The sequence below is a fragment of the Eurytemora carolleeae genome, unplaced genomic scaffold (genome assembly GCF_000591075.1).
Source record: "Eurytemora carolleeae unplaced genomic scaffold, Eaff_2.0 scaffold162, whole genome shotgun sequence".
NCBI classification, from domain to species: Eukaryota; Metazoa; Arthropoda; class Copepoda; order Calanoida; family Temoridae; genus Eurytemora; species Eurytemora carolleeae.
In genome coordinates this window covers 73,646-145,734 of record NW_019396133.1, presented here as the reverse complement: position 1 = coordinate 145,734, position 72,089 = coordinate 73,646, and the positions used below count along the sequence as shown (strand labels likewise).

Genomic DNA, 72,089 nt, shown 5'->3' with positions numbered 1-72,089 from the left:
ATTTACAATTCACAACAGTACCCTTCAAACCTATAACTGATCAAGGATGACAGACGTATACTTATTTATTCACGACAATGTGGATACCATTGTAATTTCTTTAAACTTTAGTATTTACTTTCTAGGCGTTGCAGTTTCATTCTCAGTCAAATCGGTCAAAGATTTAAAGGAAACCATTGTAAAATCGGGCATTCATTTACTAATTACTCTTTTCCTGTTCTATCTATCTATCTATCTATCTATCTATCTATCTATCTATCTATCTATATATCTATCTATATATCTATCTATCTATCTATCTATCTATCTATCTATCTATCTATCTATCTATCTATCTATCTATCTATCTATCTATCTATTAAAAACAACGCTAGTTTTTATCATTTCCTGTATTTACAAAAGATTCTAGAAAAGAATTCCTGTCTTGGTTGCTAAACCCCTAAGATATCTAACATTATCTAATATCTAATTAATATCTGGTATCCAAAGAATTGATCTGTTAACAAGACAATTGATCGTTAAACAGACGATTAATCTGTTAGCTGGTTAGTTTTCAGCTAACCAGTCAATTGAATGTTAACCAGATAAATGATCAGTTAAACGCCAAATAAATGATCTGTTAACCAGCCATTTGATCTGTTAACCAGACAATTGATTGTTAAGCATAAAATTGATCTGTTGACTAGACAATTGATCTGTTAACCACACAATTGATTAGTTACCGAGACAATTAATATGTTAAATATAAATACAAATGATTAGTTAACCAGACAGTTGATTAGTAAGCCAAGTGAATGTTCTAATAATAATGTTAAGATAATTGATCTGTTAACCAGACATATGACCTGTTAACCAGATCATTGATCTGTTAACCAGACATATGACCCGTTTACCAGAGCATTGATCTGTTAACCAGACATATGACCTGATAATTGATCTGTTAACCAGACATATGACCTGTTAACCAGATAATTGATCTGTTAACCAGACAATGGATCACTAAACCAGAAATTTTTTCAGATAACTAGATAATTAATCTCTTTTCTAGACGAGTATAATGACAAGAATTTTAGAATGAACGGCTATGAAAATGTTTAATCATCATATTACATAAAGTATGTTGTCTGACGCTTATTGAAGTAATGACTAAAGTAATATTGTAAAAACACTTTCATCCATGTATATTATATACATATATATATATATATACACCCAGCTTTGCCTGGAGTTTTCCCACACTGAACTTTTTTTTAAAACCAGGTTAATAACATTCCCGTGGGTGTATTGAGTTCGCTAATCGTAATTTGAGGCTAATAGGGTTCCTCAGTTATGATCTGACATACAAACAAACAGACAGAAAGACGCACAGAGATTATTACTTTATTTATAAAGATATATGTAAATATATTCTAGTCCTCTGAATCTCCGACCACATGAGTTAAGCGACTATAAATATAGAGATTAGAAAATACAACAAATAATGTTTTAAGTAGGGCTGGACAACGTTCAGTTAACTAGCTATCCTGATTGGGCTATTTTTGTCGAAAAAATTAGACCTCTATCTTTAATGGTATAGGGTGCAAGGGAGGATTTTAAAAAGTTCCAACAAAAACATATTTAATTTACTTTTGACAAATATTAACATGTGAAACATGTTTTTTATCCATGCTTTTAGGGCTTTCTAAACTTTAGTCCTGTAGCTTAAGTTAGTTTTGATTTCTTTGAAACACCGACCCGCTGCATCAAAAAAGTAAATTTTCACAATTATGAATTAAGTAGTTGAAAAAGTGAAAAAGTTTTAGCTTTCTAATGTCGAGTCATCCATTTTTAAGTTATTTAGAAAAAAACACAGGAGAGGTGGACCTCCCCCCCCCCATCGTGTTAGGCTTAACAAACGGTAGTTGTTGAACGTGATGAACGTACACAACGAATGTTTCATAACAAAGTTATAGAACAAAATGAACCGTTTATAAAATAATTTTGAAATATTAAATAGAACAAACGAATGCTTTACCAAATCAGCAGCAAACTATTTAAATTCGGCCTCTGGTAAGCTAAATGTAAAATCTTGTTCAGAAAGTTAATACTTGATTTTCCTAGCTCTCTGGATCTGATCTTTTTTTTTACAAATAAGAGATTCAAAAATATTATTATAAATTCAGACATTTTTATATTCTTGTCATGAAGAATCTTGGGGAAAAAATAGCGTTGGGGAAGGGGGGGGGGTAAATTTGTGTTTTCCTTTCTTTTAACAAACCATTTTTTTCAACAAAAGATTAAATTCAAGCTTCAATCTTTAATTCACTTTACCAAAAAGTCTAAATTCAGAGATCAACCAGCAAATGGTTTATAATGATTTCTATGCAGGAAGCTTTAAATCCTCCAAAACCCGGGAAAACGACTAAAGCACACAATTATAAAAACCTCTAATATTTTAAACGTCATTTTCTATGAAACAAAATGGGTGAATTTTAATCAAAATTTCAGAGCTATTGCATCGCGGATTTAATTTGAAAAATTCTTTATTAATTCTATTTAGATTTAAGATTCTATATTAATAAGAAAATCGCCATTTATTATGACTTTAAAAGTATTGTACTGCATGGTAGATTAATCAGGGGCACAAAACAGGAATTTGTTCAGGGGAGGGGTGGTCTTAGCCCCATAGCCCTTCCGGTGTTAACACCCCTGAGGCTAATCAGGAAAATAATTAAAAAAGATTAGAATGAAAGAAAGGAGTTTTTACCCCAACATTCTTTTCATCATGTTTAAATTGGATTACCAAGAGATCGTTTAATGTTGTGCATACAATTAAAAGATTTCTTTTCAATCAAGCTTTTAATCAAAGTTTGAGAATAGAAATAAAGGGAGAACAAGAATCTATATATATTTTGCTTGTCTTGGTGTCTGTCTGTTTGTTTGTCTGTTTGTGTCCAGTAAACGTAAAAACGGCTAAACTGATCGAGCCCAAATTTTGTGTGGGATCTCACGTGATCCAGAGAAGGTTTATTGATGACCGAATTTTCAAAAATTTGCCTCTAACAAAATTTGATTTTTGAAAATTTTTATAAATACTTGAAATTTTTCTATAAAATCCGCGAAATTTTTTGTTTTTGTTTTACAATGTATACAAAGAGAACATGTTCATAATTGAAATGAAATATAACCGCGAAGCGCCCTAAAGTCTAGTACGTTAAAATATAGAAAATAAAACCTGAAGGAAAATAATGATATATAGATGAAACATACTTTTGTATTAAATATCGTTAATCTTGAACAATTTACCTCGATATTTAATGTGGACACTATTAAGTTTGGGAATAAATGCTTGATTCCATGAATTAAATTGATCGACATAAGATAAGATAAGATAAGATAAGATAAGATAAGATAAGATAAGATAAGATAAGATAAGATAAGATAAGATAAGATAAGATAAGATAAGATAAGATAAGTTAAGATAAGATAAGATAAGATAAGATAAGATACGATAAGATAAGATAAGATAAGATAAGATAAGATAAGATAAGATCATTTCCAGAGGTTTTCAACACAAAACTTCAAACTTCTAACAAATTTGACAATGCTCCAATTCAATAAGGATTAGAGGGTGTAGACGAATTTCAAGTCAAGACACTTTTTTAAAATTATTTTTTCAAGGACTTTTCAATTTTATAAATTTGGGCTTAATCAGTAAAAAAGTTTTTAACATTTCTGATATTCTTTAAACACCAACCCGCCGTTTGACTGTCCTCCAACCTACCCTCTACATTACAAAAATTATAGCTAAATTTGTTCACAACTATGAAGTTGAAAAAGTGAAGAAGTAGCGTTCTAATGTCAGCCGTTTTAAAGTGATTTTTAAAAAAAATAAGAGGGGGTGTTTTCCAATCGTGATAGGGTTAAAGAAGGCGAAAAGCACCCTAAAAGCCTTTAAGTACCTTATAATTATGATGATAGTTTATTTATATATACATATATAGGGGATGCATGATATTTATATATATATATGTAGATATATATTTTATATAACATTTATATAATACATGACGAGGATCTATATATATATCTATGCATATATATATATATATATATTCTAGGAGTTAAGGCCTCCAAACATCGGTCCGAACTCCGACAGTTCTCTCATATACGTTTAACCTTGAGTATGTGTTGTACAGTGTCCGTACACTGTACAGTGTTCGTGCAGAACATCTTCCGTACACTGTACAGTTTGATTTTACAGTTTACCCTAAAAGGATAAGACGTACAGAGCCGACTGTACAGAATGTATTCAGTCTTACTTCTCATATTAATGGTTCCGACCCTACAGCGTTTCACTTATTTTTATTAGAATCATTAAAAATGGTCCAAATTTAAAAGAAGTTTTTCAAAGCAAGGAAATAATTCAACTTAAAAACGTCATATTTCACTCAATGTTTGCCGAGTCCATTAGCTCCTGATCCAATCAGGGTTCAGTCATGTGTTTTTTGTCTATTCTGAACCAATAGAAATTGCATGGCGGTAACATCTATCTTTCTATCTATCTCATTATCCAATCAGAGTTATGAATCCTTATATCGGCGCTATAACAGTAAATGGAAATATTTACTTCTACTGAAACTATAGTGTGGGTGAGCATTAGAGAGTCATAAAAGTATCCTTCTTTGTACTTTACATTTAGAAAAAGGGAAATATTAAGAAAAGGAGAAAATGTAAAACCAAGGAACATAATTTGGAAGATGGTTTAAAGCTATGAAAGTGTCAAATTTTGATAACTTCTTCATTGTTTCTGAAGCAAGAAACCACAAATGAAAATTATCTTTTTTAAAAAAAAGCTAAAAAAACATGAATATCTAGTTCAGACATGGCCAGAAAAAATGTTTTAGAGTACCGTTGTGAATCGGACATTATCAGGTCCTCTCAAAACCTTAATTTACGCCACTTTTCGTCCCCCCCCCTGATCTTAGCATGCTTTTAAATTAATCTATATGCTAAAGCTCTTCGCATACATAAATATATTATATGTTTACTAAATTGTCTGGCCACCTAATGATACTCTGGGGGTAACATAGGCTAAACAAATTAGAAATTTATTTTTCTACAAAATTCAATTTTTTTTATAAGCTTGTTTTTTTTATTTGAAATTTTTGTTCAAAGTGTTTTTTAAATTCCACGAGAAACGCCGGGCACTTCATAATATAGTTATAATTATAAATAGAAAATTGAAAGTTTATGAAAACTGTTCTTTATTGATAAAGTTGTATAACTACAACTATTAATATACGTATATATTCAATATTCATAACTGTGACGTCATTTGAGGCCATTTGTTTTTTTTAAAGGGACTATCGACGTAATGTCTTGTGACCATCAATTTAAAAAAAATGCGTGTCTGATTCACAACGGGACCACGTCAAACTAAAGTAAATTGTACAAAATGTCTAAGTCTTTTATTGAATTTTGAGAGAAATTTTTATCCCGCATTTTCACTCACAATTTCACTCACAATTGGAAATAAAAAGTTTCTTATTTGTTCCGAGGGAAATAAGTAACATTTAATACCGGCAAAGCAGGTTTACCTTTTTATTTCGCGGATTTTAATTTTAAAAAATCTCACATTTGTATGAAACGTGAATTGAATAAATTTATATATTTAACTGCCTTGTGTTATCATTTGGGAAATTATGTTTTTTGATGTGATTTTTACTTTTTGATTGGTTTCGGTCTAAATTCAAGATTTTGAATCACACACTACGTTCGTGATTGCAAATCTTGAATTTAAACCTTAAACTAATGAAAAAAAGGATAGAGTATCATTTTGTCGAATTCTAGAAATTTTGGCGCTTGATTTTAAGAGTTAGGGCCGCAATCTAAATTGCCTTATAAGCACCAAGGACTAGGGAATAATCGAAATTTTTACGAATTTTTTGGAAATTTTACCTACTGAACAAGACATAAAAAATTATTAATCTAGTTTTATTGACAACTCCAAAACTTGAACACTTTAACACTTTAACACTTTAACACTTCAACACTTCAACACTTCAACACTTCAACACTTCAACACTTCAACACTTGAAAACTTCAAAGTTTCAAAACTTCAAAACTCCTAAACTCCTTATAACTCAAAGAATAAATAAAAAAAAAACATATAAAAATCTAATTTTTATAATTTCAGTCAAAAAATGTCTGTTATTACAAAAATCAAAGGATGCAATTATGTACTTGAATTTTTCATATCGCTCTTGAATGTCCTCGGTTTGTTGTGGTTGGGTGTTTTGGTATGCATGTATTGCTACACCAATTTTGAAGAGAAAAAAATGGTCTCATTAATCTATGTTTCTTTACCATATAGGATAGTACATGAATATTTAAAATATATCAGCACTGCATAAACTGGTGTTATGACTTGGCCCGGATGAGACGATATGATACTCTATTGGAAAAAGTAAAAATCCCGCCAAAAACCATTCTGTCCCGCATGATAACTCAAGACCATTGGATAAATAGATATTATGTTTTCGATCATAACTCCTGTAAATAAAGAGATTTTAAGAAGAATAAAAGTGTTTTAAATTTCTAATATGTAACCGAAAAAAAATGATTTTCTCTACTTGTACATGAAATCAAAACTAAAGGAGTTACGAGGTCACAAAGTCGTAGCAATAACGTCGGAAAACGTCTCCTTCTGTCTTTTTCCCACTAGACCAGATCTTTACATTTTTAATGTGATTAGGGACAAAAGGCTTCCTGGGGGAATCAAGTCTCATGAAATTACGTTTACAGTCCCTTTAAACAGAATGACGAGAATGAAGTAAATTGTTGTTAATAGAACCCTCTGCACGTGTTTTTATTGTATATTGTATATTAAATGTGTTGCATTCACAATATACCATCAAATGCTGAAATTAAACTTTAAAACTAGCTGCTTTCATCTAATAAAATACTTTTTACAAATTTTTTAAACACAAAACACACAAATAAATTGGAAAAATACGATGCTAAAAATAATATAATACGATACTAAAAACAATATAATACGATACTAAACATAATATAATACGATACTAAACAAAATATAATACGATACTAAACATAATATAATACTATACTAAACATAATATAATACGATACTAAACACAATATAACACGATACTATACATAAGACGTGCTAAATATAAACATAAAGTGAAAGCTTACATTAGCTTTTTAAAGCACGAGAAAAAAAAACAATAATCAATACGTACCAAAACCTTTCATTTAATGTCAAAATATAATAGAATTAAAGAGACTGTAAGCGTAATTTCAAATGACCCTTTATGCAATTTACAACGGTACCCTTGAAACCTTCATCTGATCAATAACGTTGAAAATATTGTCGTTTTTCTAGGTTTTAAATTCTGATTATTCTTAGATGTTTTCCTCTAGGGAAATGTGCAAGTCATTTTTCTTGAGAATAATCAGTTTTCAAAATTATAAAAAGTTATACCTAATTCATACTTTATCAAACAAAGCTTTTAAGGGTACGTTGTGAATCCGGCATTTCCATCTTTACATGGAGGGTCACTTGGAACTACGCACACAGTCCCTTTAATATTAAGCTTCTCAACAAATAAGAGATGAATTGCATACTAATTGCATATTGATTGAACATCAAAAATATTTTTTTAATCAATATCACAATTTTAAATGCCTGAAAAAAAATATTAATTAGTTCATGAAAAGACCAACGAAACAATTCATTAAAGAGACTTTTGACAAGATTTGACCTTCAGTTTGATGCATTACATGGCTTCAATCATAACTGCATTCTTTAGTCCTTGATTAGATTAAAAATGAGTAAATTTCATTCTTGAAAATTGTTTCTGCATGCTGAATATAAATCCACAAATCACTATCACATAGAACCGAAATTAAATACTATAATTTTTTATAACTCTGCCATTTTTGAATTCAAAGTTCACATTTCTTTTACCTCAAAAAGATAAACAACTTTATATTTTTTCACCAACAAAAATCAAATTGACTTTTAAATTTTACCAATGACAGTAAATGTTTAGTTTTCTACAATAAGGGATCGAGTTCAGCTAATTCAGTTCTTTCAAAAGTTCCAAGCTTTGGTAATATTATGAGGACTTTAAAATATTTATCATCATAGTTTCTAGATTATGTTTTAGAGCCAAAGAGAACTAGAAAAAAGTGTAAAACGGCTATTTTGTTGTACTGTTTCCATACTGCAGGTGTACTTCACATATTTATGCTATATAACCTTTTGGGCCCTGGAATATCATTTTATAGAAAATCTAAAATTAATGTGAAAAGAAAACCAAATTATGAAATAGGCTGGTTTCATAATTGACCAATGATCATTTCACATAGACTCTATGCCTTTCACTTTACAAACGATGATTTTCCGTTATAACTATAAATCAAATGATGTTTTTTATTCACCTAATTCCTTATAAAGTTTATTTAACAGCTTTAAAAAATTCGAAATTGAAATGAATAGTCTAGGGAACATACTGTATTAATGTACTCTACTGCATATAATTTTTGAACATTTACATGATTTGTACACTTTGAACTCCCTTTCAGGCTGAAAGGGACTGAAAAAATTCATACCGAGAAATTCTTTAAATTACCCTCTAATGTATATTCTATTCTCTATGATTAGAGCTTAGATAAAGGAAAAGTGGAGTTAGACGGTCCGGAAACTTTATAATCATTAAATATATATCTATATATATATTTACATATATCTATTGTAACAAATGTATTAGAGATAATAGATCCTCATATAGATCATGCGCTTTTACATTTGTTACTGTAAAAGGGATTAAATGTACAAATTTTACAATTAGCTAAAGTTAAAACCCTGAAACTGTGGAATAGAAAGACGACTTTTAGACTAAATATACGATTCTAAAAAGAACTGCAATAGGACAGTGTTCACACATCATTTCACTTAATCAGTGTTTTTAAGCAAAGAGAAGGTGTACTATTTGAGTTGTAATAACATAAATAACATTTAAATGTTGATTCAATGTCGTCTTCCTATTCCACAGTTTTCTGGTTCTTACCGTACATATTATATATTAATTAAATAATGATATTGTTTTGCAAATTGGCTTTAACGTAATACCCCCCCCCCTTCAAAATACTGTTGTTGCGCCTCCCTGTGGTTGAATATGAATACTCTGCTAGGTTTGCAAGGATAAGGCAAAGTATGTTTATGAGTTGCACATCTTTATAGTATTACGGAGAATATAAACTGCATTCTCCCGTAGCAGATAAACTTGGGAAATGGATGTATAATTGCATCATGCTTTGTATGTACATTCTGTATATTACAATCCTCAAAAAATACGAGAAAACTTTTTTCAATTCTTAATTTTTTTTTAGTTTATTTGCATTTCTGAAGAACTATATGTACTTTAATTTGTTCACTTCATTTATGAGTATTATGTATTTAGAATCTTTAGTATCTTACTGAAAACATGTCTTTTATTTGAAAAAATGCAATTTTGTCTAGATAGCAATTTTACTTTGTCAGTTTTGACCCGAAAAGATTCATTGCTTAGAGATTAATACTAATCTGTTACGTTAATATAATGATTCACGTAAACTATTGTATAAGATTTAATTCTTATACGTTTCCAATCATAACTCTTCTTATTGTAGAGCTATTTAGATTTTTAATATGTCACCAGATTTTTTTTCGTGCTTGGGAGTAAAATTAAAGTAGATGATGAGCTACGATGTCGTAAAGTCGTACCTTCACCATATGTCTATTGTCTGAAGTAAATGATTAGCGAACGAAATAGAAAAATGTGTCCAGTTCTATTCTAGCTTCTCACTTTTAAGGGGGGGGGGGCAACATATAATAATACTGAAGTTTCAACTATATAGGAACATTATAATTGTATTAAAGTTATGCACATGTTTGCTCATATATCAATTGTTGTGATAGACTGCATACAAATCTTAATAAACATATATTAACAAAAGCTCTTTTCTGTTGAGATATGCAGGAAAAAAATAACAATGATATATATTTGCATTATTGTATATAAAGAGTAGTTTCTATTTTTTTTATTTGAATACAAAGAAACTTGTTTTACTCTTCTACCAAATTCCTTAAAATTTCTTTTTTTAACTGTACAGCTAAGCTTGCAAGTTTTTTCCAAAAACAATTAAATCCAAATTATTTAATTTGGATTTTATTTATTATTTATTTCAGATTTATTTTAGTTTTTAGCTCACTATAAATTCAACTGTCTTAGTTTGACCAAATGTTTTGTTTACAAGCCAGACAATTGTAAAATGTATTTATACTTTCTTTCAAATGTATTAACAAAAAATACAGTGAGTCTAATAAAACTATGGAAAATGAAGAGCCATGGAAATGTTCTTAGGTTGGTTTTGAGATTCTAAGTTTAGTGGGTCGATTTTTTTCGGAAAAACAGCTAAAAACATAATTTACGACAATGTGCAGGTAAACGGCGGGAGCAAATATGAGTATTCTGTCAACTGGGCAACGCTGGGTTCCCAAGATAGTTACATCTTCAGTTTTATGGGTATCATTGTATTTATAGACCTAAAGAAATCAAAAAATAAAATCAATTTCAAATAACAAGAATTTCAGCAACATTTCTACAACATGCAAAGAAATATAGGAAACGACAATAATTCCAATGTTTTTTGATTACCACTGTTCATCAATTTCGTTCCTAAACTTGAAAAGAAAAACTTCCCAAATCAATCCAATATCTTTTCTCTTACCCTGAAGTTTTTTTTTAGAAAAACAATTTTCATTGAGGAAACTATGACATAATGTCTGAACTAAGTGCTTCAACAGGGTATCTCAATAAACATGGAAATAGAAAAACGACATAAAGATTTGTATTATGGTGGAGGTCAAGATTTGAATCTAAATGTGGTTTTACGGAGGGGGGGGGGGGAAGGCAAGGCGCACCCTAATAGCCTCCATCCCGCAATTTACTCACAAACATAGAGTTGTGGCAACCCGCTTACCCATAAAGAAAGCTTTCCTTAGCTTCACCCCTATATTCTCCGGCAAAATGTCTTTACTTTTAAAGGCTTATTAACGAGAAAGATTTAAAACGTTATGGCGTCTTTTTTAACCAAAACATGTTAATCATTTTTTTGGAAATAAAAAAAACATTCTCGGTCCCTGGGCCAATCCTTGTTAAATTGTTGTCAAAACTGTGATTTATTTTTATTTTCTCCTAAAAGGTAATACTTTGTATATGCCTGCTCATGTTGATCTTCTCTAAATAATGCTTTCGAAGGTAAAGAGAAGTTTAATTTTTACCAAAAATAGGGCAACGAGTGAGCGTATTGCCGCAACTCTAAGTTGCGGGATGGAAGCTATACGGGTGCGGCTTGCCTTCCTCTCCTCTTATACGTTTAGCTAGATGGTTTTCTATAATGGGAGCTTAAAAATCTTGTATCTAAAAAATAATGAAGATATAAAATTTAGATAAATTAGATTTTAAACAAACTAAAAACTTTTTCGGGATGAAATACTTTTCACTATTTTAATTATGTTCACTGAAAATGCCGCGTATATAAAAGACGATATAGAAGCCCTTATCTTGTTTCCAAATTTTATGGAACACCTTGTAATATAATTGGATAAAAAAGAGTGTAAAACTAGGTGAAACCGTGAGAGGGGAAAAATACAATAAAACATTTTATATCTAATTTATTTTTCCCCTGAAATCCCCAGATGAAATAATCTCGGAGATTTCCCCCATCTTAAGTCTGTCAAATGTGAAGGAAATCTTCATTTATTTTCATTTAAAATAAAAAATTATTATATCTATGACAAATTCCAGGGTAAAATACCTTAAAAGATTTGAAATTTCTAGGCATGGTTAGCTCTTTGAGTTGAATTATATTGTGAGAAACTAAAATTGAGTTAAAATTTACAGAATGCAAAATTTTACGAGATACCAAGATGAAAACAATTCTAAATTGAGATAAAAAAGATGGATTCTATATTTTATATATAGTGGCCACAAAAAAAGGATTTAAAATTAAAACAATTAAGGTTACTTAGGATATTTTTTTGTGTGTGAATTTACTTTTACTACTTTGTGACCTCGTATCTTAGTCTGTTTTCAGTTTAAATCCAAGCATGAGAAAACCAAACCTAGATTTTTGCACACATAAAATTTTGCACACATACAATTTTGCACACTTACAATTTTGCACACATACAATTTTGAAATCTTTCTACACGTTAGGAAAAGCAAGTTAGTATTATGAAGCGTATATTACAACTCCTCTTAATTTTCTAAAATGTACCGATTCCAATTCGGTGGGGTTTTTCGTTCACAATACCCCGAGGCAGAAGCCCCAAGGAGTTACGCGCATGCTCTTTCTCTGTACGTCTATTAATTCAACACGGCATTCGCATTGTTATTAATCTATGGTTTAAAGTCAAACATCAATATTAAAAAAAATTGCTTTTCTGAACTTTTGATTATGAGAGAAAAAATGGTTTGCGGATTTTCTTTTGGGCCTTTGGAGTACCAAAAATAAATTACAAATTTTCAAGAAGTATTGAAAAAACATCATAGAGGAGAGTTGCATAAAAAAGATACAATTTGGCACCAAGCGCCGCAAATCACACTTTTTTTTGACTCACTCTGTTTATATATATATTTCCGTCTTTTGACCAACCGATTAATGATACCACCAAAAAAGGGAGGTTAAGTTTTTAAAGTCCCTTGGGAGAGTTGGTAAAATGACTACCCGCTCTGCGAAGTTTTCGGGAAAAAAATTCACGCATTTACTTCTCAGAAAACGATAAAATGGTGCACAAATTTTACTTAACCATGGGCACCTCTACCAATTTTGTCTACATAACATCCTTCGCTGCTCTTTGGATGTTTTGTGGGCAAAATTGGTCTTAGGAACTCTTGATATAGTACAACTTAACTTCCCTGTAAAGTAGTTGGAAATATAAAATTCCTGTAACTTCCCTGTTAAGTAAGTGTAAATAATTATAACGACTGAGCCAAATTGGCTGATTTTTTTAAGGGAATCCTTGAGGCCCATGGGTATCAGGCGGCCGCGGTGACATAGGCTAAAAAAATCGGATTTATTTTTATTCAAAATTTAATTTTTTTCTTTCAAAAATCAAATTTTTTTCTAAAGTGTTTTCAAAATTTAACGGGCACTCCAACTAATTCTTTATTCCCAACATTCTGCGCGTAATTTCCGAAAGCACTTTACACTGGTAGTCTAGACTGGTCGGTACGAGTGTATGCATTCAGTTCAATTGTCTTAGACATGTTAGTTCTGAACTAGGAAAAAAAGAAAAAGATAATGAAAGAAATAGCTTATTCATCTCTGATAAGAAACGTCCTCAAGGAAATTAATATTACAATTAGATGTGTGTGCCAAGAAATTAAATCTCACAGTCATAGATTAAGAACAATACAGATAGAACACTAAATGTAGCCTTTTCAAGGTTTATGGGTTTTTCCTTCACAATAACCCTGAGACAGAAGCCCAAAGGAGTCCCGCGCAGGCAGCGTTGAATAAAAAAAGAAAGAGAGCATGCTCGTAACTCCTGCAGGCCTCTTCCTCAGGGTTATTGTAACCCCAAAATCTTGAAAAGGCGACATTTAGTGCTGTATCTGTATTGTTATTAATCTATGCTCACAGCTATATTGATGACATCTTCAAATTTGGCATCAAGTTCTGCAATCTTAAAAGGGACTGTCAGTATAGTTTCAAGTGATGGTAAACCATGGTAGACTTCGGTTTATTTCAAGTACCGGATCCACGGTATACTCAGGTTTATTTCAAGTACCGGATCCACGGTAAACTCCGGTTCATTTCAAGTACCAGATCCACTGTAAACTCCGATTTATTTCAAGTACCGGATTCATGGTAAACTCCGGTTTATTTCAAGTACCGGATCCACGGTAAACTCCGGTTTATTTCAAGTACCAGATCCATGGTAAAGTCCGGTTTATTTCAAGTACAGGATCCATGGTAAACTCCGGTTTATTTCAAGTACCGGATCCATGGTAAATTCCGGTTTATTTCAAGTACAGGATCCATGGTAAACTCCGGTTTATTTCAAGTACAGGATCCATGGTAAACTCCGGTTTGTTTCAAGTACCGGATTGACTTTATATCAGCTAGAGTAAGCTGCACAGTACAATTACTGACTTTGTAAGGCAAAGCGGGACAGTACACCTATGTTCCCCTTCTTGTTTAATTTATGTGGGTCCGTAGGTGACTTTTAAGGACAATCCAATCACATTTCAAAAAGAGACACATGATGGCTCAGACACAGCTTTCAAGGGTACTGTGAATCGAATAATATATGGAGGGTCACTTGAAATAACGTAAATAGTCCCTTTAAGGACTCAAGCGAATATAAAGTATCTTGTTTCTATTTTCCCATCGAACCATCACAGAAATTAACATAATGTTGTTGTTGTAAAGTCTAAAGGATTCTTCTTCCTTTAAAAACAGGAACTATATGAGTTCAATCTTGTTATTCTTCTCCTGCTTCCTTCCTCAATTGCAAGAAACCTCAGACTACAGTTTCATTTGTCTTGAGCTAAATCCTAAGATCAACCCTTAAAGGGAGACTGTTACAATATTTTTAAGTTTACCATTGATACATAAAAATATAATACCTTTTTTTTTTCTTGAACAAATGTTTACAGCTGATACCGTTGTGAATCGGGTATTGAAACTCTTTAAATGGAAGATCACTTAACAAACTACGTAGACAGTCTCTTTAATATGGTATCTTTACAGCCCTTAATCTTACACTCTCCACGATTCGGCCTTCTTTTTCATTTATAAATATGCACGGTTATTTAAAAAAAACTTTGGATTATCGTACGTCTAATGTCTTCTATATAAGATATACTTTGCTTTGTTAGTCTGTTTGTAAAAACGTCAAAATGGCTGAACTGATCAGGCCCCAAAGGACCCCAGGAAGGTTTTTGGACCATCAAAGTTGAACAGATTTGCCCGAAAAAAAAACACACTGGGCACTGGCATGTACCTAAATATCGTTTAATATTTTTTATTCAAAATATTTTAAAATTTTGTTTTAAAAGATATGAAAAAAATATGTACCGGGTGTATATTGGCATTGGTTATTGGTTACTGAAGGAACATATGTTTAATTAAAGTGAAGATTTTTTGCAACTTCTGTTTCACAAAAAGTGATAATTTTTGCCCAGCCGGGTTAGATCAATTAATTTGTACCGATTGATTGATTGATTGTTCAACCATTATGCATCATCATATATGCAGTTGATTACCCCCCCCCCCTCTTCCTATAGTGCAAGTTTGTCGGAAAATGAGGATTTTCCGACTTGTTGAACACTGAACAGTTGTAATTTCCTCTCATATCATATTGTACAGAGTTGGCCAAAAATAATGAGACTCAGAGAGACTATGAACGTAATTTCAAGTGACCCTCCATGCAAAGATTGCAGCACCCGAATCATAAATAAATCCTATATGTTTACCCGCAACGGAAATGCCAAATTCACTTTGGTAGAAAACCCACAATTGTAAATAATCAGTTTTCAAATAAAAAACATAGATATTTAATTCACACTTGATCGGACTACTGTTGTTATCTATTGCATGCAGGGTCACTTGAAATTACGCTTACAGTCCCTTTAATAGAGGACTCTGCACACATAATACATACATTTCCTTAATTCTTTGCTAAATAATTTCACAGAGAATTCAATTTTAAAGCATCATAACTAAAAAATATTAGGTCGTCAGTACAGTCTCATCCTTTGTGGATTTAGTTTAAAATTTTTAAGAAAGAAAATAAGGAATATCTCACAAAGGAATCAAGTCTTTGTAAAAAAATCTTTTCAATCCAATGTCGTATAGATATAGAAATTAGAAAATTTGACATTTTTGGCAAAAAAAATATAATTCTATAACTGAATCTAAAGATTTTGTATAATTTCAGATTTTAAAAATGATAATTTCTCTCCGATAATATTATCAAATGAAGTTTAATGATTACACTGGACCCGTGGTATTAACTCTAGGAGAGAGAGAGAGAGAACGATATCAACCCTAGATATCCCCGCAGTTAGATTCTACTCGAGTTCAAATAAATATTTTGCTGAGACGGTAGAGAGAGGAAAACCGGAAGAAACTTGAGCTAAGAGAGTTCAAAGAAGTCTCATACTCTGATTGTTCAAACAAACCTAAACAATTTAACATTTTTCTTTTTAAGAATACGAGTTTTTACAAGTGCCCAAACATTGAAAAGTGATCAATTGTAAAACCTAGAGTGGTTAAAATAAATTAGTAAATTGAGTGAAATTGTTAAAAACGGCGGAGTCAGTGGCGGATGAGAAAATAGTTTACTGAATGGGAGCTCCACCCATTTACTCCTTGGCAGCTGCAAGACGGAGCGGAGGGATGCTTAGGAACCTTGAAATCATAGATCCTAGATATTTTTAGATCCTAGATCTTAGATCTAGATATCCAAATTTTAGAGTGGATAAATTGATTGATTGATTTATAACTAGGAATCATTTCAACTCTATTATTTATATATTACTAGTTCTAGCTCTACTATTATTCACATGCTTGAGTTAACATATTCATCCAATAATATAGAGAAAAAACAGAGCATACGGGAACAAATATGTTTATATGTACATTTTCCTCAATACCGCCTTCAAACATATTTCTTAAAAGAGTTTAAAGAATGCTCAACTACGCTGCGCAAAGGGATTGTATAGACTTAACCTCAAATAATCCAGATCCTCTATTATTTAAAGTGCTATGTCAGATTCACCACGATACCCTTAACACATTTGTCTATTTTTAAACTTTATAGAAATCCCTCTTTTTTCTCGCCGAAAATAGAGTTCCAACTTATGAGTAGCTCGAACTATTTTAAATACTCAATTTTTATGAAGAAAAATAAGAAAAACTCCGGGATATTTAAGTGAGTACTGTTGTGAATCGGGCATCTCAGTCTCGTTTCCAGTTTTTATTAAATCCAGAAAATAAGTGGATTCTATATTTGAAAGGAATGTTGTTTAGTAATGTATCTCCTGTAAATGAAGGAAACGGAAACGGAATATCCGGACGCGGAATGCAAACCAGTTCATATGAACGTCATCTGAAGGTAAATATAATTGGTAAAGGTGGTGGTGCTTCTCTGGACATATTGATGTTTTGTTCCATTAATCATTAATGAGATAAAAGTGTTTGATTTGTGCTATCCACACAAACACACACTTTAGACAGACAATGTTTTGGGGATTAAAAAAAGTAAAATTATTTGCTTAACCAACACCTCAAATTCATATTTTTATTTTAAAAGTGATAAAAAGGAATATATATAAATTGACAAATCAATCATTAACAGTTTTTAAAAATTCTAAAAAGAATATTTTAGCTCAAAATCAAAAGAAAATACTTATTTGACATCCCACGGCATACTATTTGTGTATGTAATCCAAAATGAAATGTACAAACAGAGTCAAGGAAAATAAAGACTATCAAGACTATCATAGGCCAGAGAGCCACCATGCGTCCTTGAATTGAGTTTTCAGTCTAAACTCGTTTATTTATAAATTTCCATCTTAAGACTAAAATTTATGAATGAGAGAGAAATAGTTGAGTTACTTCTAAACGGTATTTTAACATTCTCATTGGCTGAAACAAGTTTTCCTGCAAACCTTAAATTCAATTCAAGTTGAAATAATTCTTTTCTCGCGAATAAAAATTTAGTAAGTTACAATTTATACATGGAGTACAAGAAAATTGTTGAATGAGGAAGACGACTTATAACAATACTGAAATGTATTTGATGTTACTAGAAAGCAAATAGTTTTACTAGTAAAGTATTAAATGACTTATTAAGATGAAAGGGTCTGTTTACACTACACAATTGTTGTATCTCATGTTCAGTATTTTTTATTTAGCAATAATAATCAAAAATTTTGCAGATTTCGCTGTTTTCATTTTGGATTTCCATAGACTTTAACAGATGTTAATTCCGATAAACATGGTGTTAGGCCCTACAAAAAAAATCAACCAATTTTTATAGCCCATGTTAAGGACTATCAAGACTAATTTGTGTCAGTACAGCTGTATACAAACTCCAAAACTAGTGACTAAATCTTTTTCAATTTTAAAAATGTGTTTTCAAAATCTTCCCAAACTTAAATATAGATTATTTGTTTGAAGGGTGTCAATATATATATATTTCTCTATATATACTTTGCTTGTCTTTTGTTTGTCTGTTTGTTTGTGTCCAATAAACGTCAAAACGACTCAACTTGACCCCAGGGAAGTTTTATGAATGATCAAATTTTTAAAAATTTACCTCCATCAAATTGGATTTTCAATAAATTTTTCAACATTTTACAAAGACACAAAAATTTTTCATGAAATCCGCGAACTTTTTTTAGTTTTTGGCTTACAATGTATTCAAAGAAAAACTGTTCACAATTAAAATAAAAGATGGACGAGAAGCGTCCTGAAAGCCTAGTACAGATATATATATAAAATATATAGATAAAAGTGAAAAAATAATCTGTGTTTTAATTATTCATCAGATGTCTGAAATTATTTTGTTTCAATTGATCAACATTATTACAATGAAAAAAATGAGGATGAATAATAGACTCTTTAAACCCCAGAAAATGAGAAAATTAGCTGGTTATTATCATAATATTGAATAATATTGACCTGCTGGGTTATTAATTTATTATTATAATATTGATGATATTAACCTATAAGCTGGGTTATTAACTTATTATCATAATATTGATGATATTAACCTATGGAAATATTTTGACTTTAAGGAAATTCTGTTTCCTTATTCCTAGAATTTTTGTCCGAGCTTCCTTCTACACTTCCTGTTTTATTAAAAGATATATTATCCAATTTTATACTTTTCAGAAACTTTTACAGTTTTTCTATTAACATGAGCCTTAACTTAGGATAAGCTGGTATTATTCTTTTATGGGTTTAAGAGGTGTACAGATTTTTCAAAATAATTTTACTTGGACAAATTTCTATTAAAACGGAGTTTTTAAAAAAAAAGTTATAAGGGTTTGCGGATTGCAAGTCCCGAATAACAAGTCACGTGGACTTTATTTCTGTTTTTCTATTTTGAAAATTCTTTCAAATGAAAATAAATATTAAAAAAATTAAAGAAGAAATTAAAAATTTAAAAAGAATAAAAATATTAGTTAAATTGTAAACCCTACTCTAAAGATTCTTGAATCTTAAAGTTTTCAAATAATCCTGACTATAGTATAACAAAAAAAATCTGCATGGTTACAGAAATGTGGCAAAGCTTCCCCCGTTGAAGTTGGCCGAGTTTTCTTCAGGTTTTTACTCTCTCAAAAGTTTGTTGTGCAAACTGTTTTTACAATAGAGAGATATCAGTAACACAATCCAAACTTTCTGATATTTTTGCAAATATTCAAGAGTTTGCCATAATACAATGCTTATCAGTGATGCTTGTTTATCAAAATTATGTCTTCCTTAATCGAGTACCGTTGTGAATCAGGCGTGTCAGTTTTGTTTCTCGTTTCAGAAAGTTTTTCTCTCGCTGAAGCTCGGGGCAAAATGTAGTCAAAGAAGGCTTGAACATTCTCGATAAAGGGAAAATCTCTAAAAACTTTAGAGCACTGCGAAACCAACATAATAGTTAATAATATGTCGTGTCGAGATAATAGTATTATACGTAATTTTATAAATTATCTGTTATAGAATATCCTAATCTTGTTGGAGAAGATACGGAAACGAATAAAACTTTAAAGCACGGTATAATTATACTAGAGACCGGTAAATCCACGTATACCGGTTTACATCATACATGTAAATACAGTGTATTCAGTGTTTAATAAACTGTATCAGATCCTGCTATATAATGGATAATAATCAACATTATAATCTCTGTATATATATCTCCCCGTGATCCAGAGTAATTCCAGGCCTGCAATTCCTGGCCTGCAGGCTACAACTTAAGATAGAGAATTGTTATAAAACCCAGTTTCGGAAACCTGCGTGATTTTCTTTTTCTTAATTAAATATGGAAGTAGTAAAACTATAATTTGATTTCAGACAGAATTAATTTCCTTGTATTTCTTGAACTAAAATCTTCCCAAAAAATAGACCACAACATGAAAATCTATTGAGTTTCGTTTAACGAAACTCTCGCCTCCGGCTCCTAGAACTAGTACATAGAGACAAGAATATGAAGAAGAAAAAATGATAATTTATTGGAACATTCACATTCTATTCTATTATTCCGTCACGTAAATAACTTAAAATTTAAAAAACAGCTGATTACCGAATACCGTTACTTACGTAATAATTCTTTTAATCCTTTTCTCTGATTGGTTCAGATTTTTCCCGGGAAATTCAAATTTAAAATTGAGAAAGTTTATTATTTTAGTAGCTATTCATTATTTTACAGAACTTTTAACCTCGAACTTAAAATTCGCGCATTCTTTAGTTTTAGACTTTGAGCTAAGATTAAGAACTTGTGAGTTAGTTACTTAAAATTCCGATCCCTTGATAACGATACTCACAGTGGGCATTTTTTATTTCAGGATCAATGATTGTATTTTCTTCATTTTAGTAATTCCTTCATGGCACAATTACAATGCGGATATCGGATAAAGATTAAATTAATCTGGAGATAAATAAAAGATTTGGATCAAGCGCTTAGGATCCATTTAATTTTGATTTAATTTTGAATCCGCAATAGAAAAAAAGGAATCTCGATCCAGGTTATTTTTTTAAAAATTTTACTAAATTTTTTTAATAAAGCAGAATTTTCAAATTTTGTGTCTTTTTTGCGCTTATTTTTATGCTAAAACTTTTTGAACCATTCAGAAATCAGGAAACTTTTAAAATCTCTCTTTTTTCAACAGTTCAGATTTGGGTTTTGAGAGTAAAAAGATTTATTAAGCAGTTTCTGGTTGATATATCCAGGAAGCAATAATCTTGCGGATCCAATTGATGAAGCATTGATCTTGAAATCCACGATAAAATATTTTCAGCTCAGCATTTTAGCTTCAGCATTTCAGAATCTCACAAAACTTTGATGAAATCTCAAAAAATTTTGATTGAACAAATATTTGATTGAATCTCATAAACTTAGTTTAAATCTCTGAAAACTTTGATGAAATCTTATAAACTTTGATTGAATCTCTTTAACTTGGATTGAATTTTATAACTTTCATTGAATTTTATAAAACTTTGACTGAATCTCATAAATTTTGATTGAATCTCATAAACTTTGATTGAATTTTATAAACTTTGATTGAATTTTATAAAACTATTACCTTTCATCGAATCTAAAAAAAATAGATTGAAGAAAACTTTAATGGAATCTCACAAAACTTTGATGAAATCTCAAAAAACTTTGATTGAATAAAACTTTGATTGATTTTTATGAAATTATAGTTGAATCTCATGAAACTTTGATGGAATTTAAAAAAAATAGATTGAAGAAAACTATAATGGAATCTCTTAAAACTTTAATAATTTCTCAACAAAGGAATTGAGTCTTTGCCACAAAATCTGATTTTCTAATCCCTATATGTTTTTAACCAAATGTTGCAGACCTTTGATATTTCAAACCATGAATTCTGTTAGATCAAGTAATTTGAGTTTGAAATATCAAAGGTTTAAAACATCGAGTTCTAAAGATATTGAGGTTTAAATATTTGATTTTGTTCCAAAGACTCAATTCCTTTGATAGAATCTTAAAAAATTCTGAAGATTCTCAATTAAATCTACGAATTTGATGGAAGCTCATCACTTTTTAGATCGAATCTTAAGTTTTTTATATGAGCACAAACCATACTTTTTTGATGAATTCAGAATAGAAAACAATCAATATTTTACCGTGAAAAATAATGATAAAACTTTTTTTTATGAAAATCTTGACTTCCGGAAGTTTTTTAAGTTCATTAACCATTCAAATCTTTAGAAAAAAAATCTTTATATGTTTATTGGACCTGATTAGGTGAAAAATAATTAAATTTAAATCTATAAAACCCCAAATTTCGTTTTGGATGAATAAGGTTATATTGATTATAAAATTGATAATCTTATTATATATATTTTAGTATATTCCCAATATTGATCAATAAAGGAACTAATTTAATCTAAAATCGTATTTATAAAAAACCAGAATTGATATTTATTGATTAAAGGCTTCAAGATGCATTGTTGTCTTCATTTTTGTGCTTTTACAATTACTAGAGATATGTATGATATGTGATAAATAATATCTAATGTTTAATTTCTTCAGATCTCAAATCTGTTGCTTGTAATGCATTAGACTTAAAGTCAAGTAACCCTGAGCCACACTAAACTAAGCTAGTGGTATAGGTAAAATAGGCCAATGGTAGGCCGGGTGCTGTAAAAAAAGTATGGCCGCGGCATCAAAGTTGAAACCGAGCTGGCAGAGGATAGGTTCGGGCGGTACTTGCCGCGAGTTACTAAGAAGGTCGGTACAAGGGTTCGGTCCATTTCAAATTCAGATTGACCATAGTCAACTGTGGAGCATGTATTTTGTATATAAGGAAGACACTTCCAAAAATGCTTCAACTCAGAAGTTCTTCTGAGTTTTTTTGGTGGCTTAAGTCTTCCTCCCCCCGTACATCCTTGAAATCATCTCTGGATTGTTCAGCAGATTGACCCATCCAACATCTCAGAACAAAACCCTTCAGATTATGATTTAAGATTTCCCTTCTAATATTTCACATTTTAACTTTAGTTTCCAGAATATTATATTTTTGATTTTGATTTCAACAGTAACTCTGGCAAAACCTATAGAATGCTTTTGCCAACTTTTGATAATAAAAGCATAACTTTAATAAAACATATTCAGTCACCATTTTATCTTTAAATTTGGCTCATAAAGCTTAACATTTTCAAGCAGAGGTTCTCTGTATGAATGACTTATACATTTTTGCAGCGGAGACAAAGGAAAAAATTACAGAAATTATCTATTTTCAATATCCCATTTTACGCAACCTTTAGTTTATTAATACTTTATTTGTGTTAACACCACCATAAACATGGTTTATATTACACTATTATATTCTTCTATATAGCCTCCATTGATATACTAAAATAATAATTTTATAACTTTATCTTTCACATATTTATCAGTTTATTTATTCAACTTTTGTCCTTGGTGCCTATTCAGACAACAGTACTCTGAGAGCTGAGAACGAGACGGAGCATTGAACTTATTCTGATCAACTAGAAGAATGATCTCGATATCCCTGTTCTGTTATAAGTAAATATATACTGGTATAAGTTATCTCTGTGTCCGTTCTCACGACCTCTATAGTAGGATACTTTCATCTAATTTAAAGGGAGTGTTCGCGAAAAATGAAAGGTGGTATAGGCTTAATGCGATAAAAAAGCGCTTTTGATCGCTACTAATCTTACTTCTATCTGTTGCGTCTATAAGGAGAAAATTGTTAAAAACGACAAACACCGAAGAACGTAGCGTCCATACAAATTCAGAAAGATTGCGATCAAAAGCGCTTTTTTATCGCATTAAGCCTATACCCCCTTTCATTTTTCGCGAACACTCCCTTTAAGTTCGAATCTTTTGATCTAACATGAGAGCCACATGTAAAGGAATTGAGTCTTTGCCACAAATTCTGATTTTCTAATCACTATATCTTTGGAACCAAATGCTGTATATGTAGACCTTAGATATTTCAAACCATGAATTTTGTTGGATCAAATAATCTGAGTTTGAAATATGAAAGGTTTACGACATCGAGTTCTAAAGATGTTGAGGTTTAAATATTTGATTTTGTTCCAAAGACTCAATTCCTTTGCGGCAAAAACTAACGAAAATTATTGCTTATAACACTGAAACTCACTGTGGACTAGGGTGTCTTTGAATTCGAACCGGACCGACCCCTTGTACTGGCCCTAGTGATGTACGGCAAGTACCGGCTTGACCCTTATCCTATGCCGGTTAGTTTCATTCAACATTGACGACACGGCCAGACTTTTTCAGTATTACTCTGCCTATTATATAATCCTATTTGACCTATCCCACTAGGTTAGGTGTAAGTGTGAACCAGGTTATTATGAAAATATAAGATTTAACAGACGACTGTACATATTTGATTAAGTATTTCTTTCAACATTAATTTATTCATTTTGTTTCTTTCAGATTTTTATAAAGTTTGATGGCGTTTTTTATCCTAAACTTCTGGAACAGACCAAATGTGAATTTTGTCGTCACATTTACCAAGAGAAATTTAAAAATTGAATCTAAAACTTTTTTAAAATTTTTTAATAACTTTGATAATTTGCTGATGAAAATTAGAAATCTGCAAAATTTTGCACCGTTATTTATTTCCAATATTTACGAAAAATGAAATACAACAAAGTGCATCCTGTCTTAAAGGGAGTGTTCGCAAAAAATAAAACAAATTCAAACTATTATGAAATATCAACATATACTAATGCGTCGAAAAATAATCGATGACTATAGGGTTTAATATCTAAATGATGTGTTTGATATTAATTTTTTTATGATTCGAGTCGTAATGTTGCAACTTTCTCATTTTGTATGGATTCTACGCTCTTCGGTACGAGTCGTTTTTATCAATTTTCTCTTTATAGACGCAGCAGATAGAAGTAAGATTAGTAGCGATCAAAAGCGATTATTTTTCGCCGTAAGCCTATACTCCTCTTTAATTTTTCGCGAACACTTCCTTTAATAGAAATATTTTCAGTAATATTTTGATCTCTTATACAAAATCCGTCGAACATGTTAGCGTGAAAGCCTTTATGTTCTTTGATATTGATATGTGCTGCCGGTCCTGCAACAACAAGTTTAAAATAGAAAATGCTAAGCATATTCAGTTCACACCGGACTAACCAGAGTGAGCAGCATTCGGTTTCTTCTATTTGAAATCAAACGTATTTTGGTCTTTAATTCAATAATCATTTACTTTACGAATTTGTTTATTTTTTTACATTTTTATTCAAAATGCATATGCCAACAAAAAAGTATTTAAGAAAAAAGGCTAACAAATTATGTTTCATGGGTCAAATTGTGATCCACAGCTTTCTGGAATACTGAAAAAACCGTTTAATCCACGTGAGTTAAATGGACTGTACGCGTAAAGTGACAATCAATGCAACGATGGCAATGCCAAAGTCACAATGGTACCATTTAAACCTTTATCTGATCAAAAAGGGTAGAAGATTTTTTTATTTGATTTAAAAGTGTTTAATTTCGATAATTTCAATATTTTTTCTGCGCAAGTCACAATTGGCATTGCTATCTTAACATGGAGGGTCACTAGAAATTACGCTTACAGTCCCTTTAATGGGCCAAAATAGGGCCCTAAAGATAAGACTCACTTACTCGGAACCAGGAACTCTAATTAGCTGACGAATCACTCACGAAAAGGCCAAAATTTCGTCCGAAATATGGGCACGAGGCACCCTGAATTAGTCCTGGTGGCCATATTCATTCCGTCTCATTGGATAAATCTGTTTTGGCATCATTGAAAAGAATATTTTCTAGCAGAAGAAGTAGATATATTGTTGTTGCATTTGACATATATCTTTGCTACATTTTTACGTTATTAATTTCTTTGATAGATCTGCTAATGGTTTTAAAGTTATAACCTCAACATGGCATGTCGGTTTTACAGTGGTACCTTACTTTAGCCTCTATCTGAGTAACAATTAGATAGATATCTTCATTTTTCAATTTAAAATTTAATTTATTCTCAAAGTTTTCTTCATTGCCTCTGCATAATAAATCAGAAAGTCCACAACTTAAAATCAATTTTCAGAAAAAAAGATATCTCATTCATCTCAGATCAAATAAGAGGTTCCGTTGTGAATCAGACATATCACTCTATAAAAACAATCCTTACTAGGTTCTTGCTTCTTGGTTGAATTAAATTCCCAGAAACGAGAAGTCGATTCGATTTTTCATTATTTAATCTCCTGTTCAACGAAATAACCAACCTTAAATTCCCTCCTTTTTTATGATTAAGAGAGTGATAAATGTAAATATAAAATTAAATTAGAGAACTATTTATTTAATAAATCTGTATGGATCACAGAGGGAGGATAAGTAATTATCCTCCCTGTAAAGAGGGAGGATAAGTAATTATCCTCCCTGGAATTAAAAAAGGAGGGAATTTAAGGTTGGTTATTTCGTTGAACAGGAACAGGAGATAAAACGATAAATTACTACTTAACCGGGAGTTTTCATGAGGATAATTAAATTGACGGGAAAACCACTTAGCCTTGGGCCTCCTCGACCTTTTTGAGGTTCTAAACCTCCCTCGCTAATCTCCCGGTTAAGTAGTAATTAATAGTTATAAGATACAAAGACGGACTACACTTTTAAAATCCTAGAATGATTAATCACTCTGCTTAATAGTATGTTAATCACTTTAACTATCAAATCTTGGAGTTTTAAGAGTTCTAGGTTATATTGAAGTTGCTCCTTTGTTAGCAACCCTTTTTTGTTTTTAAAAATAAGCAGAGGAAAATTAGAAAAAATAACAAATTTTAATATTTAGATAATTCCATCAAATTTTGTTGGCCAAAGATGTAATAATTGAATATATTGTACTCATGCAAGGAAAGTTAATTGCGGTTGCGTATACTCTGCGTACATATTGAAACCAGTTCTCTAATGGCGGACTTTGTAAACAAGAAAAGATGCATCAGTGTGTTCGTTTAGTTTCCGAGGAGGTTAAAAGCATTAATTTTGATAATTTTGATAATTTTGATAATTCACATTATATTTCATAGATTAGTTTTGTGAAAATGGATACCATGTCAGGCTGTGACATCCGTCTTGTGTTAACTTTTCCGCCCGAAGACAGTACACTGCAGTACAAAAAAATACGTACTCCTCTATAATAACTTTCCGTGCTATTATAACCTTATAACCTATACAGAGTCCATAACTGACTTATCTTATCTGTAGTACCATTACACTGCACCAATAAGGACGCAGATAAGATTTTAAAAATTCATAATAACAATTGAGCATAGTAATGCTAAAAATTCAAGTCTATATGATTGCCACTAACATTTTCACAAACGCGGCCACTTGTAAAGAAAAACTATAAATAACTTAAAAATCTGAGAACTGAATAAATATTATCGAATGCTCTGTGCTACTGCTAGCAGAAAAACAGGATGGCTGCCCCCAGAATTTCCAAGAGTTTTCTTTTCTTTATCCTGGCGAGGCCAGATATTCCAGAACCTGATGGTTTCATCAGCTGCTACACTAGCGACACTGCTCCCATCTGGTGATGAAACTAGAAGTAGAACTCGGCTACTGTGACCGTTTATCACAGATAAACAAACAGATATGAAAATCATGCATCAATTTAAGTTCGGATCCGCGTAGCTTTTGACCTTAGACCTTAGATTTTGCCATACAGAATAGAGGCTCAATTTTATTTTTTAATGCCCTATACATGTACAATACATTTTAGAAAATTTAGAAGGAGTAGCTGTCAAAACCCTGATAGATTTTTGTGTGAGAGCGTGCACATTTGGGATCACTATCCATATGGTAAGCGGGGATTATTGCCCTTTATCTAGTAAATCCAAGTAGACCTATAAAAATGTAATACCCGTTTTAGCTTGAAACCCCTTTTATGTAACACCACTCTGCAGGATTGCATGAAATAAAAATTTTGTTCCCTGGGTTTCAAGTTATTCAAAACGGTAACTATTTAACCTTTATCTTATCAATAATTTGAAAGATATCATCATCTTGAAAAGAGTTTAATTGTTTATTCAGTAAAAATGTGCAAGCCACTTAAAAGACACCCATTTACTTACTTGTTTACTTGTAGAGTAATCTGCAGAGGGCCTCTTGGTCCATAGCGCAGATGTCAGTTTAGTCCTCACGGAACAGTGTGTTCATCAGATCACAGCTTCAGAAGTAGTCTCGCCCACACTGATCCTGATAGCATAAATAGAGTTACAGATTAATGTTTTACAGTCTTGTCTTCAATATTTTTACTGTTCTGGGATCTTTTATATCTGAAGGAAGACTGTTCCAGAGATTTACTACTCTGCTAGAGAAGAAATTTTTCTAATATCTGTTCTTGATCTAGTGGCAACAAGGTTCATAGTGTAGGCAGTGTTTCTGGTCAGTCTATTGGCACTATCTCCAACTGTTGTAAACCAAATTGAGGCATCTACACGATCATGACCATTCAAAATCTTGAAAATTTGTACAAGGTCAAACTTTTTTCGGCGATCAGCAAGTGAGGTCAATTTAAGCTTAATAAGTTTTTCTTCATAATAATAATAAATTCTGATCAGGCAAATCTTCTGAATCGGGCATGACACACCATAAATGGAGATTTACTTGAAATTACCAGTGCACATTTTCTTTAAATAAAATATTCTAAGACAAAACTCTGAGCTAAATCTAATGGTTTTAATATTCACCTTGGCTAGACTAGGATATTTCCAAACTGTGAGTTGGTTCTGACTGAATCCGTGTCCAGATACTTGTTTCTTGTAGTCAGTGTTCCAGACTACACTGGATACTTGGCTACCTATAATTAGATGCATGGACAAATAAGTACATGATATATAAGAATAAAAGGTTAAATATGAAAGCTCCTGATAAGGGAGACTTAGACCGCCCATGGGGTTAAGCACACAAAAGCGCGACCTCCACCCGGCCTCCAAAATTTATGATGAAGAGATACCACCAGGAGAAGGCGTGGCAGGATGTCCAAAGGTGTATATACTTTATTGTGGAGTTTCACAAATAAACATGGCGACTTTCTGAGCACCGTCAAAAGTTGAAATTATTAATGGGAGAGGGAGCACGCCCTAAAAGCCTGGTTGTTGTAGTTTTTATGGATCTAGTATTTGGGACTTGAGTTCCCAATGTGTTTCAATTGTATACAACATGGAATACTGTTAATAGAATTCTTTTTAATGTACTATAGAGACAGGCATAGGTACTTGATTAAAAGTATTTCACAATGTTTACATGTAAAAACTATTTTAGCTTGCAGATGTGTGTCTTTCTATGAGACTATTGAAGCAAGTTCTAAGCTTTGCATTAGATTTCTTTTTAATTTATGTAAAAATAACCTTAACACAGTTCTTGGCAGAAATTTATTTTGTATTGCAAATGATTGTTCTGTAAATCCTTTGGATCTTAGTAAAATGTTAGTTAAGAAACAAATGAAATATGTTGATGTCCTATTGGAACATGAATGGAAAGTTCCGGTTTTACAAGAACTTTTAAATACAAGAAAGAATAATTTATATGTTGAAGGATTCGATAATTACGTAATAAATGAAATGATAATTATGTTATGTAATGAGTAATGATCAATGTTGTCTATTTGTGCATAAGATTGTGCATAAAGAGATTCAGTTTTCTGTGATTTCTTTCTTCCCCAGCTCTTATCATAAAACCTAAAAGTAATTTATTTTTAGCAATTTATCATTCCATTTTAACTTTATTCAATACATTTTATTTCAATTCAATTCATTTTAATCAACCAAACTAAATCTTTATCACGATGTGTCTAGAGAAAAACGTAAATTATGTCATTATAAATGCATATGAAATGGATATGGCTGAACCGTTTCAAATCTAATTCACAATACTTTGAACTTTTTTACTTTTTGATTAAAATAAAAACCTTGTCAACCATTCTTCAGGAAACAAAATGGAGGAAGGGTTTTTCGTTGAATTCTTTTCTTTGTTATAATTTTTATTCTTCTCGTGTTCGATGTTCTTTTCATTTAAAACTTCTTCTTCGTTGTTTTTAGCTTTATTTTCTTCTTTTTCATCTTTTCTGTCGTCTTCTTCTTTATGACTAGTTTCCGTTTTCTTTGTATCAATATACAAAACCCACTGGTTTTCATCTTCTTTTTTCTTTGTTGTATTTTCTATTTTTTGTGCTTCTTTGATTTAGTTTTGAGTTTCTTCTATTCTTTGCTCGAAAGTAACCTTGTTCTTTAAGTTATTGGTAAATTTTGGAAGTTGCCAATTGGGAAATTGTCACTTGGGAATTTGCCCTTGGGAAAATGCCTTTGGGAAAGTACCTAACACCGTCCACTAAGAGTCTACACAAGTCCAGAGTCCAGAGGCGAGAGTCCAGTGTCATGTGTCCAGAGGCGAGAGTCCGCTGCCTTATCCTGTTTACAATTTGCTATTAATTATCTCTTCAATCGCCTTAAATAGATTTTACAGAAAATATTCCAAATAAAATTCACACTAACTTTGAACCTAAATGGATCATTTTATGAAAATGAAACTTTCCAAATAATGTTATTCAACGGTTTTAAAAGCAAAAGTTTAAATTTACTTTCTCTTTGTTGACTTTACAAATTTGTTAAGAAGACGTTTATTCTAACTTTTCTGCACACAGCTTTCAGAAAAATATTTCATTTCAGGCTTTCATACTGCTTAAACATTGATCAAAAGTGACTGGCGAACATATGTAGGAGAGGCAAAGACTCAAAGTTAAACACAACGATATCGTCCTTCGTGTTGCTAAAATAAACATAATTTTGATAATTGCAACCTACACTATTTTAAACATTCTTATTGTTTTTTTTTACTAGTAAAGGAAAATTAAAAATTGATAATTATTTCTGATAAATCCATCGCCATCTTTCTTTTCAAGATTTAAAGATTAAATCTTATAGATTTGTTTCTAAGTTTGAAGATTAATGTTTGTCATCTAAATCAACTCCGTTAAAACTTGCGGCCCGACATTGAAGAAATAGAACAAGTGTAAAAACTATAGAAAAACATTGTCAATCAATCAACTTAAAAGGATTTTATTTTGTGGCATACTTTCAAGCAATCCATTTAAAAGAGTGGTTTATATCCGATTGTCCGATTTACTATTTTTAAGGGGGCTGCGTTGACATAATTTCAGTTGATCTTTATCTTAGGGTACAGCGTCCAATACTATTTAAATAATTTTTAACAGGAAATAAAGGATATCTCAGTCATCTTTGATTTGATGAGATTGAAAGTGTACCATTGTGAATCTGAAATTTTAGGGTTACTCTGTAAATATTGCTCAGTCAATCAATATTAAACAATTCAAATTTTTATTTTAAGATGTTTTTTCAATTTTTTTCAATTTTATTTTATTAAATTTATTTCTGGGCCGAGAACTAAATCTGGGACCGGCTAGGGACCGAGCGCCTTGGCTAGAACAGATTTTTATAAAATTCTTGCGAGTTTGCCTAAAAATTTAAATCAATTCAAAATTTTTTAAAGGAACTGAAAGTGTAATTTTAAGTGACCCTCCATGCATTTATGGTAATGACCGTTTTACAACGATAACTGTGACACTTTTATTCGATCAGTAACGTGTAAGATATTGTCGTTTTTAGAGATTTTGAAGTGATTATTTCTGATATTACCAATAGGTATTCCTGCAGTAGAAATGCGCAAGCCACTTTTGTAGAGAAACATTCATATATAATTCATACTTGACCTGACAAAGCTAGGTAAGATGTAAATTGGGCATTGTCATCTTTGCCTGGAGGTTCACTTGAAATTACGCTTACAGTCCCTTTAAGATGTAGTATATTACGCTTACAGTCTTTTTAAGATGTAGTATATAACGCTTACAGTCCCTTTAAGATATAGTATATTACGCTTACAGTCCCTTTAAGATATAGTATATTACGCTTACAGTCCCTTTAAGATGTAGTATATAACGCTTACAGTCCCTTTAAGATGTAGTATATTACTCTCACAGTCCCTTTAAGATGTAGTATATTCCAATTTTATAATTTTCAACTGTCTCAACAAGAAAAATCCTTTTCAGACTTGAATGGAGAAAAATGTCAAGTTCCAAAAATGGTTTTTGTACTTTAGCTTTCAATGCAGGCCACGTGTAGTCCCATTCTGTATATTGAACATGGTTTGATAAAGGGGGGATTCTGGATAAAGGAGTTTGGGTCTCTTGGGATAGTTTTCTTATCAGCTTTAGTGATTGATTGAATGTATAAAGAAGTGAAAAATTCTTTATACTTACTTCAGAGTGGAAACACTTTGCTAAGACCTTTACACAATACACTAAGTGCATAGTTGCCTGCTTTTATAACTCCAATTCAGATTCCAAATATAGGTCTGGAAAACCTTCAGATTCCAAATATAGGTCTAGAAAAACCTTCAGATTCCAAATATAGGTCTGGGAAACCTTCAGATTCCAAATATAGGTCTGGGAAACCTTCAGATTCCAAATATAGGTCTAGGAAACCATCAGATTCCAAATTTAGGTCTGTGAAACCTTCAGATTCCAAATATAGGTCTGGGAAACCTTCAGATTCCAAATATAGGTCTAGGAAACCATCAGATTCCAAATTTAGGTCTGGGAAACCTTCAAATTCCAAATATAGGTCTGGTAAAACTTCAGATTCCAATTATAGAGGTCTGGGAAATCTTCAAATTCCAATTATAGGTCTGGGAAACCTTCAGATTCCAAATATAGGTCTAGGAAACCATCAGATTCCAAATATAGGTCTGGGAAACCTTCAGATTCCAAATATAGGTCTGGTAAACCTTCAGATTCAAAATTTAGGTTTGGGAAAGCTTCAGATTCCAAATATAGGTCTAGGAAACCATCAGATTCCAAATTTAGGCCTGGGAAACCTTTAGATTCCAAATATAGGTCTAGGAAACCATCAGATTCCAAATTTAGGTCTGGGAAACCTTTAGATTCCAAATTTAGGTCTGGGAAATCTTCTGAAAACGATCAGAGAGGAAACTTGTTCAAAAACTCTAATTTCCAATATTTGCAACCCAATGTCGTAGATTTTAGATGTTTCAAACTGTGAATTCTGTTGGGTTAATTAATCTAAGTTTGAAATATCAATGGTTTACATCATTAGGTTTAAAAACATAGAAATTCTAAAGAAATTAACGAAAATCCCTCATTAACTAAACGAAAAAAACGAAAATAAATAAAAAAGGACAATTTTGTTTAATAATTTTTTGATTTAAAAGCAAAAACCTTTTTTAAGTAGTACTACGAATGCATGGGTTTTAACTCATTAAGAGAGGGGAACATTATATAAATAAAACAAATTTTAAAAATGAGTAGGGTCTGGGCAATGTTTCTTTAATGAATTGATATTTCTGAAAAGGACGTTCAGTTCTAGTAACGTTCCAGAAATACGTTTATCATAAGTAAAAATTGCAGTAAAAAGTGAACACGATTTAAATTTAAAACATAACTTAATTATGACCCAAATACAAAGATAACGCATTTTTTTGTCTGTTAAACGAATGAAAAATACAAAAGAAAAAGTAATTTTATTTCAGCTTAACTGGTATCATATATTCTGAATCCAGACTTGCCTTTGTGTTCACAGTAATGTAATCTATATATATTATGCTCGGTTATCACATTGTGTTTTTTGTGTCCATATGGTCAGAACTGCTGAACAAACAGGAACAAATTTTTTTCGGCAACTCAAATGACCCCAGGGAAGGTTATAGAGCCTTAAAATAATATCGATTTAAAAAATCCGTCAAAGGAAAAGGAAAATCTTTAAAGGGACCGGTCACTTATTTGGGTAATTTCAGGGTAAACTAAACAGCCTATTTGCTGTTGATTGGTAATAGTCTTACTTTTCAAAGACAACTGTGGCCGGAGAAAAAGCCGATTTTTCGTTCAGAATTTGAGCGTAAAGGGACGGTCCCTCTCTATAGACACTATTTGATGTTTTTTTTCAGTAACAGCAGCCCAATAACATTTAAATCTATTATATTTTAATGTCATTATGTGTTCGTTATTATGTACTAAAATATGAAAACTTTTGATATTTGAGTTAGCAAGAAATTTACGTTTTTCGCATTAAAACATGTAAAATGTGTATACAAAGGCGACGTCTCTACTACAATCAATTAATCATTACACGTATTTAGGTTCGTAGATTTTGTAGATTTTGTTCCCGTATGTGCACAATTTTGAATGCAATAAAATAGTGTTATTTTAGAAAAAGAAAGTTAAAAAACAAAACAAAAATAAAAAATAATGACATTTACAATTAACGATTAGATATTACAGTTTAATTTTATATTCGAAATATATTTTGATTCACAACATACTAAAATAAACATTAATTAGTGTCTATAGAGAGGGACCGTCCCTTTGCGCTCGAATTCTGAACGAAAAATCGGCTTTTTTTCTTCAAACAAGAAGAGTTGTGATTGATAATATATAAAATTTCATCCTTAACTTTTTTGTTGTGAAAAGGTTTACAGAAAGATCTGGCGTAAAATGCTTATTATTACCATAAAGATGGGTGCGAAGCGCATAGTAAAACTTTATTTTTGAGAGTTCATGTCGATAGAGATAAAGCAAGAATGGTTGAGCAAAGATTTTCTATTGATTTCCAATTATCCATTAGTTTCACACTCTCTTATCCAGGATTAGTAAATTAAAGGATTTGTGTAAATTATCTGAGCTGGAGACCCATAATCTCAATATCCACTGTGGGCATTTTTATTTTGAGAATTAATTCTTTATCTCATCATTCCATTCTGGTAGTTCTTTTGCATTGGAACCTCCTCTGAATTACTTTTGCAGATTAGCTCTCAATATAATATGTATCTAATTCAGGAACTAGAGATGTAATTTAAAGTAATTTTCCAATTAAAGAGTGGCATGTCCGATTCACAATAGTACCCTTCATTAGAATATAAAAAAGATTAAAAGGGATCGTAGTTGTAGTTTCATGTGACTCTCCATATTTCACAATACCACCCATATTTAACCTTAATCTGAACAATCTGATCAATAATGTGGACGATAAAAGTTTTTCCGTATCAAAAATAATTATTTTAAATTTTGGGTTTTCTGTTAAAATAACTAGCGGATGTCTGCTGCAGAAAGAATGGAGGAAGTTGTCAGAATGAAGTGTTTCGAGCTATAAAAACGACAATATCGTCCACATTAGTGATCAGATTGATCAGATTAAGGTTAAATATGGGTGGTATTGTGAAATACGGAGAGTCACATGAAACTACAACTACGATCCCTTTTAATCTTTTTTATATTCTAAACATGATGTGATCAATAAAGAAATTGTCATTTTTCAAAAAAAGCTTTCGAGCAGTTAAAGTTTTGAAAATAGTGTTTTCAGTTTCTGAGACATTTTTAAAATTTAAAGCACTAAAGCAGGGGTCAATATAATTCCTTTTTCAATCCCATTTGGGATTGACAAATTTGAAAGAAATGGGGGCAAATTCTTTAATTGGGGGCAAATTTTTTTTATATGATAATTAAAAATAAAATTGGGAGCATTTTTTTTAGAAATTGGGGGCATTTTTTTCAAATTGGGGGCAAATGTGTTAGTGGAATTTGAAAAAAAAATTTTAACTGGGGGCATTTTTTTTTTAAATTGGGGGCATTTTATTTAAAAATTGGGGGCAATGGGGCAAATGTGTTAGTGGAATTTGAAAAAAAAATTTTAATTGGGGGCATTTTTTTTAAAAATTGGGGCATTTTATTTAAAAATTGGGGGCAATGGGGCAAATGTGTTAGTGGAATTTGAAAAAAAAATTTTAATTGGGGGCATTTTTTTTAAAAATTGGGGTCATTTTATGTAAAAATGGGGGGCAATGGGGCAAATGTGTTAGTGGAATTTGAAAAAAAAATTTTAATTGGGGGCATTTTTTTTAAAAATGGGGGCATTTTATTTAAAAATTGGGGGCAATGGGGCAAATGTGTGAGTGGAATTTGAAAAAAAAATTTTAATTGGGGGCATTTTTTTTAAAAATTGGGGGCAAAAAATTATTTTGGGATCGAGAAAATCAGCTTTTTTGGGAATTATATTGACCCCTGCACTGAAGTCGTCAAAACATGGGAAAACATTTTGTTGTATACAATGAAAATTTACAATTTGAATACTAAAAAATGCGCAAATTCAGTTATTTCATTTGAGCCATATTCCAATATGGTGTTTTCTAAAGAAGCCAATATTATACAGCAAAACGTTCATATTTTGATTACTCAAATATTTTTATAGATTGGACAAAGGAAATGAGTCTTTGCCACAAACTCGGATTTTTAAATCCCAATTTCTTTAAAACCAAATGTTGTAGACCACAGATATTTCAAATTATGAATTCTGGTGGATCAAACAATGTAAGTTTGAAATATGAAAGGTATGCATCATCTGGTTGTTGAGATTTAGGTATTATAAAATTGGGATTTGTGGCAAAAACTCAATTCCTTTCCAAACAACAACAAAGTTACAGCAAATTGAAAATTAGCAAGATATCATACATATTCTGACGGTTTTGTATATATTTGTATTGTTAAGGTTGGTATAGATGAGGAGCCCTGTAATGGTTCAATGTGTAACAGTGAAGTAATATCTCCTAGTTTCTTCGGGCGTCCTTTTAGTGCAGGAGCACTCCAACAGAGCAGGTCAGATATAACAAATTATTAAGTACTAGCTGGAGTGCCCGGCGTTTCCCGTGAAAAAATCTAATTTAAGAAAAAACGATTTAAAAAATTTAGCCTATGTTACCCCCCTGTACTCAAGAGTTCCCTCAAAAAATTTCAGCCCATTTGGTCCAGCAGTTTGACCATTTATTATAGCTAACATACAAACAAATATATATATGAAGAGCTTAATTATATATAGATAAAAAGGGTGTGTAAGCGTTATTTTAAGTGCATTGAACCCCAAATTGAAAATAATCAGTTTTCAAAATTTTAACAAAACTTTTAGGGAAACCTTTTTGAATCGAGAATTGCCATGTTTGCATCGAGGGTCCCTTGAAATTACTCTTTTAAACTTGAAAAACATGATTAATCATATAGATTTCAAGGGTACAATTGTGAATCTGGTATTATCATCTTTGCATGAAGGTTTACTTGAAATTAGGTTTACAGTCGAGTCCCTTAAAGATATACATTGGTGAAAAGTCATAAAAATAAAGTTGTTTTCCGAAAATTGTTATTTAGTTGATAATATTTCGCTAATTGTAATATAATACATATAGAGAAAACAAGCATGTCTCTCTTTTACAATTTTCGTTTGATATTTATATTTCTTTCTTATTCCTCAATATGTTAATTTAATCAAATACAGTATTGGAAAATCGACTAGATTCTAAAGACAATAATGTTCTGAGATGTTAACATGTTATTAATGCATGTATGTATGTACAATGAATGTATGTATGTACAATGAATGTATGTATGTACAATGAATGTATGTATGTACAATGAATGTATGTATGTACAAAGAATATATGTATGTACAATGAATGTATGTATGTACAATGAAAGCATACATGTACAGTGAATGTATGTATATACAATAGGTGTATGGGTGAATGTATGTATGTACTCTGAATGTATGTATGTACAATGAATGTATGTATGTACAATGAATGTATGTATGTACAATGAATGTATGTATATAAATAATAAATAAATAAATAAATAAATAAATAAATAAATAAATGTACATATGTACAATGAATGAATGTATTTACAATTTTATTTCTCTTCTAATATACTTTTTTATCCTGATTTTTAAACCAGGTGTCAACGAACCTTTTAAATTCTGCCAAGGAATTGAGTTTTGCCATAAACAAAGTTTTTAATTTCTACATATATCTTTGCAATATCTTAGAACACGATAGTTTGCAATGTGTGATCGAAATTGCAAGGTTTAATGCATATTTTCTAAATAGAAATGTTTATTTGAAAATTGCAATCTTATATATAAACATATTTGAAAATTGCGATATTTAATATTTGCAATGTTTTAAATATGTTTAAAAAACTGCAATACACATTTTTCAACTTGCAATGTTGTATTTATATTTGAAAACTGAAATGTTTAATATATATTGGAAAAAGTGTTTAATATTCTAAATCCATTTCAACCATCTTCGTATTTTATAGTATATCCTAGGACCTTCTTAATATTCCCACCCCGTGTATTCTATTTTCAAATTTGTCTGAATATTTATAATTCTAAAGCTGGGTTAAATACCCAATGAGAATAGAAGTCGGTAGAAGAGGTTGGGACCGGGGGAGGGGGGGGAAGGTTTGTTTAGATTTTTTTGTAAATGATAACAAAAATTTTAAACAAGGCCCAGTAACGGAGAAAGGTTAGAGTAACAATAAATTTATGAAGCCAGTCCTGAATAATGACTGTTATTTAATATGACAGAAGAAGTAATTTCATTTAGGAGACCCTAACATTTAAAAAGAGGGACAAGTTCGATTACCCTTAAACACCTTTATTTGATCAATAATGTCTAGGATATCGTCGTTTTTCTGTCTTTGTATAATTCTGACAATGAACTCCATTGTTTCTGTAAGCAGACATCCGCAAGACACTCTTTAATAAAAGCCCACAATTGATTAAAAACTTTTATGTTTCCTTTTTCAATCACGCAATAAGTGAAATCATATCTAAGATATACGACATTGGATTGCAAAGATTAAGGATAATGAGAAAATCAGAGTTTTTGACAAAGACAATTTTCTTTGGTCCTAACTACCTGAAAACCTCACTTCCTAAAAGAACTGAATTGAAAATTATAGTATTTACTGGTCGAGAACAAAGGAAAACTAAGTAAAAAAGCCTCTTTATAAATGGTAAGGTTGAGTTTTGGTTCACAAACATTTGAAGATAACTTTCCAACTACAAACGTGATTCAAATATACTCATATTTAGTTTTTGACCATTTGAACTACGTAGTTAAAGTGCATTTATATTTCGTTCAGAGTGCAATTAATTTTAATTAAATTTTTATAGTTTCTTTCAAGGAAATTTTTTAGTTTAAGAGCTCATGGGTTGTGAACATATTTTGCATGCATTGGAAAGTTTTTTTGCTTCATATGTTTTCAATTTGAAATTACAAAAGATGTTCCGCAGTCCCCCAGATTGTTTTTATGTTTAAACACAATAAGGAATCTCCTTCAGTCAACTGTTTATTTTTTTAAATATATAATTCTAAGCCATCATGAAAAACGTCAAATTTCGCGGATTCTTCTTTTTTCATTGAGGGGTTTCAAATTATTTTAGAAAATCAAATAATTTTTTAGGAAATCTTTCAAAAAGTTTGATTATCAATAAACTTTCCGTGCCGATCCAAAAAAAACAGTCATTAGAGGTCGTAAGAGGTCACTAGAAGGTCAAACACTGGATTTGTTGCTGCTACTGTATTCCCTGGGATCCTAGCTTTCGTTTGATGTGCATAAAGCCATGGTTGAAATATTTTCTATTTGTGGAGGTCATTAGAAGTCATTAGAAGTCATTAAAATTCAAATTCAGGAATTTCAATCACTAATTAGGCGTGTAGCCAACAAATTGGAAGATTTGAACCAAAATTGAAGGCAGGCTCCCCTCCCTTACATCAAATAGGACATCTCCACCATCCCCTTTCTGCAATTTACACAAATCCAAATGATTTTCAGTGAACTATTCTAAAATTTGCTTTAAAAATGCCACTGATAATCATGCTAATATAGCTATAGTCCAATACATTTTATTTTCTACCTAGCCGCCAACATATTATTACAAAATCTGATTTGTTTGGCAAACTACCACAGCATACTTTCAACTTAAAGAGAGAGTCGTTGTAGTTTCACGTGACCTTTCATTTAAAGAGGAGCAAGTCAAAATACCCATCTGCAAATATCCTCAATAATGTTAAAGTTATTGTCGCTTCTTTCTTAGCTTGAAAAGTGTTTAATCATTTTAATTATCTCCAGTGTTTCTGTAGCAAAAAATCCGCAAAAAAGTGTAATAGTGCCGGATTGGGGCAAGATGCCAGTTGATAAAATATAGACGCTTCATCTTTTTAGAATTCAAAGAAAGTTGACATTTTAAAGGACAAAACAAAATTTATATCTTTTAGTGAAATTTTATATTTATTGGACAACCAGCTAGCTTGGAAGCTATACTTTCTCAACAAATGTCAACCCACTTGGCTTAGATTTCTTAAGCCAAGCTATAAACATTTCTGGAGTTATAACAAAATTAGAGGCTGAAAGATGTATGTCTTGAGGGGGGTAACTTTGGGAGGAGAAAATAGTGGGGGGAATGTTTTCATTTGTTTGAAAAAGCTTGCAGCCCTAACTGTTTAGCGTACACTTTTTTGAGGTTTTCCTTAAATTTGAATATTTGGTTTTTGAGGTTGTGGTGTTCTTGCCAAAGGGGATTTCCACCATCAGGTTGCAAAAATATAGGAATTTTTCAAGAGTTTAACGATCATAAATTGTTTCATTAGATTATTTTATATAAAATGTTCAATATAGAACATCATCATTGACAAAAAACCCGGATGTATTGATGTGCTGTGTAAGTAAAATTGTCTACATTATGCTTTTTATTTTTGATGTGTGGTAATTTATCTTTTTAGGATATGATAGTTTGCTGATAAACATGTTTACACTAAAATACATAATATATCGGATAGAGAGGACCCCTCCCCCGGCCCCACCAACCACTTTCATTCAATCACTTTACTAATATTAGGGAAGTTGTAGCTTACACTGCAGGGTGACCCAAAAAATGAGTATAGTCATTATAGAAAAAGGATTAAGATGGCTGAAAAACGCTAATCCCTGTTTTTTTTGGGTCACCCTGTACAGTGTGAGTAATAAAAGCAGGATTGGAGCCTTTTCAAAACATTTAAAGATTCTTAACCTTCGATCTGAAATGAATATTTTAAAATTGCAATAGGAGACCCGATTCAAAGACGTCTCATTCACAATGGAGCCCTTAATAATCTAGCTTTGTCATGTTTGTATAAAAAGCCTTTTTTTTGCAAAATAATCTATATAATAAAACAAGACATACGTATGTGTGTGTGTGTGTATGTGTTGTCTATAGCCAGCCAAACGGCCGGACCAATTGGGCTAAAAATTATTGTGGACACGCATGGGTGTCCGGGGAGTGGTATATGCTAAAAAAATTAGATTTTTTTTCATTATTTTTTTCACGGGCCCTTCCGCTAGTCAAATATATTACAAGAAACAATAGTCAAGAAGGATATGAAAAGCACATTTTCATGTAAATTAACAAGTAATTTTAACCAAGAAGCAAATAAAAATTTAAGAAAAAAAATTGTTAATGACTTTTTTTCTGTAACTTTAATAGGTATATTAGATATTTTTTGTTTAAAAGGATTTTAATATCAGCAAAATGTGTTGGGTTGAATTTGATTACCCGTCAGAAAGGATATTGAGATTGGTCTCTGTAAGGATGTACTTAATGAAAAACGTAGAGACCAATCTTAATATCCTTTCTGACAGAGAAATCAAGACACACACTTAAATATTCTCCGTTCCAAACTGATATTCATCTTTTAGTGCATATTTCTATTTGGTACAGATTAATTGATTTTATATTTCTCATTCTGTTTTGTATTTGTTGTTTAACATAAACCTTTTATTTTTTGTCTTAAGCAAATTTTACTAATTTATTTCAACATAGATATGATTTTTTTCAAAAAAAAGCTTTTATACCTACTGAGCTTTGATGCAGCAAAGACCGTTAAGGAAATTGGCAGAATTTTCTCATTTTAAATTTAGAGACGTTCCCTGACTGTTTTCAAGAAAACTGTTTTGATTGTTTCTTATTTCTAGGTGGAATCCATTCAAGAAAACTGTTTTGATTGTTTCTTATTTCTAGGTGGAATCCATTCAAGAAAACTGTTTTGATTGTTTCTTATGTCTTGGTGGAATCCATTCAAGAAAACTGTTTTAATTGTTTCTTATTTCTAGATGGAATCCATTCAAGTAAACTGTTTTAATTGTTTCTTATTTCTAGGTGGAATCCATCCAAGAAACCCGTTTAATTGTTTTTTAATTTCTAGGTGGAAACCATCCAAGAAAACTGTTTTGATTGTTTCTTATTTCTAGGTGGAATCCATCCAAGAAAACTGTTTTGATTGTTTCTTATTTCTACGTGGAAACCATCCAAGAAAACTGTTTTGATTGTTTCTTATTTCTAGGTGGAATCCATCCAAGAAAACTGTTTTGATTGTTTCTTATTTCTAGGTGGAATCCATTCAAGAAAAAATCTGGTATCTTGGGGGTCATTCATGCTCAGTCCAAGCGGAACAGGGTCGTCTCAAAACATGGCAAACTAAACACCTTCAGAAGAGCAGAAGAAAACGAAGAACAGCACAGGTAAATTAAGTGCTTAGGATACGGCTTCCTTTATCCGGATCCGGCTCCCTGTAACCGGATCCGTAAAAATTAACGGAACTACAAATTCGGATCCATGTTGGTAGTAAAGTAATAGCAAAAAAATATTTTTTTTACTAGATTAAATTCAAAATATGAAATGAAATGGATCCTCAGCACTTATATTCAAAAATGTATATTTTAAATACTCATTTGTAGGACAAGAAATTTATGTATTTAAATAAAGTAGTTGCAAAAAGGTTTTGTAATAAAAGCTAAAATGTTAAATAAGCTGATGAGTACTAAGCAACTTTTTTTCTTTAACATTTTGTAGAAAGCCAACCTTGTAATGTATATTGTATAGTGCATTTGTTGTGTTGAAAAGCCAGTTTTTATTCTAATGTAACAGGTTTGATATAAAAAACATTTATTATTATTTGATTAATGCTTCTACACTACACGGCAAACAAATGCATAATATACATTGTTTTTCAATATTTTGCACCATCTGACATTTATTGAGTAAATAACATATTGTAGTATCTGTTATTTATGTAACAAACAACTGGTTGCACTTTATATTTAATATGTATATGTTGCACTTTTTTCTTTTTATGTAACACTAACTAGTGCCCGGCGTTTCCCGTGGAATAAAAAAATTTGAAGAAGAAAAATTTTTTAGTTTATGTCAACCCCAGGCTACCCATGAGTGTCCACAAAAAATGTCAGCCCATTCGGTCCAGCTGTTCGGCCGGCCAGAAGGAACACATATATATGAATGCCTTGTTTTATCATATAGATATATATGTTGCGCTTTTTTTCTTTGTATGTATTATATACAGATTTTGCACTTTTTTCTTTGTATTTAATATGTATATGATTCCACTTTTTTTATATGTAATATTTATGTATGAAGACTTTTCAAAGTTAATTGTATCTTTTAATTGTTTAATCATGTTCACGTATGATAGAAATTGTATGTTAGAAATTTTAAGTATTTTTAAAACTTAAGTTTTAACATATATCTACACTTTACACAGGCTGGGGTTTGTTTCCTCCTATAAATTGCAGTACACTTTTTGTGTAAGCACGTACATATCTTCCTTAATTTGTTTTATATGAAGCGCACAAAGTTGAGAGTTAGAATTACTGTACAAACACGGTGTAGAAAGAAATGGAGCTAGAATCGACCCATTCCGCCAAATAGATTCTAGTACAATAGATGAAAAAATTGTCAATAATAGTGATAATTTTAGAAAAAAGTGCGTATCATACAGTAAAATAAGTGCAATTGTATTTGTTCTTTTTTTCTGGTTTTACACTTTTTTATTTAATCTTGGGAAACATGTCAACCAATTTGAGAAAATTCCGTTTTTCTTGTTATATTGACACTTGTGACGTAGTGAATAATTGATCCATTTCTCTGTTGCCACCTATTGTACTTAATAATCTATTTGGATTCCGCCTCATTTTATGATTTAATACATATTTGCAGACGGTTGTCTATTTCAAAAAGAATTTTTCAAATGCCGTCTTTTTGGATAAATTTTGACAGTTTTACTTTCCTAAACTATAAAATGTACAAACTCCGTGTACATGAATAATGCCATGTGATCTTGCCAGGCTACATTTGTTACATAGTTCGTGCCATGGGTTCACTTTACACTGGGTTCAGACAGAATACTACGACAGGATGCATATACAGTACGTATTGTGCCGGCTTGGATTATTGGGTGAAGAACAACGAAGATATATTTTGTTTTAAAAAATAGGAACATAAAAGTTATGTCTTTAAAATGTTTTATTTGATGAAGTAAAAAATCATTTGATAAAAAGACGACCTTTAATGTTCTTTATCTCAAAATGGAGGACCGTCTTTAAAACATGAATTAAATTGTATGATGTGACGGTAAGGGTCAAGTCCACCTCCACGTCTTCCTGCTCCAAGGGTACAATATCGGTAAAGTGTGGAACATAAACTATTTTATCCTGATTTAAGTGAGACCTGGAAAAAGATGAAAGATAGAAAAGCACTGTTGACCTTAAACTTCAATTTAAGGTATTAAACACGCGACTTTTCCTTCATCATTAATTACTTCCAAAATAAATAAAATGTACATAAAAAAACTTAACTGTACATAGGTACGAAGTCGTATTTCATTTAGTAGATTTTAAACACTATTAAAATTATAAAGCAAAATTTTTCATACACTGTTAGAAAAAACTTTAAAATTTTGCTCTTAATATCGAACAAGCCAGAAGAATTTCGAAAAGACAGATATTTTGTTAGAATTTACAAACATAATGACAGAGTTTTAAAAGTTTTTGAGATATCCCTAAAATTATGTTCAAAATTTTTAACAAATGCGCGAAATTTCGAAACTTCTTTGGTGAGTTGAAGCTTTTTTTCAGTTTTTATTCTTTTCAAAAGAAGATTATTTTTATCATCTTTAGATTTTATTACATACAACTTTTCTTTAAACATAGAGTCTGCAAATGGCAACTTTCCATTTCAGATAAGTTTTTTTTAAATTTTATAACCTCATATAATGAAAGAAATATAAAAAGATAGAGATGAAAATTGCATTACAAATTTTTTAAGTTAAAACAAAATTGTTGTTTGAAATTTCTTCAACGAGGAAATGAAAGGGACTGTAAGCGTAATTTGAAGTGACCCTCCAGGAAAGGGGGGGAATGCCTAAATTTCAATGGTACCATTAAGACCGTAGACTGATCAATGATCGAGGGCAGAAAAAAACGGGAGTGTACATAACACAGCTGACATTATACATATCCTCGAAATCCAGAATATGCCCGGTTTTCAAAATTCGATGCAAATATTTATTTCTATGCGGGTAGAGTGTAAATATTAATATTGTTTATATATAAAACATCTAGACAGCTTGAAGACAATTGTTCAATAAGTCTGATATCCATAATCAATTAACAATTAAAAGGGTACTGTTGTGAATCATGTTTCTAATTGTATTTCTCCCAGAAATTGACGTACACTTTTTATGCGCACGTCGTTCATATCTACGTATCTCTACACATCACATGTAAAGTTAATCAGTTAAATGTTACTGTTGTGCATCGGACATGTCACTCTACATTTGGAGGGTCACTTGAAATCACGCATACACTCAGTTTTTTCTTCAATACCACAAAATTTTAGATTTGGGTTGGTTATTCTTTTTTTTAGCAGAGAAGTTTGTTCTTGTTTATAATAAAACGCTTGACATTAAAAACAAATTTGAAAATTGTAAATTGCCTTTTTAATTTTTCCATTTTTCATATTTTGATAAAATCATAAAAAAATACATTCAATTTGAAAAAAAAATTACTCCTTTGGTAAGAGGTTCGGCACCCTTCCTGGGGTTTGAATATTAAAATGTAATTTATGTATAAAACAAATTTAAAAGTTTGACATGAAATTATAATATTCAAAAGTGGCCTAAAAATATTTAAACTATGATTGACGAATATAAAAAACTTTACAAAAATATACGTATTAAAGGACTGAAAAACATCTGTGTATAAAGGGTTTATGTTACAGGGTGTCCCAATAAAAATGGGAATTCAGAGACAACTTAAAACTCGTCTTTGATTTCTAATAGTTGATAAATGTGGTTTTCCTTCGCTAGCCGTATCTTTAACTATAAATATACTTTCCTTGCCTTTCTGTCAGTTTGTATCCAATAAACGTCAAAACTGCTGAACCGATTAGTTACAATTTCTTTGTGAGAACTCACATAACGGTCAAATTGAAAAAATTTATATTTTAGAGCAGTTAGTTTAATATAATGCAGTTTGGACAAATTATTTTATATCTCCATCAATCTTTAAGTTGCAAAACATTTTGGAAATCCCGAGGCTTGCAGTTTTCGGTGTTACTGTCTCAATTTGAATACCACGTTAAAATGGTGTTTACGAAATAATGCTGCGTTGATGAAAGACGGTATTAAAGTCTGAATTCCCATGTATATTCGGTGAACCCTGAAAGTTCTATTTCCTTCTGCGGTTTTAGTGTGCTTAGTTTAGCATTAAATGTAATGGGATTAAAAGGAGNAGAGTGTCCCACGAAACATGACAGTAGCAAGACTATTTGAAAGTGGTCTTTGATCTTTGAATTTATTTGATACATTAACCTTCTTTCACATGTATAATTCTTGAAACCATAACCACAAAATTATCCTAGTCCTGGGATTTCCAATATGTAGTCTGCCTTTTTTTGTGTTGTCATTACGAGAGATATTGAGAATACCGTAAAATAGTTCAAATTGAAACTGTCATGTTTCGTGGGACACCCAGATAGAAAATCTTATGTAAAAAACAAAATAAACTATATCAATGAATTCTAAACTTAAAAGCCCTAAAAGCATGATAAAATCCCTTTTATTGAACCTATTCTAAGCAGTATCAAGCTACAGTATAGGGTGCCAGCATGCAAAGTGAAGATAGTTTTAATTTAATTAATATTAATATCATATATTTTAGATACATTGTAAAAGATAGGTTAAGGATATATAAAATCTAAGAATTTTTAAACATTTTACATGTACAGCATGATAACACATTTTCTAAGAGATTATTATTAAATAACCAGCTTTACAGGGAATATAATCGTGGATTTTCCAATATAGATAAGTAGTAAATAAGTTTTATGGTCTAAAAAGTTATTTAAAATTGATGTAAGTAAGGTCAAAATTATTTAACCTCAAAAGACAAAAGATTGATAAGTATAAAATCTTTTTCATTTCATCTTTTATTTGCTTTTAGGATTTAAAAATTGGTAAAATTGCAAATTTTCTTGAAAACCTTTTCTATCCATGTTGGGATATTTTTGTCTGATAAAGTTTGTGAAGGGGTGGGGGGTTAATACATGTCAATACTAGTCCAACGTGCTTGTCAAGTAATCTCATTTTTGAAAATTTGTATTTTTGATATTTTCTTCGCTAATAGGTTAATATTAGGTTAATATTAGGTTAATATTAGGTTAATATTAGGTTAATATTAGGTTAATATTAGGTTAATATTAGGTTGGATATTTTGCATGAATCTCAACCTTAACCTATATCTTATTCACAGCTGCTAATTTTAAACCTATTCTCTTATCCCATGCACCTTGCCCATGTTGTACTGTATGCAAGCAGAGCTGACAACTTTAGAATTGTGGATATCGAGATCAATGCTTGATCTCCTCTTTTAATCTCAAGATTAGTTTAATCTCTAGTGTGTACTGTGTATCCAAACAAGTGCATACAATTTAACCAAACAATAGAGCGTTTGGAGAAACCCGAAGAGCCAATCAGAAGCTGAGAAATTTTGTAATTTAGAAATGAGAAAACTCTCATTGATCAGAGCTGAAAATTTTAGAATGTGATATCCTTAATCCCGATCGGTTAATTGATCGGGAGATTAATAAAAAGAGGAAAACAAGCATTATGTAATCTTAAGATTAAGAAAAAGAGTGGATCAAGCATTAATCCCGATATCCACCATATCCACCATTCAAAAGTTCCCAGCTCAGAACAAATTAGAGGTACTAAAAAGAGAGAAAAAACGGATTAAGCATAAGTCAAAAGTTTCCACAGTTTGTCTTTATATTTCAGCAATATTTAAACTTAAAGAGCTGTTCTCAATTTTAAACGCATCTGCCGAAAAAAAAAATTATGCATAGTATGTCAAATTGTGGTATATAAGCATGTTTTATGTTTAATTAAACGGGAATGTATAAGACGCAATTTCGAGTAACCCTCCAACTAAAGAGAGTGACAAAACTTAGATTCAGTATAAAAGTTAAACATTTTTCAGAATGGAAAAATTACTCTAAATTCGACATTATTGACTAAATGAGGTCTGTTGTAAATCAGATATGTCTATCTTAAAATGTGAAAAAAATAACATAACTTCCACCTAAATAATCACAGTAATGTCATATAAATTACTATAACAGTTTTTTAAAAGATTTTTTCGAGTTGTTACTTAAATCAATTAGAAACTTGTCGGAGAATTTGAGTCAAAAAAATGTTGTTCAATTAAAATTGCTCGACTGTCTCACAGAAGAAGTTTAGTTCAACCGACCGTACCTAGTTAAGCTACTTCTTACAAATTCATAAATACGTATTTTTTTTTGCGTTATTATACATTTTTATAAAAATCTGTTCATATTTGAATACTTAAAGTACTAAAATCAACCAAAAAACGTTTTGTACAGAAATTTGGGTTTAGGTCAAGGTGAAACATAAAGTATTTCTGAAAATAGTTTATATTCAGAAAGGATATCACAGTATTTAAAAATATGTATCCAAAGTATCTGAAAATGTATTTTAGATACCTGAAAGTATTTATCTAGGTACCTAAAAGTATTTTACCTAGGTACAAGTATATATCAAGGTACCTAAAAGTATTTTATCTAGGTACCTGAAAGTATATATCTAAGTACCCGAAAGTATATAAATCTAGGTAACTGAAAGTATATATTTTAGGTACCTGAATGTATATATCTAGGTACCTGAAAGTTTATATTTTAGGTACCTCAAAGTATATATCTTGGTACCTGAAATTAGATATACCTATGTACCTGAAAGTATATATATCAAGGTACCTAAAAGTATATATCTAGGTACCTGAAGGTATATATCTAGGTACCTGAAAGTATATATCTAGGTACCTGAAGGTATATATCTAGGTACCTAAAAATGTTTTATCTAGGTACCTGAAAGTATTTTATCTAGGTACCTGAAAGTATATATCTAGGTACCTGAAGGTATATATCTAGGTACCAGAAAGAATATATACCTAGGTATCTGAAAGCATAATATACTTAGGTACCTGAAAGTTAATATCTAGGTACCTGAAAGATTTTTTTACCTCTATGATTGACCTTCCCTGGTCCTGGACACTATTCAGCTTCGCCGCCTCCTTCTTCTTCTCATGGTTTCTCTTTGCAGTTGTCTGGTATATCCTGGTGCTAATACATGGTAATCTTTATATATATTTTTTCCTTGTATCTCTCACGGTGGACTAAGGTCAACTTAAATTGAAATCGTACTGACCACTTTGTACAACTTGGTTAGAACTTTAATAGCGTGACCATACTTTAACAGTACCCGGCCTGTCATAGAACTATTTGACCAACCCCACTTGCTTAATTTAGTGTGGTCTGAGTGTTTTTCCTGAAAGCTTATTTCATTAGAAAATAAGAATTCGAGTCCATCTATACGTTGGTTGAATCAGGGACTGACTTTAATGAATAAAAGAGGTTTTTGACCTACGTTGAGATGGTTCAACCACGTATTTGTTATGGCTTGATCAACATCTTACAGTTCTTAAATTTTAACTACCCTTGGCCAATATATTGATGAACCAGATATTTGTAGCGCTCTGATTGGTTGGAATAATGGCAAATTATTTTTATAAGTTGAATTCACATTAGTGGTTGTTTAAAATATTCAGCGACCTCTCTCAAATTAATTAAACTTGGTGTCAGAGTCCAAATATTAGGCTCGCCCAGTACGGTTAAGCCCAGGTTTACATTCAGGAGTGTATAAAGCTGAGTGTATAAAGGCTTGGTTTTATAACAGATGTCCATATATATACAAGAATATAGATACACCATGAACTCGTCATTTGAAAAGGTCGTTTTAAACGTTTTACTTCTCAGGGTCAATCTGTAGAGTATTTTTAACTAATTTATTTAAAGAAGTTTAATAAAAACTAGGCTTCTCCCATTAACTATTTTAGCTTTTAACCGTTAACAGGCTGGGCCGGCCCTAAAATATATATATATAGTTCTTTTTTTTCTAAGCACTCTCATTTTGTCACTATCACTGTGAAATTTTGTGACTTTTAATGAATAGTAACGTAAAAGTCGGGCAGTATAAAAATATCAGCAATATAAAAAAGAATTTAAAAAATGTAACTACTATAAACCCATGCAAATATTTTTTATTTGTTGTTTTATCCCAAAATATTTCAGGAGACCTTGTCCCATTAGAAGAGAGAGACCCAGAACACAAGGAATCCTATATAAATTATTATATATAACGAAATATTTATATAATTATTTTTATCTAAAGAAATTGAGTCATTTCCACAAACTCTGATTAAAAAATTTGTGTAGTAATCTCTATTTGCTTGGCTAATTTGCCTCAAATTTTTGATGGGGAACTCGGTTGAACCACGGGGATGTTCTTTGCTTGGTTTATCAACTATATGTTAAGTGAGTTAACTTGTATAGCAAAAGTTTCAATTCCAGACAAACCTGGGTTCCAAAGCTATATATTTAATATGATGTAAAGTTAATACAAAAAACACTAAAAATATATTTAAACGAGGAATTTAAAAAGTTCTAGGTCGTCTTTAGAGTCTTATGCTTTTTGGGTGAGCCTGTCTGTTCTTTCTAATCCCTCTATTAGCTATAATATGGCCGAAGTACTGAAGTATAACGGATCTTTATCAAATTTGGTCAATATATTTCCCTTCCCCTTCCCCCTGCCATCTGAACCCCTCCCCCCCCTAACACTCAGGATAACCTAATTAAGAATGTACCTTTCTAATTATATCTAATCCTAGCTGAGGTGCCCGGTGTTGCCCGTGGAAAAAAATAGATATCAAGCAAGAGGGTCTGAATATTTAAGTACATGTATATATTGTGAATCTTATATGCATGGATGTTACCTGCAGCTGGCTCAATTGATAGATTTAGCTCAAGTTAATTGCAAATTAGATTAACATTTGACAGGTTTTTAATTCTAGAGCTATTGAGAAGAACAAAAATGTTTTGTATTTAAATAAATCTATAAATGTGCAATTTCCCAAGCGGGAACATCCCAACTCTGGCTTTGCCGCTGTGCTTGGCTCCCTAACCCCTGCGGCACCTCAGAAGGCTTGACCAAATCTTTGGGAAGTTACCGCTTGGGAAATGAACATTTGGGAAGTTGCCTCTTGGAAAGTCGCCCTTAGGGAAATACTTTTGGGAAAATACCATATCTATATTTGTATGTTTATTTATTTTTATATTTTTAATAAATAATAATTAACAATAATAAACAATAATAAATAATAATAAGCAAAAATAAACAACAATAAACAATAATAAACAATAATAAACAATAATAAACAATAATAAACAATATTAAACTTAATAAACTATAAGAAACAATAAGAAACAAAAATAAACTATAAGAAACAATAATAACTATAATAGACTATAATATACAATAATACACAATGAAAAAAAATAATAAACAATATTTAACAATATTGAACGACTATTTCTGAGAAAAACGATAGTTTTTCGTACAATGAACAATAATTTCGAAAAAACTACTTTTTTTAAACGAACAAAATGGTGTTTTTACGCAAGACAATAAAACAAAATAAAAAAAGAGAACAGGCCCATTTCTATTTGTATATTGTTAAAAAAAAAGAAAAGAAAAAGAGAAATGTTTCTTGATTTATGTTTTATTCTAAACTTGTGTTTAATTTCAACAATTATTCAAATTATAAACTTTATTATAATTTTGTTTGTTTAAAAGGAATAGAATTTAATGAAATTAACCTTTATACTTTCGTTTGAAAGTTGAATATGCTTACACTGCCAAAATTTTGTCTTCATGATAATTATTTACAACTTTAAGTTATGGAAATTTGATTTTTCCAAGAGTTGCCAACAAAACATCCAGAGCTATAGTGAGGGATGTTTTCTAGACAAAATTGGTTGATATGAGAACCCATCTTTACATAAATTTTTTGATTTTCTGAAAAAGCAGTTCTACACAATTTTATCGTCTTTTGAGATGAAAATGCCAAGCTTTTTATGAAAACTTCGCATAAAACTACCTTAATTTACTAATTGTTGCTGATGAGGAATTCATGGGGTTGAAAATGTTGGTCAAAGATGATAAAATAAAAGTTTGTTCTCACTGCACGGGCAGCCGTAGTACATTTGAATTTCTGAGCCGGGTCAACCTTTCCGGTCCCAGTTTGTACTGTTTCGCTCGGACATTGGGTAAATAAAGCAAAAATTCAATAGGACTAGCCAGTGCAACAAGGTTGACGCGGTCAGAGTTTAGGTTAAATTTACTTTTACTTAAGGTTCAGTGGTGCGTGACTGTGAGGATTTGTTGTTTTTAATACTTTATATTTTTATTTATCTATATCAGTCTTGTGTCAGTTGCTGAAACAAAAGCTGGAGAGTAAATCTAATAATATATAAGAGAGAATATAAAAGTAAAATTTACTCTTTTCATTATTTATAAGAATCTGAATTTAACGGGACTGTAAAGGAAAAATGAAATGGGGTATCAAAAAGGAAAAATAATTTAATTCAAATAATAATAGTTTTTCAGGCTTCTCTGTGATATCGTCGTTTTCAGATTGGTTGCGTATTTGCTGAATATGATCTGTTTAAACATATGATTTTTATACAAAATGTCAAAGATAAAAATTTTCGTACATATTTGACACAGTTTTATATCAATTTCTCAAGACAAGAACATCAGATAGAACTTATATAAGTCTCGATCAACTCTTGAAGTTCTTAGATTTCAGCCTATACCCCCTTTCATTTTTCCTTTACAGCCCCTTTAAGTAGCAAAATAAAATATTTTTATGTTACTAAATTTGAACAAAAACAGACAACAAATGTTTTTTTTAAATTCAAACATCCTAACAACAAATTTTATTCAGTAAATTTTGATTGTCTCAATTTGAAATCAAATTTTGCTTTGGAACGAAAACTTTTGACGACTTATCTCAACAGTAAGGAAAGTTAGACTTCAGTCTTTCATTATTAATTTCTGAGGCTTAAATTAAAAAGTTTATCATTCTCAATCCACATTTGAGATTTAATATATAGAAGGAAACATTGGGNAGCTTTATACTAGGGCGCATATTGTAGTATAGTTTTGAGTAGATATGATATGTTCATGAAATCAGTTCACTGGGAAATTAGTTTTGTGATCATATATTGTTTAAGAATCATTAGTAAAAGGAGGTTGAGAAATAAATACCACGTTACTAGGCTTTCATGAATTCGGTTCATAACACATTGGCGTAATTTCAAGTTACCCTACATACGAAGACGACAATGCCCAATATATAAATTCTAAAAGTTTAGACTGATCAAGTATAAAATAGAACTCAATGTTTTAGTTTTTAAAAACTAATTATTTTCCTTTGTGGTTTCTGTGCAAAAGTGACTTGCGTATTTCTTGCTTTTAGGAAAAACTGGAGAATTGAAATTGAAATTCGGAAAATGACGTTAGCCTCCACATTAAGATCAGATTAAGGTTTTAAATCAAACACTTGAAATTACGCTTACATTCCCTTCAGTTACAGTGTTTTTTTTACAATGTATATAGGAGTAAAGAAAAACAATGTTGTTTATTTATTTACTATTCTAGTTATGGTGTCCGGGCTACGACTGAACAATGTTCTGGTGCTCTTATAGTTATGTCCATCCAGGCAATCGTTGGAGTTGTCATTCAGGTAATCTCAGAAATATTCATCTTGGTATGTAACCCAGGAGTAGTCATTAAAGCAAATTATTCCAGGAGTAGATATCTAAGTTCTAGGATTAGTCATTAAGGTGAATAATTCTAGGAGTAGTCATTAGGGTAGAAATTTATTGTAGTAGTCAGTAGAATAAATATTTCTAGGAGTAGTCACTCGGTTAAGTTATTGAAATAGTAGTCAACAAACGTTAGATTAGCCTAGTCTGTGAAGTCTGTAGCTGTTTGAGTAGTTTGGATAACATGATATAGAAAATTTTATTTTACTTTAAAAACAAATGAACTGACGTTTTTTTGAGGAATATTAGCAAACTCGGCCTAGGAAAGACTAAAGGAGTCGAGTTTTTGCCACAAACTTTGATTTTCAAATCTCTATATCTTTGTAACCCAATGTCGTAGACATTAGATATTTCAAACTATAAATACTTATAGATAAACTAATCTAAGTTTGAAATATCAAAGGTTTACACCATCAGGTTGCAAAGATATTGAGATTAGAAGATTTGAGTTTGTGGCAAAAACTCAATTCCTTTGTTTACGTTTTTCCCAGAGACTGCAGTACACATTTAATCTAAACAAAAATAAGGTATATCAAGGCATTTTCGTTCAACTTTCAGTTGATTTTATTGAAAGATTTTTCAGGTTGTCATTGTAGTCTTATACAGTAAATTTAGTGCCTTTATTACTTAAAGGGACTGTGTACATAACTTTAAACGTCCCTGCATTTACAAATTGTCCCGTCCGATTCACTTTCGTACCCTTTAAACCGATTTTTGAGAACAATATTAATGACAATTTCCTTCAGCAAGTCAATTTTATAGACTAACTACAATTGAAAATAATTAATTTTTCGATACAAAAAAGATGATTTCACAATCATCCAAGATCAAAGTGCAGGAAACAGTTTTGAATAGGAAATACTTTTCTTGTAATTAAGGATCATTTGAAGTTCAGTCTACAGTCCCTTTAAGCTTGTCCCTTATTGTCTAGGCATGTATGGCTGGAATAGTATTTGCTAAGTTCACTAAACCCACAATGCGAGCAGAGACGATCTTGTTCAGCAAGAATGCCTTGATCACGCTCAGGAACGGTTCCTTGTTCTTGGTGTGCCGAATAGGGGATCTCAGGTTCGTACAATTGGATTAAAAAACAGTGGAATAGGAAGACGATTGAAAATGAAACACGGAAATTGTGTTCACCTCGGAAGGCCTAACCAAACCCTTCGGAAAAAAAGTTTTTAGGAAATACCTAACACCATACAAAATAGCTTTTATATCGTCTTCCTATTCCACAGTTATCGGGGAACACTTTACCACTTTGTTCTCTGACTGAAATATTTGTAAACATATTAATTTTTAATTCAACAACTAACTATTTTATGCCATTTATTTAAAAGCTTAAAATATGATATCTGTTTTTGTACTTAGGATACAGGATACAGGATACAGGATACAGGATACAGGATGCAGGATACAGGATACAGGATAGAGGATACAGGATACAGGATACAGGGTACAGGATACAGGATACAAGATACAGGATACAGGATACAGGATACAGGATTCAGGATACAGGATACACAGGATTGAAAATGCATAATACTGTTTAAATATTTAGACCCACCCATCTTCTAGAGTCTCACATATCTGGTCAGATGGTTAAAAAAGAAGTTACCGATGAGGGAGAGGTATTTTATACTTTTTATTAATTCTTATTTTAGATTTTTGAGTTTTGTCACAAATTCTAATCTTCTAATCCCTACATCTTTACAACTCAATTTGTCGTAGAATTTTGATATTTCAAACTATGAATTCTATTAGATCAAATTGTTTAAATTACACGTAGGGTTAGGTGTAAAAGTCTTATTTGTTTCATAAAGCCATATGAAATTTCATTGAAACTAACTAACTTTCTACGCTATTTAAGATATAGGACTAATAGTGCAAGATGTTGAACATTGTTAAACATGGGAAATAACTTGACTTGTAATGTCTTGTGTATCTCTGAATGTATAAAATTTCCTTTGTAAGAAATGTTCCAGCTTTGAAATTTCCTATCTCTAAAATATACTATATATATATTGTAATATTATTTCGCCTTAACTATAGATCAAATGTCCAATCTATCTATATATAAGAGATTACATCTATTAAAAATCATATTACCTAGATACTCCCAACTAAAAAATGTCCTTTTATCTAAAAGCTCCCATCTATAAAATGTCCCATTTTTCTAGGAGATCCCCTATCATCTAGAGAGAATGGAGTTTGGTACAGAACTGGATGGAACTCAAGATTTCTTCCAAATGTTTTGGCCCATCACCGTTTCTCACAAGGAATCCATCAATTTTATAAATTATTGAGAAAACTTGGATTGAAAGGAAGATAATATTATACTTAATCAAATATACACTAGATCTTTCTACTCACCACTCCACAGAGGGGGGGGGGAAACCACACAACTGTAGAGCTTCCAACCCGCAAATGACGTCACAAAAATGATTTGTGACAGGGTCAATTTGATCGTCCTTAGTGATGCGCGGCATGTACCGGTCTGATCCTATCCTATGCCAGCTGGGTTTCAACTTTGACGGCGCAGCCAGACTTTTTACAGTACCCAGCTTATCATCTATGGCCAATTTGACCTACCCTAACCCACTTTTAGCTTATTTCAGCTGTGTGGAATAGTTTTTTTTTGCTTTCAAATTATAATCCAAATAATTCAAATATTCAAAGAGTTCATGGCAGCTATCTTTAAATTTTATTTTAATTGGTAAGCATCAACATAGCAACTCACATCTTGATTTCATGGGGCAAGAATTTTAAGAAAAGTACGATCCTTGTACTTCCGGCCAGAGCACATAATATTAAAAGGTTTAAGTAAAAAGACCCTGAATGAGCGTGCTACCGCACCTCCATTATATAACATAATTTGCGGGTCGAAAGCTATACATGAGTGCGGGTTGCCTCCCTTCCCTCCTTCAGCATCCCTTCTCAATCAACTATAATATTGGTTTTCTTGAGAACACGTCCACAACTGCACTGGAAGAAAAAAAATTTAAAAAATTGATCGAAATATTGCAATTATAATATTTACAAATTACAAAAATTTTGTAGTTTGTGGAAAGAAATGTTGGGTTTCTTGCAATTATTTATTTTGCCCAATTTACAAGTGGATTAATTTATATAAAGATTATAATCAAAATTGATGATGTTTAGATAGACGAAGATTCACCGTTGTGGGAGATGTCTGCTAGGAAACCTTTTCCAGTCATTATTATGAGTAATATTTGTCTCAATCAATTGAGTATCTTTCACTCGCTTAAAAGCATAATTAGAACTAGCACAACTACCACAAATGAAGATACTATTGCTGCTGTATAGTTTATTGTAAAGGATAAAAACATGGCCGATTTTGTACATAAAGAAATGTGAGCATTTTTGAAAACAAACCACTCGTTTTGAACTTTCAAAAAACTTTTTAAAAATATGATCGGGTTTTTTAAACGAAAAACGATAGTAGTTTTAGAAATAATCGTTTCTTTTGTATTTACGCTAATGATTCTGAGTTTCATGACAATAAATTTCAACTTTTTTCAGGAAGATAAGAATATGAAAGTTGTCTTAAATGGTTTTTCTTATTGAGACAAATAACCAGAATGTTTTCTGGTCACGGATTTTCCAACTTAAAATGTATTTTCTCTTTAAAAGGTCGTTAACGTTTCCTAATAAAGGGTCGTCGTCAATGGTTGTTAACAGTCGTTAAAAACTGTATTTTTTGAAAAATACAGTTTTTAAAAAACGATAGTTTAAAAAAACGATGTTTTAAAAAACGATAGCTTTAAAAAATCGATTTTTCTTTGGCGTTTAAACAATATACGATCGTTTTTCGAAAAAGTGGAAAGGATCCATCACCAGATAGAACTAACTTTAAGTTCTTTAACCCCTTCTATAAATACTAAACAGATCATTATGCTGGGTTAGTACATAAACTAGAGTAATGTCCGAAACTAACCCTCACAGTTTGTGAATAGTGATGTACCTCTGCTAATCTCATCCTTATCTTGTTTAGATTGGAGGGCCGGATATTTATTCAATTTTGAAAGAATTCATGTTGCCCATTTACTGACAATTTTAGGTTTCTTTTTTGTAAGTCAGAAGATAAGGGGCATTTTAAATTTTAGATTAGTATAAAATATAAAAACATATTTCATTAGTGAAATTGAAATGAGTTTATTCAATAATTCTTAAAGTTATATCAATTACAGGCTCACTTTGATTGAATAAATAGATATTCAAAATCCAACTAACTGTTGTTACTGGAGAAAAAAATGTTTGTTGCTAGAATATTTTTCATTCTTGTTCAAGTGTAAATTCAATTTTTTACTCCTAAGCTTATGGATTAGATTTTTTAGTGCTCAATAGAAATTTTGATTTAACTTTGAGATGTGCGGAAAAAAATACAAGAAAATCCACGACATTTGCAAGACACTTTTGACGTGGGAAGTTTGGACAAATAAGAAAGTTTCTATCTTGAGGATGATGAAGTTGCGGGTAAAAATGTGGGATAACAGTTCAACCAAAGTTGAATAAAATATTTTATTGGCATACTATCACACTATTTGCCCACTCGAGATTCATTTTTTTACATGGGGGAGATAGACAGTTGTCAAAATGGTGAAGCACAATATAAGTATTGGAAGTAAATATAACTACATACACAATCCAGGGGGGCTTAGCCTCCACAACCCCCCCTCCATGTTTACGTAGTTAGTTTTACGTTTGATGAACGAACGTTGATAGTGTTGATTATATTCAAGGATCCAAGGTTCGCTCATACACAATAGTCAAATTTAACAAATTTGTTTGGCTTGAAACAAAACACATAAATATCTAATTCATATACTATAAATATAAAGCTGTTTAGAGTGCCTTTGTGAATTGGACGAACCTCTCTATCAAGGAAGAAGGACTTCATATTACGTTAAAATCTCTCTCTCTCACTCTCTCTCTCACTCTCTCTCTCACTCTCTCTCTCTCGCTCTCTCTCTCACTCTCTCTATCTCTCTGAAAGATATTCTCTACAAAGAACCTTTTAGCTGTTTCTTTTATCCTATTAAATTCATTTTCAAATATCAAAAGTTTGAAAAACTAATTCCACTCAAAGGAATATTAGAAGATTCTTGAGGAATGTAAGAAATTCTTATGCCTTAAAAGACTGGGCACTATTGGGCCTTTTTTTAATCGGCTTGTTAACAGTTTGCTAAATTTAAGTTACCGATAGAGGCTCATGATCTCATCCTAAGTAACTGTTTATTTTTAAATATGTTCTATCATACTTTATTGATCAAATATTACTAATATCACTTATATCATGACAGGCTTTGGTCTTAAATTCCAAAAAACAGCATTTTTGTATAAAAATTATAAAAATATTAAAAATAGACTTTTTTTGCTAGAACTGCATGGGCAGCTGGGATTGTCTGAGGGTCTAGGAAAAGGGACTAAATTTTTATTTTTTTCAAATGAATAGAAAATCCGTTTTAAAACAAAAAGAACCCTAATTATATTATCATTAAAAAACAAGAAGAATTCTTGATATAAGAATAACGCACAGGCAATTTTGAGTATTTTTATGCCTAACAAAACCTTTAATCGAATTATAGTAAGAGAGTTTGGGAAAATAAATGTTTTTAAATGTTAATAAGTATTCTGTTCAGACACAAAAAGATTTGAAAAGTTGAAAGCCATCTGTTATAAAAATCTATCTAACATTTAACAAAAAAGGAATAATGTGCCTGGCCCTATGCACATGGAATTTTAAAAACACAAAACAAGAATTTATGTTTTTAGATTTTTTAGGGTTAAATGCAGACATAAAATAAAATCATTTATCAATAAGAAACTGGAAAATTATGCATTTCTACTTACATAATGTATAATAACATCGTTTGTTTCAGCAGACAAATTTTCTTTCTAATTCCCTTTAAGTCTCATGAAGCAATTTGTGTCTAAATGCTAGATTCTACAATTTACAATTTAGATGCTTCATTCTTTAAATTTAAATAAATTGTCAGGACTTTTAACAGTTTTATCCAAACATTTTTAGAAGAACAAAATAATTAGTGTTTTGGGTTGTAGATCAAAATATCTTATAGATCAGAGAGGGGTTCTTAGTGATATTAGCAAAAATTCAGTTGAAAAAATGCTGAACTTTAGTTTTGACCTTAAATGTGACCTATTAATTAAGTATTTAGATCTGACCTTAAGATGTGACCTGGAAATTTGACCTGGAAAGCAACTTTGCAACAACGTTTTAGACCTTAGCTATTTAAAACGATGAATTCTGTAAGCTCAAATAATCTAAGTTTAAAATATCAAAGGTTTACACCATCTGGTTGCAAAGATATCGGAAATAGAAAATTTGAGTTTGTGTCGAAAATTTGAGTTTGCATTATTTTTGCAAATTTCTTTTTCGGGTCGCAAATCAAAATATCTTCTAAATAAATTAGAGGAAGTGTCATAAAACCCGTCAGATTTATAGCCCAGAGATAAGGAGTTCTTTCTATGTGATATTTGCAAAAACGTAGTTGAAAATACTGAACTGTGGCCTGGAAATTTGATTTTGAAATTTGATTTGTGAACCACATACTGGGTACACTAAACGCAAGTAGTGTGAACCACATACTGGGTACACTAAACGCAGGTAGTGTGAACCACATACTGGGTACACTAAATACGGGTACTGTGAACCACATACTGGGCACACTAGAAGGTTCAGTACGGTAAAGACTAGACTAGTGACTTTTAAACTAATATGACATGAAAATGGTTGCATATCCAGAGATATTGGACAGAAACAGTTTGAAATTATTCTCACAATGGAGGGTATTACACCAGAAACTGGGAACACTATTCAGGTAAAGAATATTTATTCTTACTAATTATCTAATTTTGATTTTAAAATTTCTATCGCCGACCAAAATGTTTGAACAGGAAAACCCATCTCCAGAAAATTACATAGATAATATCAACTATAAATATGTCATTTGTTACCCCTATCTCTAATGTATCCTGGGCTGTGCAATTTAAATATGCAAAAAAAAAAATTATTTTTGATAAAAGAAAAATGTGCAACTTCGCTTTCACTTCATTTTGAGCTATACTAAAGCTATAAAATATCAAATTAAAATTCAATATTCTGAAGTTGGTCTGAATGGAAATTAAGTTTTGCATAGAAAAAAGCATATATTCAGGCAGTATGCAGTTCCCCCCCCCCCCATGGAAACCATCACCAGAAATTGGATTAAAAATAAATACACTAATAAAAAATCTATGATTTAAGATTGAATTTTTAGGTTCGAACTTCCTACTTACCTAATGAGATAGTCTGGGGGTACAGGTTCGAGCACTGCTGTGTATCCTACGACAAGCAGGCAGGGGTCAATAAAAGTACAGATCACGCAACCTCTCATGATCCAAAATAGAAAGAAAAAAACTACCGTGTTGTTGTTGTAAACAAATTTAAAAGATATTTTGCCAATCTGAGCAGAAAATTGTGTACTACTTGCAGTGGTAGGCCATTATATCAATAAAATGAAGACGACTTTTGATTTCAATTTTTATCAAGTCGTTCCTATTGTATTGATATAACCACTGTTCATAATTGTATTCTGCATATATTGTGTAGCTTCTGAAAATGAAAGGTAAGCTGCAACCAAGCCGCAGTACGAGGGAAGGGGTGCAGGGCCGCCATAACCCCAGCAAATTGGGCTCCAAGCCTACGTATTCGCAACTGAGTATTTTAAAGTACCTGGCGCTACCCCTTTAGAATACATATTATTGAAGTAATGTTTTAAAAAATTTAATATTTTAATAGTTATGCAATATTTTTTGGATATTCAAGAAAACACAGCAAAACTATTTAAAGATTAAATATATTTTCTTTAAACAATGTTATCTATTACTTCTATGATATCTATTCTAACGTTTAGTGGTAGCGACAGGTCATTTTAAATACTTATCTGCGAATAAGATACTTGGAGACAATTTTGCGGGGCTTATGGCGGCCCTGCACCCCCTCCCGAAGAAGTTTTCTTTGCCATAAACTCCCAATGTCGTAGAAAATTTAAGTTTGTGGCCAAGACTCAATTCCTTTACTGTCTCAAAGTTGTTTTCTTCATTATAATGTCATCAGAAATCAAGTTTTTATTGACCTCTCCAAAAAGGTTGCAAAGTACGCCGTTTCCTTAACAGCGCTCAATAAGTTTGTTCAGGATAAAACGCCCAGGTATATATATACACTAAGCAGTACAGGGTGTCCCAATAAACATTTTAATTAAGTGACTAATTAGTAATCGTCTATTAAGAATTAGCGTTGTACGAGACAAGTGACGTCCGCTAAGATATATAAAGAATATTTTGCATGATGTGTCTGTAATATTTTTGCAAGATAAACGTTGAAAAATCTTCATCGATTTTTATTTTTTAAATGTTCATAGTGTGTCGTCTTTTCTTAAACTCTTGTGCATTGCACAAACTTGTTCATTCGAGTACAAATATTTAAGTTTATTAGAATAACGAGTAAAAGATATATATGTTGTTGTTTGCTTTACCAACAAAAATATTACATTATACATTATACATTATCATAAATATTACTTATTTGGAAACATCATTTCTGGTTACTACAATTAACAGTACTATGCTATCAGGTCGCTTCGCGCCCATTTTCTCGATAAACTTTTAATTATTGTTCAATCCTTCAACATTTTCTCTTCGATTAAAAAAAAAAAAATGTTGCGAGTTTGTATTTTTTATTTTAAAAACTTTTCGAAAATCTTAAATAATAGGAGAATGAAAAAACTTTCCCTGGGGTCATGTGAGGTCCCACACAAAACTTAGGCCCAATCGACAGAAACAAGCAGACAGACAGACATGCAAAATATATAATGAAACAGAATTTAACGCTTATTTGATTAGCATTAAAGCAGTTTGTTTAAAGTAGTTCAATATTTATAATTGATGCGACAAAGTGAATATTTCCATATTGAAGGTGTAGCAGTAAAGAGTGGGAGGAAAACAAATTAAAGCAAGCAGCTCTTTCTGCAGAACCAACCGCTCTTTCTGCTGAACAAGCTGCTCTTTCTGCAGAACCAACTGCTCTTTCTGCTGAACAAGCTGCTCCATCTGCTGAGCAGATTGATCAGGAGCTGGAACCGGAGCAGGAGAAAAAATTGACGAATGATGTTATTGATGATGAATGTGAGAGAGTGAATGAAAGTATTGGATTGCTAGATGAACAAAGAACCGATTCTAATAAATATCGAACTCAGGCAGAAATATTTACTTTCGAAGAATCATAACAGCCACAGTTCAGACCTTTCCCCTCAGAGATTCTTATTTAGGACAAGGAATTCAATCTTTGCAACCCACGTCGTAGACCTTGGATATTTCCTTTATGTAAAATAATCGGTGTTAGGTCATTTCCCCAGCACAACTTCCCCAACACAATTTCCCCAGTCACAACTTCCCCAACAGAAATTTCCCCAGCCGCTAATTTCCCCAACACTAACTTCCCCAGTCACGAATTTCCCCAGCAGCAACTTCCCCCAACCGCTAATTTCCCCAACTCTAACTTCCCCAGTCACTAATTTCCCCAATAACAACTTCCCCAACACCAATTTCCCCATGCAGTAAAATTCTTAATTTCCCCAACAGTTATCAGACTCCTTCACAACGGCTGTTGCTACACATTTTGAATGTTTCCTTTTCTCCACACAGTTTCAGAATGATTTAGATTTGTCCCTTGACATTGATTGTAGGTTGTACTCATACTTATTGGGATCCACCAGAACATTTCTCTTCTTCGAGGACAGTGTATAAACTGCCAAAATTGTCGACTCTAATCCAACTGATTTTTTCACATTCAAAAAGTTGCGAATTTTTATTTTAAAATTGCGCATTTGTTCATTGGAATAATGTTAAAAACGGAAATATTTGATATTTTACTGCATGGGGAAATAGTTGTTGGGGAAGTTGCTGTTGGGGAAATTAGTGATTGGGAAAATTGTTGTTGTGGAAATTGGTTGTTGGGGAAGTTGCTGTTGGGGAAATTAGTAATTGGGGAAATTGTTGTTGGGGAAATTGGTTGTTGGGGAAATTGCTGTTGGGGAAGATGTCTCGGGGAAGTTGTGACTGGGGAAGTTGCACTGGGGATCTAACCTAACACCAAATAATCTAAGTTGAAATGTCAAGTTGAAAAGGATAAGAAAATCAGAGTTTTTGGAAAGACTCAATTTCTTAATTTTATTTGTGCACTTTTTCTTCATCTGCTATATTCACCATTATTACATTATTTTTACTAATAGTTTTTTTTTTGACATGCTTTTGTCATCATTTTATGTTTACCATGAAGATTTAAAGAGACTGTTAACTGTATTTCAAGTTAGAATCATGCATTTAAAGAAGTGCCATGCTTTATTTTCAATGAGAATCTTTAAAACGTTTCATGTGTAAAAATTATAAAAATACAATTTGTCACCTGAAAATTGATAGTTTTCTATTGTGGTTTCAGACTGATTCAGCAGAATACGAAGGAAATTAATAAAATTGATCTTTTTTTAAGATATGAACAAAACCAAATCATTGTAATTCATATAAAGGTTGTAAATGTAATTGTACATTTGGGATCAGGGCATGTGACTCTTTAAATTTAGAACCACTTAAAATACTGTCAAGAGTCCCTTTAAGAACAGTGTTTGTCCACAAGATATATTGGCTTTGATCGGAATTTATGCTCTCACTGCTGCTGGCATCTTAACTTTAATAGTCCAACATTTCCTTCACATTCTACAGGGAATATAATTGGGAGGAAAATAGGAGTCCAGTAGGAGATATTTATCATTTACCATTGGAGTACCATTGGAGTACCATTGGAGTACCATTGGAATACCATTCAAGTACCATTGGAGTACCATTGGAGAGTCATAAGGTGTTCCATTGGAGTACCATAGGAGTACTATTGGAGTACCATTGGAGTACCATTAGAGTACCGTTGGAAAGCCATGAGTTGTTCCATTGGAGTACCATTGGTGTACCATTGGAGTACCAATGGAGAACCATTGAAGTACCAATGGAGTCCCATTTGAATACTAATAAAGTACGATTGGAGTACTATTGGAGTTATATAAGAGTATGCAGTGGAGTATTAATGAAGTACCATTGGTGGTACTAAAATGGTACTTCAAAAGTAGCATTACAATGTCCAGTAGTAGTTTAATTGGAGAAACATGAGTATCATTAAATTTCAATTGTAGTTCCATTGCAGTTCCATTATAGTATCATTGTAGTTCCATTGTAGTACCATTAGGGTACCATTTGATTGCTATTAGAGTAGCATAAGACTAAAATAGGAGCACTTGTGGAGTATAATAGGAGTACTAGTGGAGTACAATAGGAGTACACTAGTGGAGTATAATAGGAGTACTAGTAAAGTATAATAGGAGTACTAATGGAGTACAATAGGAGTACACTTGTGGAGTATAATAGGAGTACTAGTGGAGTATAATAGGAGTACACTAGTGGAGTATAATAGGAATATTAGTGGACTATAATAGGAGTACACTAGTGGAGTATGATAGGAGTACTAGTGGAGTACAATAGGAGTACACTAGTGTAGTTAAATAGGGGTGCACTTGTGGAGTATAATAGGAGTACACTAGTGGAGTATAATAGGAGCACACTAGTGGAGTACAATAGGAGTACTAGTGGAGTATAATAGAAGTACACTAGTGGAGTATAATAAGAGTTTTTATTAAAATAAACTGAACACTCGGCTCAAACTGTACTTGCTTAATCCTTATATTTTGTGACCTGATAATGTAGACTTTGCTCAGTTGAAATTCTGCAAGATCAAACAGTCAAAGTTTAAATTATCAAAGGTAGCAAAGTTACAGGAATTAGAAAATTAGAGTTAATGTTCTACTCGTTACATTTACGACTCCCCCCCCCTCACCACCACCACCACCAGTATCATAAAATAAAATCATATAAAGTTAAAAAAGATCCAATTATTGTGAATGCTGACATGAGAAAACCAAGGCATAAGTTTAACACGATTTAAAGCAATGTGCATATTTAGGGAGAGGTCTGAACAATTTGATTGTAAATATATAATTTATTAAAATTTTCGAAAACTTTATACCCTTGCGTGCTATTAAAGAGACTGTTGGCGTGATTTCAAGTAGGTATCTATTTTTAAAAAGAATGGCTCGATTATCAACGGTACGTGAATTAAAAAAAAACTATGATATTCTTTCTCTTTCTCTACACAGTATGTAAAGGGTACCATTGTTAATCGGGCACTCAGCTCTTAGCAGAGGAGGACACTTTAAATTATGATAACAGTCCCTTTAAGCTAAAATAAATATTAAATATATGATAGAGTAGTGTAGCATAACTTTAATAGATCTGTAAATATGTTAATTCTCTTTTTATCTCCGTAAACTGTAAACATAAAATATATTTATAAATATATATAAAAATGTAATCGCATAAAATTAGAAATAGTAATTTTAATCATATCCCTTATATTAACAAAATATTAGATATTGTATTTAATTCAACATAAGTTTAACATTTTTCACCACTTTCAAAACAAACTAAAAGAAATAAAAGACAAAAATTACTGGCTTTTGTAGAAAGAATTTAAATAACGTGCTTATTAAGAAACTAATTTTCAAATATAAATTATTGAATTATGTAGTAACTGACAATTTTACAGTTTACAATTATGTCATGAGTGCCCGGCGTTGCCCGTGGCATTTCAGAAACACTTGAAAAGAATTTTCAATTATGAAAAACTATTGAATTAAAGAAAAAAGAATTTTTGAAGAAAAAAAAATGCCAAATTTTGTTTGTTTTGCTACCCGTGCATCCATGGGTTTCCTAAAAAATGTCAGCCAATTTGGTACATTCGTTGAAAATACGGAGTCACTTAAAATTACATATACAGTCCCTGAGCGACAAAATGCATCTTAAATGAAGGAAACCTTCATTTTGTTAAATTAAATTTTAATCGTAAATTTTTCTCTTTTAATTGATGATATACAATTTTTGTTCTGCCTCATTATTTGCATCGATTTTCAAAAAGATTTTTAAAAACGACTTCGATTACATTTTTGAAATGAAACCTTTTTTTATTTAAATAAATTACAATTACAATTCGATGTAATCGTGTTGAAAACTAACAATTTGAAAAACTTCCCTAACGATTTCTTGTTTTTTGTTTGTTTTGAAATTCGCTTGAAACGAATTGACGCATTATTTTTGGACATCGTTACCAGAAAAAAATTCTTTTTAGAAACGAGATTTGCCCATCCCTAGAAATAGTGATGCCCCCCCCTAGTGTCTCTAATTTAAACTTTTGATGTATTTGTTTTTCTTTAGAATACTGAATAGTGTTACGTGTATGCAGTGCACTCGATGAACTGTGTAGACAATGAGTTCTGTACTTATTATCATCTGTGATAAATTATATTCGCTATGTCTACCTAAAATTAATTTATTACAAATACATTTTAGAATATTTCTCTCAAAAATGTTTCTACTTGAAATCTTTCGGATTTAGAGGGCAATTCCCTTCAGGGAAATGTTTTACTTTAAATTTTACGTTGTATCGAAATCTTATCTCCTCTGATTTAAGAGCTGTTAGATAGATGAAAATGTTTCGATTTTTTATGTAAATGAAACCAAATGAATTTGCTTTTCATGTACTTGCGAAAGTCATGAGGTCACAAAGTCCTACCAGTAATATCACGTAAATTTGACCTCCTCCTTCTGTCATAGTGGAATGTGGCCAGAGGCGTAGGCAGGAGGGTGCTATGTGGGCTAAGCCCCCTTGGACTAGTGCAATCTATGTATTTCAGGGGGTTTTCAGGCCCCAACGGGTGCAAAATGTAAGGCCCCCTCTGGAAAAATTCCTGACTACTCCCCTGAATGTGGCTATTCCAAATAATGTTTATAATTATACTATTTTCAAGCGAACAAACGTAGAGACGACTGAATGTAGAACTAAGAAGAGTTATTTTTTGGTTTGCCAGAAAAAATATCAATAAATTTGAAAATAACTTTTTTGGCACAGAAATTGAAAAAAATATGCTTTAAAAATAACATAATTTGCTTGATAAAAAACTAATTTTAATTTTAATTTTTATGCACTTTCATAGCTGACTGAGAGTAATGTAAGATTTAAGACATCTGTTTGTCCTGCTAGAACATAAATTCATTTAAAAATCAATTAAAAATGTATTTAAATTTCCTTGTACTAATTTTTTGAGGTTTTTCGACTTTTTATTCAAAGAAAAATATCGAGGGAAGAAACTGTCCAAAAACAATTTTTTATCTTTATTCTCTCAGGGTTAAAACTTGTCGTATCTAGATTAAGAAAATCAAATTTTAGTAAAAACAATTCTTATTTTTGTATATTTGTAAAACATTAACCTTTCAAAGTTCAAAAACCTTAAAATAAATAAAAACGACCCAAATTATTGTCACATTGTAGTATCATTGGTCTAGGAGAAATAGACAAATACTAGTGGAGTACCGTACCATTGGAATACCATTGGAGTACCATTAGAACCTTAAAATAAAATAAAACGAACATCGCCATTCTCTATCACTCTATGTATCTACTATCTACTGATCAATTCTGTTAATTTATGTTTATGCTTGTATTCTTAATATTAATAAACTATTCTCATACTATTATCAATATATAAATATATAAATACAAAAGTATATAAATATATGAATATATTTCTTGTGTAAATATATAAATATATAAATAAATATAAATATATAAATATTTAGATATATGAATATATTTATTGTATAAATATATGCAAGTGTCTAGGTTCATTATAAAAACAATATGTAGCCTATAATATAATAAAACATTGCCCATCAGATAGAATTCTTTGTAAACAATATAAATCTAAATAAAACATTTGGAATAATTTAAAGCATTTTGCTAGACACATATTATCGCGCAAGCATTAAATTATTCTCGAAACTAAAGTTTTTATAATGCTAAATCTTTACAACATGACGGCGTAAATCTATATCAAGGATCTTTCCAATATAAGAAGTAAATCTTTGACATTTCAAACTTCTACTATTTGATATATAGCATGCAGAACTTATCTTAACTGAAATCTTAAAAATGTAAATAAAGACTACAATGATTTGATCTCAGGCACGAATTTTTTATCAGTTTGTTTCCGGTAATATTGCAGAAGTACCCTGTGTTGCGCCCATGCGCACTTTTTTAGTCTTTTAGTTGCTTTCAATCTTTCTATAATTACTGTGTCTGAATTTAATGAATTTGAGCCGGGTCTTTAATCCGTCAAAAACCAGTTACAATTGAGCCCTGGCTTAAATTTTGAAACATTTAATACATTTTTAAGTGAAACCAACCATATTCTAGTCGCGTCTCAAATTTAAGAAGCGGCTTTAATTCTTCAAAGTCGGCCTCTGGTTAGCTTAGTCTATTACGCTTAGAGGATCTGAGGCCGAATTTAAAGAATTTGAGCCGCTGCTTAAATTTAAGCGGAAACTCAAATATGGTTGGTTCCACTTGAAATCGTATTCAATGTTTCAAGATTTAAGCCGGCAGTCAATTGAAAGCGGTTTTTGGCGGATTTGAGACGCGGCTCAAATTCATTAGATTCGGCCTCTGAGGCCGAATTTAATGAATTTAGTTTCAAATTATCATTAATCAAAAGAATAGTTTTTCCAACGTTACCTTTCCACAACGGTTTCACAACGGTACTCTTTAAACCTTTGGAAAAATATGAGGTTTTCTCGTTGAAAAATTGTGTGCTAACGATATCGGATACTAGAGTGTTTTCACTTTTTTGAAAAACGATCGTTCTGGTTTAAAACGATACGGTCGTTTTTAAAACTATCGTTTAAAAAAGATCGTTGAAAAAGTTCGACGCTTTTTTGTTAACAAAAGAAGATAGTTTTTTATGTTCGTTAACGACGACCCTTTGTTAACTATCGTTAACGAAGACAAAATAAAAACAAACAAAAATTTTTTTAGTCAGAATATTCTTGAAAAAAAATTATAATTAATTGTCATAAAACACGGATTCTTTAGCGAGTTAAGAATTTATGGAAAAAGTGACGGAAAGTTTTCAAAAAATTAGAAATTTCCTTTTAAATTCTAATTTAGATCGATATTCGATACAGTTTTTACTGTGTAAATAACCTTTAAATATTAAATGTTGTATTCTATATTTAAACTGTTAAAAGGTTCTATTCAGCTTGTATACATAAAAGAATATGAATAAATAATGAATTGATCAATTTATTGATGAAAATCATGCAACAGGGTGGAATAATAAACACTCTTTACAAAAATCCAAGAGAGAGGGTGGGGGGGGGGGAAGGGGCGCACCCTTCCCCCCCTCCTCCACCTTGTTTGCCAGATCGCCCTCGAGATTTTTAAATATTACTTAAAACTTCGTGTTTGAAAATAGTTTGGTTTTAGAACAAAACTATCATGGGTTTGTTCTTAAAGAATATAACCGGGGTTTTTTTTAATTGATTTAAACACAGATTTTAGTTTTTAAAGAAATAGAAAAATTCTTTCGTTTAAACGATAGCTTCTGTTTAAATGATAATTTAATTTGTTCTTTGCATCTTCAAGACTTAAGAATTTTTTTTTTTCATTTTAAAGGGACTGTACAGGAAAAATGAAAGGGGGTATAGGGTTTAGGAGTTGATCGAGACCCATGAGAGTTCTATCTGATGTTCCTGTCTCGAGAAATTATACAAAATCTGAAAACGACGATATCCCAGAGGAGCGTAAGAAACTTAGACTTGCTTCATTTATTATTTACATTTAATAATTTTTCATTTATAAAAGATATAATTAATAATTTATTTATACGTCTGTATCACATGACCAAAAGTCCCACCAATGGCAGATCAGTATACTGGTCACATGATACAGACGGAGTCACATGCTCATGATACTGATGATACTGATCATAATGTTTCGACGCTTTCGTATAGTTTATATTTCATAATATTTTATTATTTGTTTTATATACAATGCACTTAAAACGACGATTTTTTCCACTAGGTGTCTCTGTCATGTGGAATCATTTAGACCATCGAGAGCAGAGACACCTGGCGGCCAACTAATTGGCGCTTTAAGTAAAACAAATACAAAATTATAAAATATAAATTTTATACAAATGCGTCGAAAAAATATTGATGATTAAAGGTTGTAATATCTGAATGAATTGTTAGGAATTAAATTGAATTTGTTACAATCCGAATGGTGCAACTTTCTGAATTTGCATGGACGCTAACGTTCTTCGGAATGAGTTGCTTTTAATAATTTTCTTCTTTCAGACGCAACAGATAGAAGTAAGATTAGTAGCGATCACCTTCGATAATTTTGCGCCATAAAATTATACCACCTTTCATTTTTCGCGAACACTCCCTTAAAAGATTTCAAAGGCATAGAAGATTTTTTAAGTTTTCAAAAGCTTCTTTAGATTTTTGATGCAAATCAAAGATTTTGTATATAATGTAAAATTACTCAAGCTAACAGTGTAGTTTAAAGTATGTCTGAAGTCAAATTTTGTCTGCACATATTGATAATAGTCATATTTTTTCCAAAACATGAACACATGTACTACTCACATCCTAGAAAACATGAACACATGTACTACTCACATCCTAGAAAACATGAACACATGTACTACTCACATCCTAGAAAACATGAACACATGTACTACTCACATCCTAGAAAACATGAACACATGTACTACTCACATCCTAGAAAACATGAACACATGTACTACTCACATCCTAGAAAACATGAACACATGTACTACTCACATCCTAGAAAACATGAACACATGTACTACTCACATCCTAGAAAACATGAACACATGTACTACTCACATCCTAGAAAACATGAACACATGTACTACTCACATCCTAGAAAACATGAACACATGTACTACTCACATCCTAGAAAACATGAACACATGTACTACTCACATCCTAGAAAACATGAACACATGTACTACTCACATCCTAGAAAACATGAACACATGTACTACTCACATCCTAGAAAACATGAACACATGTACTACTCACATCCTAGAAAACATGAACACATGTACTACTCACATCCTAGAAAACATGAACACATGTACTACTCACATCCTAGAAAACATGAACACATGTACTACTCACATCCTAGAAAACATGAACACATGTACTACTCACATCCTAGAAAA

At 31.4% G+C, this 72,089-nt stretch overlaps 3 protein-coding genes across 3 annotated transcripts in view; all 3 read left to right on the top strand.

Moving 5' to 3' along the window:
* Positions 1-16,007: 16,007 nt before the first annotated feature.
* LOC111695938 (uncharacterized) lies at positions 16,008-50,294 on the top strand. Its single transcript, XM_023465416.1, has 7 exons — positions 16,008-16,472; positions 17,098-17,182; positions 36,403-36,509; positions 42,117-42,248; positions 44,245-44,304; positions 49,098-49,228; positions 50,227-50,294. Exons 1-7 carry the CDS (start codon positions 16,414-16,416, stop codon positions 50,292-50,294), a joined length of 642 nt encoding a protein of 213 aa, XP_023321184.1. The 5' UTR covers positions 16,008-16,413.
* Positions 50,295-53,635: 3,341 nt separating this feature from the next.
* Positions 53,636-65,791, top strand: LOC111695933 (ATP-sensitive inward rectifier potassium channel 12). The gene is made up of 9 exons (XM_023465410.1): positions 53,636-53,741; positions 54,755-54,891; positions 55,382-55,451; positions 56,001-56,099; positions 56,983-57,020; positions 60,608-60,683; positions 61,122-61,199; positions 61,992-62,053; positions 62,819-65,791. The coding sequence occupies exons 1-9, from the start codon at positions 53,706-53,708 to the stop codon at positions 63,126-63,128; spliced, it is 906 nt and encodes a 301-aa protein (XP_023321178.1). The 5' UTR covers positions 53,636-53,705; the 3' UTR covers positions 63,129-65,791.
* Positions 65,792-71,471: 5,680 nt separating this feature from the next.
* The window catches only part of LOC111695937 (histidine-rich glycoprotein-like), a 936-nt gene continuing 318 nt past the window's right edge, over positions 71,472-72,089 (top strand). Inside the window, exon 1 of the mRNA XM_023465415.1 lies at positions 71,472-72,089. This exon is cut by the window's right edge and continues 318 nt beyond it. Within this exon, the coding sequence (XP_023321183.1) occupies positions 71,472-72,089 (618 nt within the window).

Excerpts from the sequence above, each read along its gene's own strand:
- LOC111695938 (XM_023465416.1), top strand. The coding sequence starts at position 16,414 with ATGGGAGCTCCACCCATTTACTCCTTGGCAGCTGCAAGACGGAGCGGA. Across the intron at positions 36,510-42,116 it reads GGAGCACTCCAACAGAGCAG|GTGGAATCCATTCAAGAAAA; the intron begins GTCAGATATAAC and ends TCTTATTTCTAG. Across the intron at positions 49,229-50,226 it reads TATCCTGGTGCTAATACATG|GAGACCTTGTCCCATTAGAA; the intron begins GTAATCTTTATA and ends AAAATATTTCAG.
- LOC111695933 (XM_023465410.1), top strand. The coding sequence starts at position 53,706 with ATGTCCATCCAGGCAATCGTTGGAGTTGTCATTCAG. Across the intron at positions 57,021-60,607 it reads TTGTGGGAGATGTCTGCTAG|AGATATTGGACAGAAACAGT; the intron begins GAAACCTTTTCC and ends TTGCATATCCAG. Across the intron at positions 62,054-62,818 it reads GTTCAGGATAAAACGCCCAG|GTGTAGCAGTAAAGAGTGGG; the intron begins GTATATATATAC and ends TCCATATTGAAG.